The sequence below is a fragment of the Dipodomys spectabilis genome, unplaced genomic scaffold (genome assembly GCF_019054845.1).
Source record: "Dipodomys spectabilis isolate Male_0828 unplaced genomic scaffold, ASM1905484v1 ptg000019l, whole genome shotgun sequence".
Taxonomy (NCBI): Eukaryota; Metazoa; Chordata; class Mammalia; order Rodentia; family Heteromyidae; genus Dipodomys; species Dipodomys spectabilis.
This window is the reverse complement of record NW_024870696.1, coordinates 12552973-12625061: the sequence shown is the minus strand read 5'-3', so window position 1 is coordinate 12625061 and position 72089 is coordinate 12552973. Positions and strand designations below refer to the sequence as shown.

General features: G+C 44.9%; 1 protein-coding gene across 2 annotated transcripts; it reads right to left on the bottom strand.

Annotated features, from left to right (window-relative positions):
- Positions 1 to 28544: 28544 nt before the first annotated feature.
- Rgs8 (regulator of G protein signaling 8) lies at positions 28545 to 52502 on the bottom strand. Of its 2 annotated transcripts, XM_042674484.1 has the most exons (6): positions 52445 to 52502; positions 52195 to 52268; positions 46642 to 46743; positions 45849 to 45913; positions 30461 to 30627; positions 28545 to 29069 (listed from the first exon to the last, which is right to left on the bottom strand). In XM_042674484.1, exons 2-6 carry the CDS (start codon positions 52212 to 52214, stop codon positions 28887 to 28889), a joined length of 537 nt encoding a protein of 178 aa, XP_042530418.1. In that variant the 5' UTR covers positions 52215 to 52268; positions 52445 to 52502; the 3' UTR covers positions 28545 to 28886. The 2 variants fall into 2 exon arrangements, with proteins under 2 accessions (XP_042530418.1, XP_042530417.1); XM_042674483.1 differs by lacking the exons at positions 52195 to 52268; positions 52445 to 52502 and adding an exon at positions 50185 to 50210.
- Positions 52503 to 72089: the final 19587 nt, after the last annotated feature.

Here is a 72089-nt window from a genome sequence, read left to right as displayed (position 1 = left end):
AACCCAATTTTGTTTTCTAAGGAACAAAGGGAGAAAAACAGGAATCAAAACTATGATTCAAAAAAAAAATTCACAGGGGCTGGGAAGGTGACTCAGTGGAAGAGTGCTTGCCTCGCATGCATGAGGCCCTGGGTTCGATTCCTCAGCACCACATAAGCAGAAAAAGCCAGAAGTGGTGTTATGGTTCAGGTGGTAGAGTGCTAGCCTTGAGCTGAAGAGCTGAGGGACAGCATCCAACCCAGAGTTCAAGCCCCATGGCCGACCCCCCCCCCCCAAAAAAAAATCACAGGAGTATTCAAATGTAATGCTGAAATTCTCCAGGAAGTGAAGGGAAATAAAAGATAACTAAATAAATGAAATAAATAAATAAAGAGAATAAAGCCAAGAAGCATCATTTCCAATAGGAATGTCAACAAGAAAAACAGTGGGGAGGAAATTATCAAAGAAAGTTTTCCAGCAGATTATCCCCATAGTGTCAATAACCGTACTGAAAAATCCCTACTAAGTGCCTATCTCATAAATTCAGAATTCTGGGATGCATAAGAGATCCTAAAAGTTCAGCAGGGAGAGTGGGGAAAGGATAAGGAGCAGGAAAGGGTTGTGAAGGGGAGGAGGAGGAAGTAAGGAAAGAGAGAGATAAGGGGGAAGGGGGTTCACCAGGGGGGAAGGGGGTTAAGGAAGGAGAAAGGAGGGATGAAAAACCCACAGTTACTGGACTCAGCCGCACACCAGGGCTCTCAGCGGCAGCACCGGGAACAAGATAATACACAGTGATCTTCCCAAGGTCCTAAGTAAAAACTGTTTTCAACTTGGAATCGTAAGCCACCTTAAACCAAGAGTGAGCACAGAATGAAGACTTTTAATAAGAAAAACCTAGAAAACATGGAACTAGAGGTGTGGTTCAACCATGAGCAAAAATGCCAAGCAAGACTGCAAGGCCCTGAGTTCAAAGCCCATTAGGGGCACACCTATGCAAAATAATCTATAACGTGATGATCACCCTTTGACACACTTCCCTTAAAATCTACAGTGGAAAATATGTTTTTGTGAAATAAGCCTAGGAAATTAGAAAAAGTAAAAGAGAGGAACCAGGAATCAAAAGAAAAATGAAAGGACTTCTCAGCAAGTAAACCAAAGCCATGGCAGGAAATCAGCAAACCGAGAGAACAGCCAATCCTGAATACAAGGTCAAAGGACACAGGGAAGTGTCTCACAGGGGAATACACATATGACAGGCTGACAACATCACTGAGCAAGCTTCACAGAGCCTTAGGAGCATGTGGACAGACAAGGAAGCAAGTATTAACCCCAGGAAAAACAAAACTTAGGTAAGAATTGAGATGTAGTTAAAATGCATTACTTGGCTTCATAAGAAACAATATTTATAAAATCATTGTTTCAGATGCAGTGCAGGAGAACCAGTTGCCAAAAAGTAGAAGCTGTCAAGAAATCTAAGAAAAGCAAGCAAATCCAAGATGGCATAAAGTGCAATTTATGAGCGTCTTGAGACGTGTTTCTTCAACAGCAGCGAAACTGGAGAGTCCCCTCTCCCCAACACTAAGGGAAGAGTTTTACATGCTAAATAGAAAAGTAGACCAAAGGTAAACCAGAACCTACTTGGGCTTCTTAAAAACTATTAACGTGTCAAACACCAGTTAAGAAACAGATGGAGTATAGGTCATCCGTAGTCAGCACAAAAAATGCTTGGCTGACCATCTTCATGACTCTGCCCTATAGAGCTGGGAATGTGGGCCAGGGCCTGCAGTTATGATCAGCAAGGCTGCTACTGTTATGTCAAACAGAGTCCCTACAACCATGAGAGCAGAGGTTCTGTTATCCCCAAAATGAGAGAGGCACTAGAAAAAAAGAAAACTTGAATGTATACGAGGTTAACATATACATTCATAATAACATAACATGATAGGAATTTGGTAACTAATGTCTACATGCTTTTGAGTTAGAAATTTAGTAGGAAGAAAATGAAGAAAGGGGTGACATTGATCAAGATGTAGTGTACTAAAAATATATGTTGAGTTGAAATCCTGTTGTACAACAACTGAAACATAATTTAACAATTAACTTAAACATGAAAATACACACCTATAACCCTAGCTACTCAGACAGCTAAGGTCTGAGGATCACAGTTCAAAGCCAGCCCAAGCAAGAAAATTCATGAGACTCATATTTCCCAATTAAAAACCAAAATGTCAGAAGTGGAACTGTGGCTCAAATGGTAGAGTGCTATTCTTGAGCACAAAAGCTCAGGGGCAGTGACCAGGCTCCAGGACCAACCAATAAGAAGGAAAAAAGGAAGGTAGGAAGGAAGGAAGGAAAGAAGAAGGAAGGAATGGAGGAAGGAAGGAAGGAAGGAAGGAAGGAAGGAAGGAAGGAAGGAAGGAAGGAGGGAGGGAGGGAGGGAGGAGAGAGGGAGGGAGGGAGGGAGGGAGGGAGGGAGGGAGGGAGGGAGGGAGAGAGAATAAAAGAAAATAAAAGAAACACTGTAGAAACACCAGAAATACAAAACTTAAAGTTGAAAGTGGTTTTCTTTGGAAGAAGGGAGATGAGAGAGCAGGGGAATGAAAGCTTACAATGTTTTCTTCTACATATAGAATTTTAAAACAGTTGGCCAGAAATACTCATACACAAAATAGAAGTATATTAAGTAAATTTTTAAAAGAATCCTATTGTGCACGCATGTGAAACAGACAGCTGGAGTTCCTGATGCCAGCTGTGCACAGATAAGATGTAGGTATAATAGAGAGAAAAGCCAGTTGTATCTAAAGAAGAAGGGCCATGGATTCCCTAACTCCTCCTTCCCTCCCCCCCCGCCCCCACCCGGGACACTGCTGTCATTGCGCTTACATTGATGTGGACCTGGGAAGCTGTGGTTTCTGCACAGCAGAAACTCACCAAACACCACTGGTAAAGAGATAGTACCTGGACAGAGTCCAGACAGCCTGCATGTGAATCCTGATTCGATCACTCATTAGCTATGCCACTGTGAACACATTTACTCCCTTTTTTTCCCTCATCTGTTCCTGAGTAATTTTAAGGATTAAATAAGTTAACATGCAAAAGTCTCAGACTAATTCCTGGTTTATTCTCTCAGCAGAGTATTCTCTTTGAGATGAATCTACTGAGCACAAGTACTGAAGAAACAAGCACTAGGGAAAAAAATGAGTCTAAGCCTCTCCTATCTTTGGGTGCTCAAGGGAAGTGTGGGGTAGGATAGAAGATATACCGATTAATAGCATGTGTTCGCTTATTGTTCTACATCAGCAATGGTGTTCAGGTGGCCAGATGCTCGAGGTACACAGGTGGCTAGAAAGGGGCTTATTTCCTAGAGGGGGTGATTGTTGATGCATGCCCCAAGAGAGTCTTGACTATATCTTTTGGGCTATGGTTTGAGTACCTCTCTCTTTGGGAATCTTTCCTCCCCATGTACCCACAGAATGGTAGCAGAAGGCATGGTGCTCTGTCAGTATGACCCCACCTCCTAGACCAGAGCAAGCTCATTGAAATGAAGAAGGGGCCAGTCTTGGAATTTTGAACCTGAGAGTGAGGGACAAAATTGTCTCCTTTTGGATGTCTTTGTCTTAGAACTGATCCAGAAACACAGGAGCTACTTCATTATTTTCTCCATGTTAACTGAGAAACTAGAATACTCCTCATGGAGAGAAAAGTATGGCTTCAGGCACAGAGAGAAGTCAAGAAGTAAGAAAGGCAGGGCTTCTGAGCTCCTTTAGGCTCCGCTCTTTGCCTCTAACTCCTTCTGGGCTGCATTTCCATCCAGTTGCTATATTCCCTCACTCTTCTATTATGCCAGTTGGAGTTGAACATCTGTGTAAACAAAAATTGCTCTAATAATAGAGCAATAATAGTTCTAATAGAACTAATAATAGTTCTTCCTGCATTCAGGTAGCAAAAGAAGAACTCTGGCCACATGTCCTGGCCACATTCAGTAAGCCTAAGCCTGGAAAAACCAGAAGAAGTTCCTAGAGTTACATTAAAATATAATCTGGCTCATGATGATCTAGTGTGCTGGGAATGGACTCTGACTGCAGAATGGTTACAAGAATGGGGCCGGGCACCCGTGGCTCAGGCCATAATCCTAGCTACTCAGGAGGCTGAGATCTGAGGATCACAGTTCAAAGCCAACCCCAGGCAGAAAAGTCTGTGAGACTCTTATCTCCAATTAACCACCAGAAAAGCAGACGTGGCGCTGTGGCTCAAGTGGTAGAGCACTCACTTGGAGCTGAAGAGCTGAGGGACAGTGCCCAGACCCAGAGTTCAAGCCCCACTACCAACAGCAACAAAAAAAAAATGGTTACAAGAATGGACCAGAAGGGCTGGGAAGATGGCTCAGGGGTAGAGTGCTTGCCTTGCATACATAAGGCCCTGGGTTCAATTCCTCAGCACCACATAAGCAGAAAAAAAAGCAAGAAGTGGTGCTGTGGCTCAAGTGGTAGAGCGCTAGCCTTGAGGTGAAGAGCTGAGGGACAGCGCCCAGGCCCAGAGTTCAGGCCCACGACTAGATTTCCCCCCCCCCCAAAAAAAAGAATGGACCAGAAAGGCTGAAGTCTGAGCTACAGCAGGGAGGTGAGGGCATCTATGGCTGGGCCCCATTCAAACTTGAAGTGACATGGTTTTAGTAAAACAGTAAGCCAGGGGAGGATGGAGAGAGCCAGTAGCCATGGCAACAGGAAGGTTTTTTTTTTTCATTTGCCACTGAAGCAAAGGTGAATTGGTATGAAGTAGAGGCAGATCCAGCTACTGGCCAAGCAAATGGCAACTTTATTATCCATTGATTGTACCCCTTGCTGCCCACTGGACAGTAAGTAGGCAGCACAATTTTATGAGAGAGAAAGAAAGATGCCCTTTTCCGGGACAAGAAGATGGAGATGAATCACAGAATTATGGGGTGTTTCCATTGTGCTCTGCTAGGTAGTGTTCCTAAGGAGTCCCTGCTCGGCAGGTGACAGCACCACTCCAAGCTACAGCTCCAGTTCTCCAAAAGGCATATACTAGAGATCACAGCTGGTTGGGAAACTCAAGAAGCCTTCACGGAGGAAGTGAGCATTGAAAGATGGACAGGATTCTGACATTTAAGAGGTTAGCTTTGCCTTGGTTAGATATTGGTTGTTGTCACTGTTGTTCTATGTCTCTGTCCTAACACAGCAGATGCACAAGCATTTTTGCTTATTGTAATTGGATTCCAAGTAAGGAGAATAATGTAAGTAAAGAGGATTAAAAAGGGGACATGTGGGTAACAGTCAAAGATGGCAATGCTCTTTGTAATAGAAGACACAAAGCAATCAATCATGAATGACCTGCTAAAAGTCACTCAGGGGAAGCTGGTGAGTCCTTGAGCTTCTGAAGACAGTGGCCATGACTTTACTCTGGTCTGTTTGTACATGCCTCAGGTTCTTCTACAGAGTAAGTGTGTGAAAGAGTTTAAAGGAGTGAAAGAATTAGAAAGATATCCCTTTAGGGACCAAAGATCTAAATAAGGCCTGAAATGACAACTGGAAAACGTTTATGACAACCTGGAAGATACAGGAATGTAACACCTTTCTGAGTAGGATTCCAGTTACTCAGGAACTAAGAGCAAGAATTGACAAATGGAATTGCATTGAATTAAAATGCTTCATAGCAAAGAAAACAATGACCAGAATCAAAAGACATCCTACAGAAAGAGAGAAAATCATTGCCCACTATTCATGGAATCTAGAATTAACATCCACCAGGGTACTGGTAGCTCATGCCTAAAATCCTAGCAGCTCAGGAAGCTGAGATCTGAGAATCAGGGTTTGAAACCAGCCCAGGCAGTAAAGGATGAGATTCTTATCTCCAATTAACCACCAAAAAGCCAGAAGTGGAGCTGTGGATCAGGTGGTGGAGTGCTAGCCTTGTGCAAAAAAAATCTCAAGGACAACACCTAGGCCTTGAGTTAAAGCTTAGGACTAGCAAAAAAAAGAAGAAACAATATTTATAATATATGAAGAGTTCCAAAAATTAACCCCCAAAAGAATAATCTGATTAATAAATCTGCAAATGAATTAAACACAATTCTCAAAAAAAATAAGACTATATGAAGAAATACTTAGTATTCTTAGCCATAAAAGAAACACACATCAAAACTACACTGCGATGGGCTGTGGGGCATGACTTTAAATGGTAGAGGACTTGCTTGGCAAATATAAGGTCCTGAGTTCAAATCCAAGTATCACCAATATATGCATACATTAAGACTAACCTCACCCCATCCAGATAACAAACAATAACAAGTGTTAGTGAGGATTTGAGGAGAAATGTCTCAGACTATTAGAATGGAATGTAACTTAGTAAAACCACTATGGAAATCAGTATGCAGGTTCCTTAAAAAATGAAAAATAGTACAAGCATATGATCCTGCTACACTACTCCTGGACACATATTTGAATGAATGTAAGTCAGCATACAATAGATAAATCTGCATACCCTATGTTTCTAAAAGCACTATACATTTCCCTGTAGCCCAATTATGGAATCAGCCAATCCATCAATTGATACAGAAAATTAGTCTCTCTGTCTCTGTCTCTGTCTCTGTCTCTGTCTCTCTCTCTCTCTCTCACACACACACACACACAGACACACACAATATAATATTTCAGTCATAAAGAAGAACAAAATATTGTTATTTGATTGCTTGGGAGTCAGAACCGGTATGGAAGGGAAAGTATGTCAAGAGAATGCAGGAGTAGGTATGATCAAAGCACTTCATATATCTGTATGAAAATAGAAGCCCATTAAAATTCTTTTTAAAAGGGAGAGGGGGAAATAGAGTACAGATGTACTCTAAATTACATGTGTGCATGGAAATATCACAATGAATTCCTTTGTACAATTAATATATGTAAATTAAAAAAAAACAAGATGTATGAACACAAAAACAATCATTATCCCATTAACAAAAAATTCACCACTAGGTTCCTTCAGATCAAATGTCCTTAGTCTATTTCATTTAGGACTCCATGCACAGAAATTATCTTTCACAGAATTTTGAGGATGAAGTTCACTGATGGAGCTTTGGCATGAGAACCTGGATCTAAACCCCATTGACTGCTGAGGGCAGCACTTCTGTCTGAGACCTGTATTTCCATTGGAAAGGTCTACACTAAAGATAACCTAGGGTCTGTCTTTCCAACTTTCTTTCCAAATGCAGTCAGCTCTACCTATACTGGTAGCAACTCCCTGGTTGATGAGTTCAGAAAAAGAAACTGGGTGTGTCTTCTTCCAGGAGAGACCAGTCCCCGGAAGTCCATAATCCCTACTCCATGGCAACATTATTGGGACTTGAGGGAAGCCTGCATTTTGAGACTTAAATTCATGTCAGGGGAATCCATTAGCAGACTTCTTTGTCCCCATTTGGCTCTCAGCCAAACCTCCAAACCAGCTTTAATTAGTAACAAACTTGACATTTTCATTATCAGATGTCTGGCTCCTGTGTGGAAGGGTTTAGAACTCAGGAAGTGAGTAAAAACAATTATTTTGGGTTCCTTCAAAGACCAACTATTAATTGGCCTAAAAATTTCCTTACCACAAAGACAAGATGTTAAATTTTCAGTAAATGTTTGTTCTCTTGACTTCCTTTTAGATGTCTTCGTCTTTAAACACACTCCATGAAGACAACGCTCTCAACTCTCTATGTCTAGCACATAGGTGGAGTTCCTTAAGGGTTAAAAAAGTGGAAATGACCATTGTAGAACTCCAAACACTGCATTCATTCCTGCCCATATTTTAAAATAGCTTTTATTAAAGGATAATCAAACAACAATACACATGGATATATATGGATAAATTGAACAGCTTGATAAGTTGCAGCAGAAGTAAACACCAATGAAAGCATTACAATCAAAGCAATGAGCACATCCAATATCTTTCTGTAATCCTTACTTCCTGCCTCCCGCCATTCCATCCCCAGGAAACCACTCGTCTGCCTTTGTCACTATGGATTAGTTTTCATTTTTCAGAGTTGTATATAAACCGAATCATATGGTACTTTGTGTGTGTCTGTGTCTGTGTGCGTCTGTGTATGTCTGTCCATCTCTCTGTCTCTCTCTCTCCTATGTTTTTAAAGAATAGTCAGCAGTCATCATTAAATAGAAGAAGAATATTGATAATAGAATAAAGAGAGCAGGGTTGGTTCTGGGTACACAGTAACATGCAACCTTGTGACCTTGTACAAGTAATGTGATTGTGATCTTTTTCTGCCTCATTTTTCCTTATGAGTAAGAATAGAATAAAAATGTCATAAGCTACCTTATAGTTTCATTTGCAGTAGTAATAGTGCATAGCATATAATACCATCTAACACATGCCCATGTTCATACCTAAGTAGCTAGATAATTTTTGGTAACAATAACCTACATATTTTTTCCTGCCTAAAATGTCCTTTACTGCTTGGCACGGGTGGCTCATGCCTGTAATCCTAGCTACTCAGGAGGCTGAGATCTGAGGATTGCAGTTCAAAGCCAGCCCAGGCAAGAAACTCCATGAGACTCAGAAAACCGGAAGTGGTACTGTGGTTCAAGTGGTAGAGTGCTCACCTTGAGCTGAAGAGCTGAGGGACAGTGCCCAGGCCCAGAGTTCAGGCCCCACGACTGACCAAAAAAAAAAAAAAGTCCTTTCCTCCATTCAAGCCAATCATTAATGATATGCCCAATTTAGTTGCGGAACTGTTACACACAGTGGGAAAATAGAAAGTCACCCGCTGAGCTTAGTTTTGGTCTTCTAGATCCTAAGCCTTCAGACCGGTTCAGGTTTGCAGAGAGGTAAAAGCAGATGGGACTATATGTGCATTCCAATAGTGTCTCACAGGAATAAGGGGAGGGGTAAGTGAGCACTCTTCACTAGGCTTTCAAAAAAAGTCCTGTGTCAGCAGCCCTGGCCATTCCTCCTGCTCTTTCCTCCAGTACAGGAGCCTCTCTGAGATTCTCCAGACAAATGTACTTAACTCCTACCAATCAGCAGACTCTTCCCTCCGCCCTCACCGCCACTCTCAGAGCTCAACATTGTCTTCCCCTTCTCACTGCTGTGTCATTTATCATTCCTCTGTCTGCTTTCTGTCTCCTGCAGAATAGTGGGTGACGGATGCTATCTAGTTTCATGGAGCTCCCATTTAATGATGCTGTTTCTTATTTGTGGCGTGTTTTAAGGGCATAAGAATGGTCTTGTCTGCCTTTTCAAAAGCTGAAAGGGGGGTATTTTGCTTGACATTTTTTAATTTTAGGGTATTTTTAGGGTTCACAGCTAATCTGAACAGATTAGGTTAGAATAGATGTAGAATTTTACATAAGTAAAATCAAGGAAGTGCCTGGCTTCTTTGATTCCACATACTGGATTTTGTTGGTGGTGGTGATGGTGGTGTGTGCGTGCACAAGTACGTGTGTGTGTGTGTGTGCCAGTACTGGAGCTTGAATTCAGGGCCTGGGCATTGTCCCTTAGCTTTTTTACCCAAAGCTGGCACTCTACCACTTGAAACATACCTCCACTTCTATCTTTTTGGTAGTTAATTGGAGATAAGAGTCTCATGATTGGAGATAAGAGTCATGTACTTTTCCTAACCAGGCTGGCTTCAAATTGAGATCCTTAAGTCTCAGCCTCCTAAGTAGCTAGGATTATAGGAATAAGCCAACAGCACCAGGTCGAATGTTTTTTATATTCAATGTTGGTCCACTTATCAGTAGTTCACTCCCTTTAATTACCAGGAAATATTCCATGGTAGGAAGATGGTACAACTGGCTTACCAATGTCCTACTTATTTGGGTGGTTGTAAGATGGATAAACATCTGCATGAATGTCCTTGCATGGAATAGGTTTTCAGATGTGTGAGTAGACTAGCTGGGCTACACATATAGCCCTATTTAAATAATTGCCAAACTGCTTTCTGAAGGGCTCTGTGCTTTAGCGATGGTAACAGTGCCAATGCAATTATCAGTACAGGTAATTGATCATAGACCGCCAACAAGAAGCATATGGGAAGCATGCATGTCTGTCCATTCATATACAAAAGGATTTTGCAGGCCTTTCCATTTTGCAGCCCTGCCACATCCTTCCCAACTCTGTTTGTAATCACAATTTTCATTTCACACATCTCAGTGGGTTTTCAGTGGAATCTCCATTTTTCCAAATGATCTCTAGTCCCTAGGAGAGCTTCTTCCAGCTCTGAGCAGAGGTCTCTAAGTACTCTTTTTGGTTGTCATTTGTACTTCATAAATGCATCTGATTATGGCACCTTTGTGTGCTTACTGAGGTGCTAACTGCAGCCCACTGAGAGATTGCTCCCTGCAAAAAGAAAAACCTGTGTCATTTGTGAACTTAGATGTCTCTGAGGCCATAAGTGAAAAATTGCATAACCACTGACATCTATGAAAATCTCTCTGTATCTTGTGGCTTTAGTGTTATAGATAAAAATAACTTGGAAGCAGAAAAGGGTTGCAGGAAGATTTTTTTTTTAACTAGGGCTTGAACTCAAGGTTTCATGCTTGTTTGACTTGTTGGCTTACCTGGTGCTCTACCACTTAAGCCACGCCTTCAGCCCTGATTTATGCTGCTTATTTTGGAGATGGAGTCTCTAGGACTTTTCTGCCCAGGCTGGCTTTAAACCCCGATCCTTTGGATCCCAGCCTCCTGAATAGCTGGCATTATAGGTGTGAGTCACTGGCATCTGGCTGGGAGAGGTTTCAGAACTAAAGAAGAAAAATAGAGTTAGAAATTTCTATGCTTTGAGTGAATGTCCTCGAAAAGATTATGTGCTAAATAAAGGCCTGGTCCCCAAATGGCACGACTTTGAAAATGAAGGAACCCTTGAGAGGTGGACCTAGTGGGAAGTCTTTAGGTCATTGGAGGCATGAAGTTGAGTGGGACTATGAAACCCTGCCCTTCTGGTCTCTCCTTTGCTGCTCTTCCCAGGACCCAAAAAATGGGGCTGCCCAAACTTGAACCGAAGCCTTTGGAGCCATGAGTCAAAATAAATCTTTTCTCTCTTTCTAAAGACTTAATGTATGTATTCATTTATTTTGGCAGTGCTGGAGAGGGAGCCCAAGGCCTTGTACATATGCTTACTAAGCTAAATCAGCATCCCTCCTGTCTTTTCATAACTTAATTGTCTTGGGTATTCATGCAGGAGTGGGGAACAAAATTGACCTTTGGACCATATAAAGCCTGTGAAATCATTTGGTACAAGACTGGACAGATATGTATGTTTTCCATATGCTTCTTTAGGGCTGCCCAAGATGATCTACCTATATTAATACATTTATGGCCCAAAAATGATATTATAAGTATCCAAATGGCCCTTGGCAGAAAATAAGCTCCCTAACTCCTCAAGGATCCACGGAACTGGCAAGGAAATGCAGCTGCTTCAAATTCCGCCACTATTATTTACAAAACAAACTACTGACTATTTTTGTTTTCTATTTCCCTAGTGGTTGATTATTGGCCAGTTTTTAAATTTGGTTAATTGGCCATTTACATACATTGTATGATGAAGCAACTCTTCAAATCTTTTGGTCAATGTTTTAAATCACTTTTGCAGGGGAGTGTTGGTACTGGGGCTTGAACTTGAGGTCTTTCACTTTTGCTCCTTTTTTTTTCTTTCACTCAGGGATAGCACTCTACCACGTGAGCCACGCCTCCAATTCTTTTTTTTTTTTTTTTTTAAGCTCAAATTTTTTTTATTGTGAAAATACTGTACAGAGGGGTTACAATTACATGGGCAAGATAATGAGTACATTTCTTATCAAGCATTGTAGCCTCCTCCTTTATTTCCCCTTCCCATCCCTGACTTTTTGTTTTCTACTGTGTTGTAGAAGTTCTGGATATACGACTATTGTCAGATGTATGTTTTATGAATATCTTTGCCCAGTCTACTTTCATTATTTAACAATGTCATTTATTGAGCAGAACTTCCAAATATTTTGCATAGTCTAATTTGAGCTATGGATTAAGTGATAGAGCACAAAAAACACTCAGGAATTGTGTCCAAGCCCTGAGTTCAAGCCCCAGTACCGTCTTAAAAACAACAACGTATGTTATTTTCCTTCATAGTTTCAGTACTGCACAGTGACTGTGTACCTAGTAAATAGTTTAAAAAATATTAATTGAAATAAATAAATAGGGACTGGGGAAAGGGGCTTTATTTAACTACTTAGCCTAATCTTACATAAGACCTCTTTCTGGGCATCTGATCTGGGTCAGACTCTGTGAAGGGAAATAGAATCCCAGTGGGAGTGAGATCAGAGACCTTCACCTGCAGCCACTCCATGGGAAGTAGGAATGAAAGCATCACCTTACACTTATGTAACTCTTGCTATTTATAAAACACTTTCAAATATCTTATCTTAAAAAAAATTCTATAGGTAAGAGTTCTTTTTCTACTCACAAGGATAAGCAACTCTTGGAAGTGTGGGGAAAGCGGAGGCAGGACACATTTTCAACTAGGACAGAATTCTCCCCCTTCCAGAGGGATAACCAGGGCATGCAAGACCCTTTACAATGCCCCTTTACCCAGCTTCCAACAGATCCATGAAATCTCACTGAGTTTCATCCTTTCATCCCAGGTAGGAATGCAACCAGCCCATGAGCAGGCAATAAGACTCTTACATTCACCATTCACAGAGGTAGGACTCATAGGGTATTTCCAGGGAGGAAGCTGGGGACCTCCAAGGATCACCTTCACAAGTCTCATAAATGCTGTCTGGTCAAAATCTTTACATACCACCCGCTGCAGTTAGATGCAAAAGTATGCACCCAGACATAAGTCCCCTACGCTTCCTGTCTGTGGCATTGGGCAGCACCCACTCCTGTCAGTCACTTCCCCCTACTCCTAGTTTCTGCGCCCACACATTCACTGTTTATCTCGCAAGTAACCCATATGACCTAAGAAATAGTCATAAGTCTGTTACCTACTTGGAAAATGAATATTTGGAGACATTCAATGATTAGAAACCACAGGGTTGGGTTTTTGTGTGTGTGTGCGGTTTTACTTTTTCCTAAGTACATAGAAATTTAGCACCATGCCTAGCTCCCAATGGGTTCCTTGTGTCTCTGTTTTGAAAATAACTATCGGAAATCACTTCAGGCTTCCTGTCTGGCTCTCAGGCCTACTTTGAATGGTGCTGTTGGGCCAGGCCACTGCTTCTTAAGAGAAAAGGAGGGCTGGGAAGGTGGCTTAGTGGTAGAGTGCTTGCCTAGCATGCATGAAGCCCTGGGTTCGATTCCTCAGTACCACATAAACAAAAAAAGCCACAAGTGGCGCTGTGGCTCAAATGGTAGCATGTTAGCCTTGAGCAAAAGAAGCTCGGGGACAGTGCCCAGGCCCTGAGTTCAAGCCCCAGGACTGGCAAAAAAGAAAAAAGGAGAAAGATTTCTCAAGGCAAGCCTAACCATTTTTAACAGGCCTATGTGATGTAAACCTACCCCCAGGCCTCCAGGTGGTCCCTCAAAAACCACCTGGTCCTTCAATCACCATTCCAGATTTCCAGAACTGTTCTTCCCTGCCTTGTATTCCACTTCTGATCTGTTTTACTTGTCTCCTTCCCACGTGTCCATCTAACACAAAAGCTGGGACTTGCCCAACCTTACCTAATGTGTATGAGGCTCTAGAAGCATGGCTGGGAATCAGGGATCGCCTCCCACCCGACAATAAGAGTCACCTATCTATCCCATCGATGTATCTTGGATGAGATGTATCATTTTGTATGATTTTGAGGGTGTTTGGTTGTAGGTTTGAATGCTTGGAGGTCTTTGGCTAAATTTGGACTAAGCCATTTTTCTCTATCAGCTCTCTGAAAGGAAAACAGAGCTCTGGAGAAGAAGTGGATCCAGCAAGCCTTTTCCCAGTGTCTACTCTATGTCCTGCATTTGTATTGCTTGTAATGGCATGTGTATGTGTGTGCGTGCACACGTGTGTGCGTGTGCACGCATGTGCACAAGCACATGTGCATGTGTGGGTGTGGGATAAACGTTCTATTTCCTAGTTCCATTACACAGATGCCAAAAGCAGATGTCATCAAGGCCAGTTTGCCCAGCTACCGCCAGTTCATGAATTCCCATTAGACCGTGGATGTTATTCCCGAAGTGGCCTCACACCACCTCCCCCAGCTCATAGGTTACTAGGGAGTTACAGATCTCATCGGCCTCTCTCGCCTTCCAAATACCAACAGCACCACTGGCCAGGTGTCACTTCACCTATGAGTTGTGTTGTGTTTTCTTTTGCTCTCCCCCTGCCCAAAAAAAGTATCATTTTGAGTTTCAGCTCTGATACATCGATGAGATAGACAGATAACATTTGTCATGGGGTTGGAATAATTTCAGAACACACAAAAGACAACAGTTAACCCAGAGCACTTAATAGTCTCAAGCTTCTGTATACGGTCACACTGCCTCTATGGCTCTGTAAAACAGGAAAGATGTACTTTACTTGCTCTCAGGAGAAAAAGAAAGGAAAGACGGAGGGCATTGAAGTTGGTGAGGGGTTTAGGATTCAATCCCAACAAATCAAAGACCTAAAAAACCAAATTACATGGGGCCTAAGATGAAGTCCCTGCCTGAATGGGAGAGTGAGATGTGTTTATTTCCTGAATACCTCCTAGGTGACAGTGCCTTAGTAGGTTGTGGTACATGTTATCTCATTTACTGCAATGCTGCAATTCCTATGTGTAAAATAGATCTCAGTGCACAAAATTCATCTTTATGATCCTTGGTTAATTTTATACTGTCCTTATTGTCCCATGTTTGCATCTTTGTTTTTTAATCTATTCTTTCTGCCAGCCATTTGTTTTTAGTAATGTGATAGACAGGCTTGAACCTATACCCAACCCAAGAATTAAACCACTAAAGGCAACTTCCACCTGCTCAGATGCTCCTTCCACTACTTCCTTCTTTTGGTTATTCTTCTTGAACATATGTGGAAACCTTAACATGCATTGCTTATTTTGTTGTATTTAAATTTCAATAAAAGTATTACTTTGTATTATCTTTAAGTAGTTGTATCTAGGGGTTTTAATTCAACATGTAAGCTTATGCGTACAATGAATCTTGATCAACCGCATCCCTTCTATCATTATCTTCCCACTGGAAAGGTATTTCTTTCACACATGATTCTTCCGGGCTTGCCTTGAGGCCATAACAGTCTCACTGTAGTCCATTCCTTTTCATAGCTATGTGATATTCCTACAAATGTATCATAATTTATTATTTTTATCTGAGGGGCTTTTATAAAGTGCCCAGCCTTTAGTTATTACTGTTTTGCAATATACATATAAGCATATTTTTGAGGTTCAGAGATCTAAGAATGGAATTGCTGTTCCATTTCAACAGATGAGGAAACCGAGGCTCAGAGAGATTAACGTAACTCTCTGAGATTAGACAGCAAGGAAATAACTGGAATGGGGATTTGAATCTAAGACTGCTATGAAGAACACAGAGAGGGGGCAAGGGATCTAGGAGGCGATCAGAAGGACCAGCAAAGTCTTCACATTTTACATCCTTATCCAGAGATGAGAACTTCCATTCTCTGGAGGTGCTGAATGCTTTGTGGACCTGTTTCATGGGCCTTACCTTCTGCTCGGGCTAGAAGCTCTGAAGGTGGAACCAACCTCAGGCCTTGGTTCTGAATGGAGAATTGCTTGATCTTTCAGGGCTCAGTGCTTTGCTACAAAATGACAAACCATACTGAGCTGCAGGAGCAGCCTGCTCCCTGCAGCCACTTCTCTACTCCTCCTCCCCCTGCCCCCTCACCTCCCCCTCTACCCCCTACCCCCACTCCACCTTGAAACCAAATGAAGGGCTCTCAGAATGTTCTGGCAATGCCTCTCCCCCACAGTACATTGACCCCCCCCCCAAGCCAGAGTCTCCCTTGTTGCCCCTGCTCTGTCCATTAGCCCCACCTGCCAGTGCCAGGCACGCACCAGGGAGAGGCCACCCACGGAGTCATTTAATCACCCCTGAGCACAAGGCCATGCTGGAGGCACATGCAACAGGAAGGGACAACACGGCCCGCAGCTGCGTGGTGATGTCAGTAACGGGCAGATGGGCATTCAAATAAAAATTAGAATTATCAGACAAATATGCCCTGGGCAGACCAGCTGTCAGCGCCCTCCGGCTGACAGGCTTCTCAGATCTGGAGGTGTCTAAGCTTCTGTGGGGCTCATAAAAACCCTTCCTGAAACGCTTCCCCAGGTTCAGGGGCTGGAGCCTCACTGGCTTCTGCAGGGCTACTGACTCCCAGCGGTTTTTGTCTTCCAATGGAATTTGCTAATGGTTCACAGGGAGATTGGAGGAGGCACCGGTAGACTCCAACTAGGATCACATCTTACCGCTGCGGCGGATAGAGAGTCAAGGATCTCATCTTGAAGCAGGAAGGACTGTCCTGTGTGGATAGAGAGTCAAGGATCTCATCTTGAAGCAGGAAGGACTGTCCTGTGTGGATAGAGAGTCAAGGATCTCATCTTGAAGCAGGAAGGACTGTCCTGTGTCACCTTGATCACTATGAGCATTCAGGCGTGACGTGGGTGTCCTACTATGTCCCAGAGCAGCAGAGCTGCCAGCCGAGTTGTATCAGACTTGAGTCTTTGCCCTCTGAAAACTCATATTTGGAGTAAAGAAAGAATAAACTCACACTGAAAACAGCAATGTGGCTTAGCTCTCTCAGAGAGGAGGTCTAGAGGCCCATGGTCGAAGTTCTTCAGAAAGATGAAATACAGACACACAGAGCTTAGAGTCCTGAGTCCACAATCTCATCTGCACTTCCTTGGGGAAGCAGTAACCCCTTCAGAGCCTTATTGACCATTTTCATTATCCCTGCTCCATGGGGGAGGGGAGGGGAGGTGCAGTGAGGGTTAAATAAGGTATTGATAGGCCACAGGCACACAATTAGTGCTACACAAAGAACGGGGGTTCCTACATCAGGAACTGATGTCCTCCCTCCCCACCCCCTCCCCGATCAAATTCTCCATTCAAGTTCAAGGGTGTATACTGTCCTTGCCTCTGGGCTTTCTTTCCTATCTTCAGGGGTGGTGAATGTGCACACAGGACATTTGCTTCTCCAGCTTTAGACTATCTGCCTCCCCTTTTAGTCACGCCAACTCCCCACATGCACAGACACCCCAAAGTTGGCTTTGCTCAGTGGCCTGTAGGCCAGGCTCCACATGTCCTAATAGAGGGGGAAGCAAGTAAACGGAAGCCCTGGAATCGCTCTCCCACTCCCCAAACTTTGCCCCCTACCCACCCACCCAAAGGCCAGGCAGCTCCGGCCTGATGCCAAAGCCTGATATTGGCTGGCCTGGCCTGACACAGATACCACAGGAATGGAAACAGGGTGAGGTGACAGTTAGACAAAAAGGCCTGCTAGGCAGCTGCCAACATGCTAACGGGGCCTGTGTGAGGGCCTCAGGGGAGATGAGGAGGGGCACATGAAGGATGCCTGGGCTACTGAGTAGAGCTTACCTGGAAAAGCTAACAGCCCAGGCAGGAGGCACTGAACTCCATGGCATCCGTCCACTGTCTACCCCCAGCCCTTTCTTCCGGGAGTCACACTTCTGATTCCTGCTCAAAAAAGGGTTTAGCCCAGTCTGGTGAGCAGGTGGCCAGCAGCTGCTCCCTCAACAGGCCAAGCTTGTTTGTGTGGCTGCAAAGCAGGCAGGTGCAGCCCCTCTGCATGAGAATGTTTCCTCCAGGAGGAGACAAGTCCCTCTGCAGAACTGCCAGTGAGCGGAATGAGCCTCTCAGGGCTTTCCCCACATGTACTCTGTGTCTGTGTCTGTGTGCGCACACACACACACACTAGTATGGGAACTTGAACTCAGGGCCTAGGCACTGTCCCCGAACTTTTTTTGCTCAAGGCTACCCATATTCATCTCCTCAGGACTTAACATAAAAGCCACAGTTTCTCTTCCAGCTTTTTGCTGATTAGTTGGAGATAAGAATCTCACCGGCTTTCCTGTCTGGGCTGGCTTTGAACTGGTATCCTCAGATCTCAGCCTCCTAAGTAGCTAGGATTACAGGCGTGAGCCAGCAGCTCCCAGATCCCCTCTTATTTTATAGCTTGTTTTACCTTAGCAGCCGGCCTCCTGAGTCAGGTATACAAGCCTACGCAGGGTTCAGTCCTCACTGGGCCCGCATCTACTTCACCCCAGCCATGACAAAAGTGAGGGTGAGATGACTCATAAGTAATTATCCATATTCATCTCCCCAGGACTCAACTCGCTCCCCGCGTTGCAAGACGAGTTTTCTCTGGTGTAATACGCCACTGTCCTCTCCACTGCTGTAATTTGAATATTATTATGACACACAAGTTCCCAGAAGCTACGCTTGAGATTCCCACTTTCCACCTCCTCGCCCCTTCCTCACTATTTCCTGGGAGATGCTGCCAATTCATCCTGGAGGAGTGATGGCTTTAAATCATCTTTGTTTGCTTATTGCAAGTGACCCAACAGAGCCCTTACTGGGAAACGCCGGCAATTCATTTGAAGAAGATGTGATTAAAATCATTTCCTTTAACATCCCTGCAAACCACATCCAGCCGTTCCTTCATGGAAGTGGCTCCATTTCACTAGATCCTGGAAGGCCTTACACGCTCTGAACCTTCAGTATGAACCTCCTGTGTTTCTTCTCTAACATCTATAAGTAAAACAAGAAATGTAATTCCGCTCATACTGGGATAAATATGATAAGAACATTCTGCCGGGCAAGGGTGTACATATCTGTGATCTCAACACTTGAGAGGTTAAGGCTGGAGAATTCAGAGTTCAAGGCCAGCCTGGGCTACATAGCCAGACCCTCTCTGTTTGTTTGTTTGCTTGCTTGCTTGCTTGTTTGTGCCAGTACTGGGGCTTGAATTCAGGACCTGGGCACTATCCTTTAGCCATGTCACTCAAGGCTCACGCTCTATCACTTGAGCCACAGCTCCACTTCTGTTGTTTTTTGGTAGTTAATGGGAGATATGAGTCTCACAGACTTTTCCGCCCAGGCTGGCTTCGAACCTAGATCCTCGGTTTTCAGCCTCTTGAGTAGCTAAGATTATAGGCATGAGGCACCAGTGCCTGGCTTCAGATCCTATTTCAAAACAACAACAACAACAAAAAAGAGCAGGCTGAAAATGCCTGATCCGTTGATTTGGCTCAAGGATTTTGTTTTTTTAACTCTGCCAACTCAAACATCCAGTTAATCTGTTGTCTCGGGTGTTGCATCAAAGAGCTGTGTGACAAGCGAGTGATCCTGTTATATTTAGCTCACAGGGCACAAAGGGGTCATGCCAATACCCTGGCCAGGATAGAACACTCCCCATATTACTTCTACTGCCAATAGGCCCAAGACAAAACCAAGGGACCTGCTGCTCACCTAAACCAAGCAGTTCCTACAATACTTACCACTATGATTGTTCAGCATCCCTACAATGCCAGGTCCTGCCCTAGGTGCTCTTCCACTCTGCCCAGAAATGTGGGTATTAATAGCCTCTTTTGCCAATAAGAAAATTGAGGGTAGGCAAGGCTAAACATTTTCCCTGGGGTCACACACACAGAGTCAGCATTCAACCTCTGGTCTGTCTTCATCCAAATCCCTTGTGTCTTCCTAGCAAGTGACTCTGGAGAGAGCCTTGGCCCCCATGGGTACTTGCAGGCTGGGGTCGGTGCCTGGAAGGAGAGCCTCCTTCTCCTTCCTGCAGCCTGAACCCAACAGATTTGCACAGATGCAGGAGGAAGAACCAATACTTGTGTCCAGGCTGTGGGCAAGGCTATGACTCAGCCTCCTTGAGAAGAATGATATGCCTAAGGATGTGCCCGGAAGAAAGACTGATCGTCCTAATGGAGAGAGTACCCAGGGCAGGACAGACACAGGTCAAATCCTGTGCCTGTGACCACACACACTGCCAGGAAACAGCTCAACACTTAATTGGCCAATCCAGATTCAAGTGGGCTTCGCAGCACGTCTTTCAACCACCATCATTTATCCACCCACTTCGCCAGGCGGCCAGACTTTGGAGTGAGCGAAAGACAGAAAATTAGTCCTAATTCTGCTTTCTTCCTCACCCCTAGTTGGTCTACCCTGGTATTTACTCCTCCCTCCCATCCTGTGAGCATAGTTCCAGGATCCCAAACATGTGCCCTGCTCCCCCCACCCCGCACCTCCCTTCCCAGTACCCCCTCTACTCCACTCCACCCTCGGTGTGACCTTCTAGTCCCCAGGACAGCTGACATTAGGCTCTGGGTTACAGCACCAGGGTTCTAAAGCTTGATGCTAGCAGCTACACCAATTAATCCCTCTGTGTTCTGTTTCTTGTTTGGCAACAGAAACCTGTTGCTTTCTCCAAAAATCCATATACTGAAGCCTAGACCCAAGTATACCTCAGAATTGGGGGCTAGAACTTGTGTGTGTGTGTGTGTGTGTGTGTGTGTGTGTGTGTGTTGTCAGGCTTGAACTCTGGCCTGGCCACTGTCCCTGGGCTCCTTTTGCTCAAAGCTAGCACTCTACCACTTGAACCACAGCACCACTTCCAGCTTTTTCTGTGTATGTGGTACTGAAAAATCAAACCTAGGGCTTCATGCATGCAAGGCAAGCACTCTACCACTAAGCTACATTCCCAGCCTGGGGCTAGAACTTTTAAAGAGGTGATTTGGTCGATCAATGAGGGCAAAGATTTAATCCAATATGTCTTGTGTGCTTATACAAGAAAAGAGACATCCATAGCTGAAGGGTAGAGGGGAAAACCCTGTGAAGTAGCCGTGTTCAAACCTCAGAGAAACCAACCCTGCCAGCAACTTGGTCTTGGGCTTCTAGTTCCACCACTGGGAGACAAAACCTCTGTGCTTTAAGCCAGCTAGTCTATGGAGTTTATTTTGCAATCACAACCAACCTCATAAACTTGTTGCAGAGACCCAGCTAGACGCAGCATCTAAATTGGTCAGCAAACTTCCAAGTTCCTAGGTCTTTCCTATTTGTTTTCCTGGTTAAGAATATGTAACAACTCATAAATTTATAAAGCAACTAGTTCATGGAAGAGTTAATTTCTTGGGGGACTCACATTTAGATTCCTTACGGCTACCCTCAGTCTACTCAAGTGCTTTATCTATAATGGGTACCCCCAAACACTCAGATTCAATGTTCTTTCAATCAATATTTAGGAGCGAGAGCAGTGAACAAGAAAGATATTCCTTCAAGGAGTTTGTATCTTGTCAAGGAAAGGGTGGAGTATTGATTCTATACTATTTACTTATTTATTATTCAGTGTTTTTTTAAATTTTATTATTAAGGTGATGTACAGAGGGATTTACAGTTACCTAAATGAAGTAGTGATTACATTTCTTGTCTAACTTGTTACCCCCCTTCATTTTTCTCCCTCTTTCCCTTCCCCTCCAATCCCCCCCCAAGTTGTACAGATCATCTCCAACATAATGTCTTGTGAATATACTTTCAGTGTTTGTGTGTGTGGTTTGTTTGTCTGGAGGGGACATTGGAGGTAGTTGCAATCAACCAAGAGGCAGGTGAGCTCCAAATGCAGGTACTGGCTTAGGAAATCCTTGATGATGCCAGTGTGAAAGAAGAAATAATTCAGACACAGTGTGTGCCCACTCTGCACCGCACTCTTCCCACGCTGACCAGCTTCATGTATATAACATCACAAGTGGCTACCTCCACTTGCTTTTATGCATGTATGTATGTATATATGTCTCACAGATAAGACTGTTGAGGCACAGGGAAAGACCTTCTCTGGGCTCACAGAAGTTGTAAGAACTACAGGCAGAATTCTAACCCAGACAGTTTAGTGTTAGAGCCTACTCTGGTTGAGAGTAGGCCTCACAGGCTTGTGGCTTATCTGTTCCCATAGCTTGGCATCCAGACATCGTTACCTGGGGTAGGGGGGCTCCTCCCTATGCTATAGAGGGAGACATGGACAGGGAAGGTGGCCCCTACATGTCACTCCAGCCTTCAGGACCTTAACTAGATAGAGGAGAAAGACAGACCCTGTAATAGACTGAATGTGCTCCTTACCAAAAAAAAAAAGAAGATCCTATGTTGAAACCCTAATCCTAATATAATGGAATATACAAGTGAGGCCTATGGGGTGATGAGGTCATGAGGGTAGAGCCCTTGTGAATTGGATTTGTTCCTTTTATAGGAAAAAGAACCTCTTGCCTTCCTCCACTAGGAGAGAGTGTGAAGAGAAGTCAGCAGACTACAAACTAGAAGAGGGCCCTCCCTAGAACCTGACTGTGCTGGTGGCCTGTGTTCAGATCCAGCCTCTAGAACTATGAGAAACACATTTTGGTTATTGATATTCACCCGGGCTGTAACATTTTGTTATAGTACCACCCTCATAGACTACGGCCTATGCAAGAAGTAAAAAGCCACCCATGGGAGGGAGTTATCTCCGTCTGACAATGGCTCTCCCTCGGTTGATATAGAGAACAGAGCTTGTTTTCTCCACCTGTTCTCCACCTGTGTTCCGAGAGTGGCCAGATGCAACACTGGGTGTCTTCTGTGGGCAAAAACTTCCTGTCAGAGCCTAGGAGACAGTGTGAAGAGACCAAAGCTGTTTCCAGACCAAGCAAACACTCCAGGGAGGATGTCAGTGAGAGACCCGAAAACTTGTCTCACAGGAAAAGACCAGAGGCTGGAGAATATTTTTTGTTTGGGTGAGAGCTGTCGATGAGCGGTGAGTCCGAACCCAGGAAGAGGGCAGGGTGTCCACCTCTTCCCTCCTCCCAGGGGAGCAGGTTCATGATCCCTTGAAGAGCCTGGCATGTGTCCCTTACTGGCCCTCTGAGGACCAGGAGATAAGTGTTTGATTCCAGCCTGGAAAATCAATAACATGGGCAGTGGGCCAATTGGAAGCCCTGACTGCCACGCAAAGGACAGTTCCTACTGCCTTCAGACTCCAGGAGCAAACAAGGCCAGAATACTACCAATGGGCAAACTAGAGGTCTCCTTAGAGAAGACCCAAATGGACAATCATAGGACCTGTTCAAGAATGGTAACTGCAGGAGCAAAACACTGCGTGGAGAGACATTGTCTAGAATAGAGTGGGAGCCATTCATCAGCACTGGGTTGCTGAGAGGGGACTCCTAGACCCAGTGAGCCAGGAAGGATCTGGGGAGATTTTTTTTGCATAAAAAGCTGTTTTTCCTTGGAAGAAAAGAATATCAGCTTTCCTTTAACAATAGACCTTCTCAGGTGCATTTTAAATTATTTGGGTTATTAATGATAGATAGGTAGATAGATAGATAGACAGATAGATAGATAGACAGATAGATAGATAATCTGTGTCTTCCACTCCTTCTACCCCCTCCACGGGACCTGAACACGAGGGACAGTCCAGTCAAAGCCTTGATGACTAATCCACATGGGTTGCGTAAAGCAGGGTAGAGCCACAAGCAAGATCAACCCACTGCGTTTTCAGATTGCTCCAGCTGAATAAATAGGCAAACAATCCCCAGCCTTTTCTCTCCCCGCGTTTTCAAGCAGTAGGTGGTACAAATAAAAATACCACCTGGCATTTGTATAGCACTTCGCCGTTTCAAAGCTACTCTCATAACCCAGAACCACCCTCCACCCCTCACTCTTCCCAGACCATCCGCATCTCATTTCCACCCACACTCCTGTTTTGCCTGGTGGCCAGCCCCGTGCCAGCCGCTGCAGACTAAGGCTGCATGCTCCCTTCAGGAGTCCACGTGTTCTGTAAAGTTCCCTCATAAAGAGTCAGCCGGCCAGAAATGTGGGCAGAGAGCAAAGGGCAGCTTGTTCAGATTCTGTTTATTATGTTCTCACAGCCTTGTTTATAGTAAAGGTGAATGACATTGTTCCACTTTACATAGTAATGAAACAACTCAATGACGACTCCGTCAGCCAAGCGGTTTATATGGCAGATGAGCTGCTACAGATCTGTTGTGCTTGCTAGAGACGCAGCTAAAACTACTGTGGCCGGTGCACACACGGAGCTCAGCCACCTTTTCACATCTGGCGGAGAGGAGGGAGCAGAAGGACTGGAAGGGGTAAGAATGAAGAAAGGGACAGTTTATTGAGAGGGAACACATCTCACACTCACGGAGGCCAGTGGCCCTAATTCTGAAGTCGCCCATCATGACCCACAGCATCTTGTAGAGTCCTGAGAGGCCACAAGGACAGGAAGACATCTCAGTTCTTGGCTCTTTCTCCCCGGTCTCCTGCCAAGTGGCACAGTGGCACAGGCTCTCTGTGCCAGGAGTCACATTGCCACCTGTCTTGTTTGAATGCAGAGGGGTTCTGATCAAAGGTGGACTGACATGTGGCAGATTGAAGGTCGAGGATGGGAAACCAACAGTTCCTCTGTCTGGCTTGGAAGTGGGGATGGACAGGCTAGGCAGCGATCTGGGTACTCCTCTTGATGGGAGACCATTCTGCTTCTGAATGTGCCCCCGTGTCATCTGTCCTTGTGGGACATGGAAGGATGGGACACCATGCCAGCAGCTTGTCCTTCCTTCCTCGTTCCTTTCTCTTTAGCTTTTCCCATGCCAAGCCTCCTCCTGCTGTCAGCAGCACAAAAGGCTTATGCTTTCCTTTCATTGTCCAGAGCCTGAGGATCCAGGGCGCACCAAGATCCTGCTGTACACACAGGCCCTGCCCCACCCAGAGGCTGGCCCTGCAACCTGGGCAAAACCCCCTTTCACAGCTTTGGTTCGTCAGAGCAGCAAGTTCTGGGGAGAGCACCAGAGAGTAAAGCCAGCTAGCAGCTTCCCTGCTGCCTGTCTGATGGGGACCGAAGAGGGAATAATGTGGTCTTGAATTCACACTCCCCAGCACGTGACACCCTCCACCAAAAAACTTAGAAGTTGTTGTAGACCTACTATTATCACTACCAGAACACTCTGCATTCACTACCTGAACTCCAGCTACCCTGTTGCATGGCCTTGGGTACAGCGGCACAGCCTGACACTACATGACCAAACACACAAGTACATAAAAACGAACCAATGGGAGACACAGCCCATGAGGCCATAAAGCCTCGGGGAAGCGCTGAGAGCAAGACCGGGAAAGCACAGCAAAGCTTCTCTCAGTTAAGTGCCCCTTGCACTCGCCACCTTTAGCCCACCTCTGCCAACCAGGGCGTGTAGCTTGGGTCCAAGCATTGATCTCAAAGGAGCAAGTCAGCCTGAGTGGGCACAGAGGCCTTTTCGCCAGGAGTCCAACTCCAGAGTAGGTGGGAGTCCTGGTTATTGTGCTTTTGAGTATCTGGATGGGCGGTAGTGCCCTCAGACCCACGGCCATGTGCTGCTCTGGACTCTGTTTCTCCTCTCCTTAAGCCAGTGCTTCCTTACCACAATGGAGACTACTGCCACCTGGATCCCTGCTAACACTGTTCTGGGGTGGAACCTGAACAATTGTTTTTGTTGTTGTTGTTGTTGGATGGGAGGGGTGGTTTTCCTTTTTTTTTTATGCCAGTACTTGAATTTGAACTTGAACTCAGGGTCTGGGTACTGTCCTTTAGCTTTTTCACTCAAGTCTGGCCCTGTACATCCTGAGCCACAGCTCCACTTCTGGCTTTTTCTAGTGGTTAATCAGAGATAAGAGTCTCATGGACTTCCGGCTTGGCTGGCTTTGAACCATGATCCTCAGATTTCAGGCTTCTAAGTAGTGAGGATTACAGGCATTAGCCACCAGTACCTTTCTTGACAACTGGGGTTTGAATGCTCCAAGGTGAGTCTAATGAGCAGCCAAGATTGAGAGCCCATTTCTTAGACCATCTTTGTTCAAAGTCCACAGGCCACTACACGTATACTCAGGAGGCTTATGGAAAAATGAAGATTTCTGGGTTCTACCCTTAGTCTACAGGCTCAGCATCTCTGGGCATAGAACCTGGAAATCAGCATTTTGACAGGGTTTGGGGAGGGGTATGGAGGGGGAGCATTTTTTGTTTGGTTGTTTTTTGTTTTTTGTTGTTTGTTTTTTTCAATCCCTGTGCACACTCACATTTTATAAGAAACACTACCTCAAAAGATTATCTTTACTCACCTCAGAGGTATCTGGGCTATAAATGGCTGTTGACAATTATATTCTACTTGTCCACCAAGGGCAACTCAAATCTAACACCAGCCACGCAATGGATCCATGCTCCAGTGAGACTGAGCAATCGAGAGCAGATCTGAAACGCACAGCTCAGCGATCCTGCTGCCCGGGTTTGCTCTGAGTCCGGAAGGTGGTCATCAGCACATGCTCAGCATGAGGAGCAGGAAGACGGCAGATGGAACCAGCATCTGAGATGCCAGCCTAGTAAGTGAGGCAGATGAGGCTGATAGGGAGGAGAGGGGAGAAGGGGCGGGGCTGGGAAACATGGAAGGTCAAGGATGAGGTATGCTTGGCTATTGCTCTAGATGTTGTAAACATTTCTCTTTGTTTAAATCACAGAACAAAATCTGGATATTGGCATGACCAAAGTGCCTAAAAGTAGGCATCAGAGCAGGGAGCTCTTTGCCTTTTGTAGGAAGCAGAGAGTACAAGCTGTAAGGAAAGCCACCCCCTGGGAAGATCACATCTGCAGTTACTAGTCCAGTGCTCACAATTGTCACATGTACACACACACACACACACGCATACACACACAAGATGCTCTACAGGAGTGCCATAAGTAGAACTATTATGTTCCTCTACACACAGACATACACCCACATGACATGCCCTTGTCTAGCTGCAAAATTCAGGATACCCAAGCTTGGTCCTTCCCACCTCCCACTGTGGGAGCGAGTTGCCAGGGCACCATGACATCATCATCTGCAGCCTGCATTCCACCAATCCGTGGCAAGAACTCTAGGCCCTAAATGAAGTCAACAGATAGGTCTTGGTTAGACCCTTCTCTTCAGGATTCTGCAAAGGCCCTTCTCTGGACATTTTCATAACTGTGCAGTTCAACCGATACGCACCTCATATTTGACAGAAGAGAGTTGGCAGAACGTACACAATTCATATGTAAACAGCATTTTAAAAATACCCTGTTGGAGAATTTAATCGTTACATCAATTCTGGCAGCTTTCGTTAAGAATGTTTTGTTTGTTTTGTTTTACCAGGCCTGGAAGATGCTACTGATCTAACTAGGATTCAGAGTCCTTAAATGTGAACTTGTACAAGTATCTTCAGTAGGAGGCATAGGAAACAGGTGTTTGTTTGTTTGTTTTCTCTCCTTGAGGTTCATATAGACACACCAATTCCCACTCACAGATGATCACATGCCATGACATAGGCAGTAGGTGTTAACCTAATGGAACTCAAAGGCCTGCTTGCCTTTGTCTAGCTGGGCTCAAAAAGGAAAGCAGTGCTTTGAGTTACTAGAGAAGAATGCACACCCTGGCATACCAGCATAATCTGAAAAGGCCAACATGCCATGGAAGGAGAGCGGATCAGCCCAATTCTCAACCACTTGCACTCCAGAGAAGCCTAACCATGTGCTGTTCAATCAAGCCACAAGGTTTGTAGCTATGCAATGAATCCAAGTCCACTGGTAGTGAATTATCTGAGGAGTACCTCCAGCACATGCTCCATGGCTCAGTTCACCTAGACACTAGCATTTTCCAGGCTCTTCTTACACCTTCTTGTTTCTGTGCTGAGGATTCATTTCCTTGGTACTACTGTGCAGCAAACTGAGGTTTTCTTCCCCCTCCCACCTTAGGTTGCAAAGAGAAGTTTCTGTGTTGTTTCATGCATTCTCCAAGGAAGAGTCTCCAGACACATTTCCAAGATCGGGGTTTCATGAAAGCATCTTAGGAAGATCTTCACAGCCAGATGTTCGCAGTGATCTCCCTATTTCATGTCCAATCCTGAGGCCCAGAGACCAAGAAGCAAGCTGGGAAAGAGAATTTCAGCCTAAGTTCCCATCCTCCCCTACCCCCATCATAATTATATGGCCTGCGTGGTAGTACAGGAGAGGTGGAGAACAAGGGAAGTTTTAGAGAGCTGTCATACTGTGAGAATTCACCTCCTTTTGTCATGCTGTCTTTCATCCTAAGAGATCCATGATGTGTGGTACCACTGGGAGGCAAGGGCAAAGAACATACTAAGCAACAGACAGACTATACGCAACTCCATTGCACAAATCTATGGTGCTACATTCCCTGGTCATTCAACTTCTGGAAAAGTTCTTGGTAGAATTTAGGAAGATTTGTGAGTCATCTCTTTCCAATGATAGCTCCACTTAGAAGTCACAAAGGAAATCTCTCAAGACCCTTCCTGGAAATAACAAGGGTAAGAAAGTTCTTTGAGTTTCCCAGGCTAAGATGGTAGTGATCCTAGGTTGTCACACTGGTCCAGCGGATATGGAAGACAATCTGACTCCAGGGAGTTTACACTCTCTCCCAGAGATTCTGAACAGACAATTCTTCTAGGCTGATAGGTCCCAGCACACCTGGGGAGGGGGGAGGGCCTTCCATGGTGATAAGGAGTCATGAGTGAAAGCCTGAGTCTTTCTACTTCTCCTCTCAGTGGGAAAGGACACGTGAAGAGTCAGGAATCCTAATGATGAGGATGTGGAGGTGGTGGAAGTTGCATTTGCATTATTTACAGATTAGCCCAGCGCAGCAAATCTGCCTTCTCAGTGGAGATGACCCAAGGCATTAGGAAGGGCAGGCTGCTAACCCACCCAGAGAGGGGTAACTGCAGGCAGTGCTACCACTAACCAAAACACAAATGTGGGTAAATGGATGAGAGTCCAAGCTCTGGCAGCTGGGTCATACTTTGGAATGGCTCCTCATCCCCTCCTCAGCCCTAGTCTCCCTTCCCGAATGTCACCGCCTTTGAACACCTATGACACTTTACATTAGAATATGGTCTTGGCAGCAAGGGGAGGAAAAAGCCAGTGATTTCCAAGAGTCTCCATCTGAGGTCTAACTGAGCCTCCTCTGGCTTTGGGACAGCAAATCTAAGTACATTTTGGACCTCAGGAACCTGGGATAAGAGTCTTTCTCCATCAGGCTGTGTACTTTTCCCTGGGCTTGGTCAAAACAAGTCAGGGATGGCTCCTGCATATTCTTCCTCGTGGCTTCTCGGGTCTGGAAGTCAATGTTTACCTGGAGACACAAACAGAGAGCAAGGTCATAGGCCCTGGAGGACCATAGCATCTGGCAACTCAGCTACGTAATAACCATTCATGATAGCATCTTATGTCTTTAAGATTATTTGTGCTTTCCAAACTGGGCCATGAGACTCGTCTTTTGGGATGACAGCAAGAGTCCTGTGTGGCCTAAAGGCCAGACATTCTGAATTTTTATTTTTAAGTAAGACATTGAAGAAAAGAGATTAAAAAAATCTTGTCTAAGTAACAAGAGCCAAGGCAAAAAACAAAACAAAAACCCTCCACATCAGTCCACTCTTAATCCTAGGGTCTTCACATCAGAATGGGATTAGACTTAAGCCAGATGGTAATGGCCATTCTCATAAACTAGCCCTCTTTCTCTTCTTAACTACTAAGGGAGCAGGTGCCCTAAAGATCCAGACTCTAGTTAAAATGTACATCTCTATTCCCACTAACATCATAGGGGACATCATAGCCAGGAAAGACCTCATGTATAACCAGTCAAAACAGAAGCAAAGAGCTCTAGGTGAGCAGTGTGCCTGAGCTCAGACGCAGCAAATACAGCTCTTCAGTTAAAAGCTCCCAAGTAAAATTTTGTATAACAAATCAATTCACCTTATTGTATATAACTATCACAACTAAATGACTGTTAATAAATAGTGACAAATACTAACTAGGTTCTTCATCTCTAAATAGTCACAGTGGTCTTGAAAGACAATAATCCTGCCTTTTACATGGGGGCAGGGAAGGAGCCCAGAAAGAGTGACTAACTTGACCAAAATCACACAGCTAGCTAGTTAGTGGTAGAGCTGAGCCTGGAACAAAATCCCAAAACAAATATTTATTCCATTAAACTATGCTGTCTTTTAATAGAAAAACAAACAGAGACTCAATGACATCTATACTTGCAAAGTCCCTCTAGCAACATAGTTCCTGCCAGCATCGACAGCCAAATTCTCTTAATGGCCCCCCTCTGATAGAAACCCTGAGCTTCTGCTCCTTAGAAATAATCTCTTTTTCAGCATGGTACCCGTGGCTCAAGCCTAGCTACTCAGGAGGCGGAGATCTGCAGATTGAGGTTCAAAGCCAGACTGGGCAGGAAAGACCATGAGACTCTTATCTCCAAAAAGCTGGAAGTGGAACCATGGCTCAAGTGCTACAGCACTAGCCTTGAGCAAAAATGCTCAGGGATAGTATCTAGGCCCTGAGTTCAAGCCCCAGGACCAGCTCCAAAAAAAAAAAAAATCCCTTTTTCATCAAGAGCCACAGAGCAGTGAGGCTCAGTGTAGTGAAAGAAAACCTATCTCTGAAATCTTCTGAGGAAACAGATGCAAGCTAAGAGTCTTAAACAGAGATCTGGCAAGGTAGTCACCATAGACAACACACCTCTCTCGGAGCCTGCACGTCCACAAACTCCTCAAAGATCCTATGGGCCTTGGAGACCAGCTTTGCAGTTGATCTGGTCTTCTTGAATTCTTCACAGGCTAACCAGAACTCCAGATTCTCCTCGCTGAACTCCGTCTTCAAGAAAGCACGGAAGGCAGCCACTCCATCTGTGGATGTGGGAGGAGGCAGAAGAGAAGAGAAATAGGAAGAAGCTAATATTCAGAGACCTTACAAGGAAAAGGTAGTGATAATGTGAGCGCACACACACACACACACGCACACGCACACACGCACACACACGCACATGCACACACACACACGCACACACGCACACACACACGCACACACACACGTACACACACGCGCACACACACACACGCACACGCACACACGCGCACACACACTCACACACGCACACGCACACACGCACACACACACACGCACACACACGCGCGCACACACACGCGCGCGCGCGCGCGCACACACACGCGCACACACACACGCACACACACACGCACACACACACGCACACACACACACGCACGCACACACACACGCACACACACGCACACACACACACGCACACGCACACGCACACGCACACACACGCACACGCACACACACACACGCACACACGCACACACGCACACGCACACACGCACACACACGCACACACACACACGCACACACGCACACGCACACACGCACACGCACGCACGCACACACACGCACGCACACACACACACAGAGTCCAAGCCCACTGCTCCTCCACGCTTCTCAGTGACACATGGGTACCCTCAAAGCAAGCCATGCTCCTTGACCAAAGACCATAGTGACGTTGGAGAGTAGTGTTTATGAAGTCATAACAATGGCAAATATGTATTTCGTCTCAACTTCTAAGAAGTCTTCAGTGATTATCATCTGTCCGCTAAGGCAGAGTTGTCTTTCCCCAGGGTCCTGGTGAGCCTATGTTGCGCATTTAGACCACGGTTGAAATATGCAATCTATTCCTTAACCTAATCCAAGTACACATCCTGAGAAACACAATCTGTCATAAGACAACTTGGGGAGGAATGTGATTGCCTCCCAGCCAAGCCTCCACTGCGTCAGAAAGCCACCTGGAAGCCCACGCCATAGGGAAATTCAGCCAGCAATGCCGCTGTGCCCCATGGACAGATTCCCTGCCTCTTTTAGAAACCTCTAGAGGCCCTGTATTTTGATGTTTTATTCCATGCATTCTTTAAGATTGGCCTTGCAGATTATAAGTTTTAATTGGGGTTGATTATAATTTTTTTTAATTTTTTTTTTTTTTGGTCGGTCGAGGGGCCTGAACTCTGGGCCTGGGCGCTGTCCCTCAGCTCTTCAGCTGTAGACTAGCGCTCTACCACTTGAACCTCAACCCCACTTCCGGCTTTCTCTGCTTATGTGGTGCTGAGGAATCGAACCCAGGGCCTCATGCATGCAAGGCAAGCACTCTACCACTGAGCCACCTTCCCAGTCCCTGATTATAATTTTTGACCAAATAACTTAATGATAAACACAGCCTTTCATCCTTATGAAATCGGTGTCAGATGTATTGCCAAGCAAAGCTTCTAGCCAGTACAAGATAAGCAGCAAGTCAATAGGGAAATAATTCTTATTAATAGACCATGCTTCTGGTTAATGTTTTTACCTTAAGCTTTTTTAAAAATAAATATTTAACCTTCAAAGCATTTCTTTTCTAATCCAATGACAGCCATAGCTTTCTAGAAAGGAAGCTTGTCTAGAGAGGAAGTCCAGATACCCATAGAACAGAGGAGTTCTGCATGGTTAGGAATGACTCCAGTGGACATTTTCATGACTGTTCCAAATTTCACTAGGAGGGCGCAAGTTTGAAAAATCTTAATTCCAGATGATAGATGACTTGGATATCTGAGGTCCACCAATATGTACCAGGCCAGTGCACCTACCAGGGTCATTCAACAGATTATTGGTGCCATCCTGTATTTAAATGTTTGTTTGTGCTTTTCCTGCATCACTTATTTCTCCTAATTAAAAAAAGTTATTATAGCCAGAAGCCAGTGGTTCATACCTATAATCCTACTACTCAGGAGGCTGAGATCTGAGCATCATGATTCAAAGCCTGCTGGGGCAGGAAAGTCCATGAGACTCTTAGGTCTAATTAAGTGTAGACACAAAAAAGAGCTGGGACTGAAGCTGTGGCTCAAGTGGTAGAGTGCTAACCTGAAGCAAAAAAGTTTAGGCTCAACACCTAGGCCCTGAGTTCAAGCCCCATGATGGGCTTGCATGCACGCGCGCGCGCACACACACACACACACACACACAGGCACGCGCGCGCGCACACACACACACAGTCATTATCATCTTTGTCTTTCAGAATTGTTGAGACAGGGACTCACTACATAGCCCAGGTAGACTTTGAGCTTGTGATCCTCTTGGCTCAACTTCCTGAGATCTGAAATTACAGGTATGATCCCCTATACTTGATTCAAACCAGGTATTTTAATGTTTATACTAGAAGAATAGTTATAAAAGCTACAGAGACATGACAAAAGAGGAGGAGATTTCGGGAGCTCTTGGAGCTAAGCTTTAAATCACAGAGATTTAATTCTCTTTAAAGCTAAAAATCACAGCCGGGCGCCAGTGGCTCCTAACTACTCAGGAAGCTGAGATCTGAGGATCACAGTTCAGAGCCAGCCCGGGCAGGAAAGTCCATGAAGCCCTCATCTCCAGTAAACCACCAGAAAACCGGAAGTGGCGCTGTAGCTCAAGTGGTAGAGCACTGGCCTTGAGCTGAAGAGCTGAGGGACAGCGCCCAGGCCCAGAGTTCAGGCCCCATGACCGACAAAAAAAAAAAAAGCTAAAAATCACAAGTGCAAAGTCTTGAGTTCAAATTCAGTACCCTTTAATCAACCTTTCCTGATTCCTTCCTCCTTTCTCTCCCAGAGACTATCCTAGTCTCAATCTCTATGAGATCAGCAATTTCAGATATCACTCAGCAAGGTCATACAGCACTTGCCCTCTCCTCAGTTTCCCTGCAATTAGGGAGCGGAGAGGAAAGGAAACGAGGAGGGCCTTCCATCATAGCACTTATTTAGATGATGAACTGGAAAATGACTCAGAATAGTCCCTTGTTGTTGTTAAGCCAGAAGAAACTAAATTCTTAGAATAAGAGAGTTCCAAGCTTGTCGATCCTATCAGATCTTATTTGGCTTTTTGTTGGACAAAAATAGATGCTTAGAGCAAGTTAAATGTAGTTACAGATAAGGAAAGAATACTAAATTTCTACCTTCCTTTAAAGTATTTATCAAGACAGCCCTGCTATGAAATGGTCTGGCCCCAAGCTAGATAAGGTACAGTCACCTCTATTAAGCTAGGTCCCAAGTTTGGTGGGTCTTTGTAAGGATTAGCAGATAATACTGCATAAGATTTAGCCGAGAAAGGAGTGGAGTAGAGCTTGGACAACAAAGCTGGGAGGAAACAGAAGGTCAAAGGAGGGTTTTTTTTGTCTATTTCTTTTTCAAGATAGCTTTGAGTATATTTAACCATCAATCTGACCAGAAAAGACTTGCAGAGCAAGAGGAACTGAAGTTAAAGGAAAGAAAGAGGTTAGTTACAGAAAACAATAACAATTGCCCCAAGAAGGCAAGAGAAATAGGCTGAGCATACGTAACCGTAAGCCCTTTGTACATCACCTTTACAATAACAATTTTAAAAAAAACAGGAAGTGAATTGTCTGTGGCCCCTTAGCCAGAAAGAAGAGTGAGTGGATTTGTGTACACATCACCCAGTCTCACCCATTCCACCAGCCTCTCCCCTGCTGATGGTCCCTAATCATTTGCTCCAAAGGAAGGTTGGACAGCAACCCCAGTCAGACAAACGCACTGGACGTATGGATGCCTTGGCCCTACAAATCACCATTTGGCTCACATACCTGGGGTTGTCCTGCCGAAGGACATCTGCTATCAATTTCTCTGTGGTGAGAACAGAGATCATTAGGTGCCACCCAGATCTTGGACTGTGCCTACATTCTTTTCTCTCCCACAGTGCTGACAGTCAGCCTTCTCTCTGACCTTTCAGCAGCCTTCCCAACAGGCTGGTGGGCACTTGCAAGGCAAAGATGCATCTTTCCCAGCCATGGCAAAGATGCTTCCCCAGGCCTGCATTTCTAGAGTAGGCTCACAGATAATGGGAGGAGAGAAACTTGAACAAAAGATGACACTTTGAGGTTGTCAGAAATTTCAAGGAGGGGCCTAGAGAGAGAGGAAAAGAGAAGAGAATTGTACTGCTGGGAAGGGCCCCTCCCGGGGTTGGAACCAGAGAAATAGCCGAGAACAGATTGGGCAGATAGACAAAGATGAAAAAGGCCCATTCAGCCTGCATCTGCTCTGGCCCTCTTTCTCTGTCACCACGTTCTCCACCTGCCTCCTCCCCAATCCCTTTTCTTATTCCCAGGGCAGCGCTGAGCAAGCCAGGTCACAGAGGGTCACTGGGCAGAGAGAAGCTTCGCCCTGTAATAATGGAAGTGAGAAGGAGTAGGAGGAGGCAGCCACCGCTAACGGAGCCCCCCTTCGACCCAGAGCAGATGGCAGCAGCTGGCTTCTGTGTGCACACCACTTGCCCTCAACCTGGCCCACCTCTTCTGCTCCTGGGACCAAGCAAAGGATGCATAGGAGGAATACCAATGGGACTTTTTTCATTCCCACTCACATCTTTTCTCCTTTCCCATCACCTCTACTTCCTCCCAGAATGCCTTGTACCAGTTCCTCAGCATCTTTCCCTGACCTTCTTCCTTTTCTTCCATCCTTTGCCATTTTTCTCTCATACATTCTATCATTTGCTCCCCTCCTCCTTCAACAGGTCCCTCTCCTGGTCTTCCTCTTTTCTAGCAACCTCTGTGGGTCCACATGTGGCACGTTGGCTTGTCACTAAAAGGCTCATCAGTATCTCCTGAAATCCCCAGCGGTGGTCAAGTTAACAGTCACCGTACTTCCTCTATCAGGGCCCAGGCTTCACCTACATGCTAGACACAAAGGACTGGAGGGAGCCCTGCTCCAGAGCTTGCACAGATTGCTCTCTGCACCCTGGCTCTGATGCACACTGGCTAGTATGATCTCACAGGTAAGGAAGCCTAACCTCTTCATTTATCAGTTCCGTCAGCTTTAAATTATAGATATTGCCAGGCTCATGCCTGGAATCCTAGCTAATCAGGAGGCTGAAATTTGAAGATCAAGGTTCAAAGCCAACCAGGGCAGGAAATTTTGTGAGACTCTTATCTCCAATTAGCTACCAGAAAACCAGAAGTGGCGCTGTGAGTCAAGTAGTAGAGTGCTCACCTTGAGCTGAAATGCTCAGGGACAGTGCCCAGACACAGAGTTCAAGCCCCACGAATGACCAAAAAAGAAAAAAAGAAAGAAAGAAAAGAAAAAGAAAAAAGATTCAAAGCCAGCCAGGGCTGACTATTAACCACCAAAAAGCCAGAAATGGAGCTGTGCCTCACGTGGTAAAGTGCAAGCCTTGAGCAAAAATGCTAAGGGACAGTCAGTGCCCAAGTTCTAAGTTCAAGCCCTAGGATCTGCACATACACATAAAAAAAAAAAGAAACTGCAAATATTAGTTTTGTGTCATGGAGAACCTCCTGCCCAGGACTACGGGAACATATGAGTTCATACATGTACACAACATTAAGAGCTTACCACATATCAAGGAGTACTCTAGCAATATTAGTGACTTATTCCTCCAAACACAATATACCCAACACCAAATTCAGTGACTTGAAGACAGTGAATGGTAAGCAGTTCAGGAAAGTAGAGGAGAGACAAAGGGATCTTCCTTCTAGTTGTTTCCTTTCCATTTCATTGCGGTTTTCTCTGTATGACCTTCTAGCAGCAGTGCAGAACATTTCACCCTCAGGCTGTGTATGACCCATGAAATGATTTGGCACATGACAGGACAGACATGTATGCTCCTTCTGGTTGCCCACATCCATCTGCCTGTATTGATCATTTTGTATGACCTATGAATAATATTATAAATATTCCAGTGGATCTTGGCAGGAAAAAAGGTTTCCCACCCCTGCTACAGACTCAAGACTCTGAGATTATTACCACATTTTTAGATGGGTGCCTATCCAGTAGCAGGAAGAGAAAGACTTGTATCCAGGATTCCTGGAGCAGCGAGCAGGATATTGGCTCCCTCCTGAACATCCCCAGATTCTCTGAGAACGACGCCATAGCCACACATGCTTGCTGGCTGCTGGCTATGTCCCTCTGGTTCTTTGATACAGGGTACTTACATAAGGGAAAAAACTGGGTCATTATGAATGAGTGGTGCTGCTGGTACAGTGGAGAGAGTGGCTTAGGTAACAGTTCAAGGTCCAGCAGCCTTCATTTTGCTGCTATCAGGGATAGGCTAGAACCTAGCTTTGTTTCCAGGTTTGGAAAAATACAAGATCACAAGAAAAAAAAATATTTTTTTCAAGCTCAGTATTTACCAAAGTGTCCTCCCAAAGATCAAGAGCTTCTGTATCCCTGATCAATCAGAGCAAATAATCTAGTGAATGAGTTCCTAGTTCAGGAGGATAGGAAAGGAGGGGGTGCATTTTAAAATGCTTTTCAGTGGTGAATCAATTCTTCTTTGATTTGGAAGGAAGCCACTGATTTGAAATTTGTGATGCAAATAGTATCAGGAACAGAGCCTTTCTTTTGTATTATCTATGAAATAAAGGTTTTTAGAGAAATAACTAGGCAAGAGTAGGGATATTACTTAGAGAATACACTATTGCTAGTTCTGATATGCATTGGCAAGCAGTTGCTATGCTAATTATACATCAGTGTGGTGATTAGTGTGATTTCCTCAATGAGCTCTACTTTTCAGTGTATATATAGCAAGATGACGTATGGTGTTTGTAGTAGGACTGGAAGGCTGTGAGCGTCGGTGCTGGAAGAGACTGGAAAGATCCTTCAATCACGCCCCACATTGGACTCAGAGCAGCAGTGACAATTTGAGGTTCCTTGGCTTCTCACCCCTGAGATGCAAAAGCAGAAGGGGACAGAGCTCCTAAGCCTTATGCTCCCATTCCAGTGCATTCTCCTACCCCATCAAGCAGGCACTGAGCCAAACAATCAGAAACAAACAATAAAAAGCAATAACAAATTAGAGCTTATATCTGCAACTACTATAAGAAATTGGCTAGCCAAGTACAAATGACTCACACCTGTAATTCTAGCTACTCAGAAGGCTGAGGTCTGAGAATCAAGACTTGAAGCCAGGCCAAAAGGAAAGTCCTTGAGACTTTTATCTCAAATTAAGCACCCCTCCCCCCTCAAAAAAAAGTGTAGCTGTAGTTCAAGTGGTGAAGCATGCCATCCTTGAATGAAAAGGCTAAGGGATAGCTGAGCACTGGTGGCTCATGTCCGTAATCCTAGCTACTCAAGAGGCTAAGATCTAGGGATCATGGTTCAAAGCCAGCCTGGGCAGGAAAGTCCATAAGAACCTAATCTCCAATTAACCACCAAAAAGTCAGAAGTGGGATGGTGGCTCAACTGGTAGAATACCATCCTTGAGCACTAAAGCTCAGGGAAAGTACCTAGGCCATAAGTTTAAGCCCTAGAACAGGGAAGAATGGTAGAAGGGATGATATTGACCAAGAAGCATTATACATATAACTTGACCTATGGAATTGTAACTTCATTGTACAGCTATCTCATCATCGTAGAGGGAAAAAAAAGAAAGAAAGCAAAAGAAAAATTGGCAAGAAATTTCTCTTAGGAAGAGATAAATGAGATGTGCTCCTAATAGGGTAAAAGCTTAACATTACAAATGACTCCTTCAGGAAAGAAGTATTATACCTTCATGCATATCAGTCCACAGCCTGAAAAACTACAAAAATTAAGTGTTTAGGAATATATATCAAGTTTGTTTGAGAGGATCTCTCAAAGAGGGAAAATATCACTTACTGGACTTTTAGAAAGTGTCCAGGTGTAGTGGTGCATGCCTATAATCTCAACTATCAGGAGATGGAGGCAGGGTATCTTGACTTCAAGGCCAACCCAGGCAAAGATATTAGTGAGAGTCTGTTTCAAAAACAAAATAAAAGCCAGGCACTGGTGGCTCATGTCCATAAGCCTAGCTACTCATGCCTGTAATCTTAGCTATTCAGGAGGCTGAGATCTAAAGACCACAGTTGAATGTCAGCCTAGGCAGGAAAGCCCGCAAGACTCTTCAATTGACCAAAAAGCTGGAAGAAGAGCTATGGTTCCAGTTGTAGAGTGCTAGCCTTGAACCTAAAAGCTCAAGGACAGCACCCAGGCCCTGAGTGCCAGACCTGGCACAAAAATAAGTAAGAACAAGAGCTAAATTGGGAGGGTGGGGAGACATAGTTCAAATAGTAGAGCACTTACCTAGCAAGTAAGAGGCCCTGGGTTCAACTTTAAATCCTTAGTACCAAATAACAAAAACAAACAAACCAGGCACAAGTGGCTCATGCCTATAATCCTAACTACTCAGGAGGCTGAGATCTAAGGCTCAAGGTTCAAAGCCAGACCAAGCAGAAACATCTGTAAGACTTTCTATCTCCAATTAAGCACCAAAACAGCTGGAAATAGAGCCATGACTCAAGTGGTAGAATGCTAGCCTGCACAAGAGCTCAAGGACAGCACCTAGACCCTAGGACTGGCATTAAAGAAGAATAAAAGAAATGAAAGGAGGGAGGGAGGGAGGGAGGGAGAGAGAGAGAGAGAGAGAGAGAGAGAGAGAGAGAGAGAGAGAGAGAGAGAGCATTGGTTCAGTCCTCAATCCTTAGTACCAAAAGACCAAAAAAGAAAAAGAAAAGGCAATACCAAGAAGAAATAAAGAGCCAAGTGCACCTCCCGCAATATTTTCTCTGATGTACATGTGGTGGGGAGTAGGAAGGTATGAGGCAGGGAGCCCACAGTCTCAGGAGGCTAAGGGATGAGTAATATGCAACTTAAGTAAGTCCTATTAGTGTTTCTAATTCTACCCCAATCTGCTACCTCAAGCTGTCTACAGGATAGGGAAGCTGACACTAATCTTAGGCAGATAGGATACTGAAAAGTATGGCTTCTGAATGAACTTAGGGCTGTTAGGGCAAAAGTAATAGAAGTATCTGCCCTCCATTGAACCCCTCCATGTATCAGTGTTCGTGTTTAGCAGTTTACAACAGCAAGAATGTTGAATTCTCACACGGCACAAGGCAAGACTTAGCCCCCTTTGTACAGATGAGGAAAGCGAGGTTTATAATCTGCGTTAAGTAATCTGCATTAATGGACAGACGGGGTTGGAAACCGGCCCAGTTGTCTGCACGCTCACCCCTTTTCAATAAGCTTTTCACTGCTGCCTGATCCAGTGTATCGATAAACTCCCCATTCCCCGATGCAAGTAACACAGTAATGCGGAGATGAGGGCCAATCGCCTCTCTACTTCATACATCTGTTTCTAACCCTCAGCCTCTATGTCTCCAGATAGTGCTTCTGCTGTAGTTGCTGACGTACCATGGAACCCCCCGCCCTACATATGTGGAATCTGTGACGCCCAGTGTCCCATGAAAGGGCCCTGCTGCCTGAGGACGTCAGACAGAGTAACACAAAACACAGTCTTTGTGTGCATCTCAGAAAATCGGGGTCACCTGTCCCTCCAGATTGGTACAGGCCTTCGTTGTATTTGCTTGAGTTTGGAAGCATTGTTTCTCTTGCTTCACCGTGATTACACATCCCCGATGGCTGTGGAAAAATAGACTTGGGGCTCACCACAGGGGTGCTGATTCAACAGGTCTGAGGCTAGACCCAAAACAGTTCGTTTCTTACAAGTTCTTGGCAAGTGCATGCTGGTGCCACCGCTGCCTTCCACATGGCGGGGGGGGGGGGGGGGGGGGGGGGGGGGGGGGGGGGATCCTGGCACGTGCTATACCACTTGAGTCACAGCTATGGGTTGAGAAGTAGTCTTAAAAGCCTTGCTGAAGCCAGGCACCAGTGACTCATGCTTGCAATCCTGGCTCCTCAGAAGGCTGAGATCTGAGGATCACAGTTCAAAGCCAGCCCAGGCAACAAAGTTTATAAGACTCTTATCTCCAATAAACTACTCAGAAAAGCCACACGTGGCACTGTGGCTCAAAGTGGTAGAGTGTTGGCCTTGAGCAAAATTGCTCAGGGACAGCGCCCAGGCCCCAGAGTTCAAGCTCCAGGACTGGCCAAAAAAAAAAAAAAAGCCTTTTTGCCTAGACTGACTTTGAACCCTGAACCTCCTGATCTCAGCCTCCCACAGCTGATTACATATGAGCCACTGACGCTCAGCTAAATTACCATGTTTTATATCTCAAAGGTGCCTAATGTTTATTTTAAATTTACTTCACAGTACAGGGTTTTGAACTCAAGACCTTCCACTTGGCTAGGTTGGTGCCCCTACCACTTGAAATATATACTCTGGCTCTTACTTTAATTATTTTTTAGGTACATTTTTGCCCAGGGCCAACCTTGGACCACAATCCTCCTGCTTGTGCCTCCTGTGTAGCAGGGACAAACCACCACACCTGGCTTGGTTTTTGTGATGGGCGTCTTGCTAATAATTCCCTGCACTGCCCTTGAACCTTAATCCTCCCAATATCTACCTCTCAAGCATCTGGAATTTCAAGTATGCACCACCACACCTGGCCCTCAAAGAGGATGATTTCTTTAAGAAAGAAAACAACTAAAAGCTTCTTTCTTGATAAATACTAACTCTGCAGAGATGCTTTCACATTTCTAGTCCACCAATCTAGCCTTCCCTGGGCCTGGCAGGGACAGAACCTCCATCCCCTGTGCAAACCACAAAACAAGGCCACCTGCCAAACTTCACTGGATGGCATGGGGGGAGGAGTGGTCGGATGGCCCAGAGTGAGGCCTGGCCCACATAAGTATAGAGACAGGTGGAAGGGGTGAAAGCGAGGAGCAGAAACGCAGCTGACAACTTCACCTTCCTGCTGAAATGAGTCCAACCTTGTGTCCAAAATATACTAAGATAGGAGAAATGGGTGAGGGAGGGGAGGAGGGAGGAAGGGAGAAGGAAAACTGAAAGGAAGGAAGGAGGGAAGGAAGAAATAAGGGAAAGGAGACAAGGATAGAGGGAGAGAGGAAGGGTGAAGGGAGGGAATAGGGGAGGGAGAACAGAGGAGAGAAAATTTATTCAGCATTCTGGACTGAATGTCCTGCTAAAGCTGGACAAATGACAAGCATATGCTTGAATCTCATGCAGAACAAAAAGCAGAAGACTCAATTTTGTTCCTGTCCTCTAGCGACCTGTCAGAAAAGATCTCTCACGAACTAGGCAGGAGCCTTCCTTCTCCTGGGTATGAGCTGCAGAGTGAAAGGCATCTGTGTGCCTGTGCATGCATGCATGCGTGCGCACACACACGTGCACTAGTGACTACATACACATGCGTGCATGCACACACACACACACACACACACACACACACACACACACACACACACACACACACACAGGGCAGATTACATGCACAACTCCCAGACATCAAGTCTAATTATTAGTGGATGGACAGGAAAAAGATGTCAAATTAACACATATTAGAAATCCTTCTAGTTAATGAAGCCATCAGCAATTTCAATTTTAGTTTCATTTGTTAGCTTTAGAAAAAAAAAAGTACACTGATAAAAAAAAAGAAATGGAAGATAAAAAAGAGCACTTAGCAGGTTACCTCTCAGACCTCTACGTACATTTTTTTCCTCTTCATCCTACATTTGTAAACAAATCTGATTGGAAATAAAACTACTCCAAATATTTGCCTTCCAGCTTCTTTATTCTAAGGTTTATAAAAAACGTTGAAGTTGCTTTCTTTTTTTTTTTCCTTCCAGGATTGAGCTCATTCAGTGCACTGCCAGGGAGCACCCTGCCGACAAGGGGAGAAAGAAGGCTTGGAACACAGTGCCTTGGTCCCTCTTCTGGTTGCTGGAGCCATTTCAACTTAGAAGCAGTTTTACATAACCCTCCTGGCAACACTGAGCCAAGCCACCTGCTGCAGATGACTGGTTATCGCCCAGCCTCACTATTTGCTACACAGAGCACCAGAGAACAGCGAGGTAGTCTCTGACACATCTTATTCCAGCTCCTTCCTTGCACACCTGAGACCAAACTCCCAAGAGACTTCCATAGAGACCACCCAGCACTAAGTACCAATGGGTCCTGCCTGTAACCCTAATCCCTCAGAAGGTTGAGATCTGAGGTTCAAAACCACCCAGAGCAGGAAAATCTATGAGACACTTAGGTCCAATTAACCAACAAAAAGCCAGAAGTGGAGCAGTGGCTCAAGTGGTAGAGTGCTAACCTTGAGTGGGAAAGCTAAGGACAGCACCAGTACTGATTTCAAGCCCCAGTACTGGCGCGCGCACACACACACACACACACACACACATACACACACACACAGTCCAGCTATCTAGTAGCAGATAGGGGGTCAAAATTGAGAATACAGTTCTACCAGCCCACATTCTTCACTTAATTATCCAATAAGTATGCTCCCCAATGAAGTAGAAATCACTCCTGCTCCTAGAGGGGGTAGGACTTCTAGGACTGATTGACAAGATGGAATTTAAAAGTAAAGCCAACTGTCAAGATTCTGCCTGAAATCTTCAGGCCACCTAGCATGCAAGATTGTGTGGTGTTGTTTGTATGCTTGTCTGTCTTCTCAAAGGGCTGGGTTCTACACCAGAGTTGTGGTATTACTAATCTTCTTGATGTCTCCTCCTAGTAGCACAACATAGTTTTAATCCATAATGGACACTAAGTACAAAATTTTTAAAAAAATGTGTCCAAAACACCAGGCAATGCCAAGATAGCAAAGACGCTCTACATACAGATTGAGAATGAAAATAATTGCCTGGATTTTGTGAAATAAAAAAGTAGGGAGGATAGCTGCCCGGGTATGGAGAATAGCCGGGGAGAAAGTTCCAGACCAATGCACGTTTTTCTGGAACCCAGTCATTCAGGCACTCTGCTCTTCTTAGGACATTTTGTTAACTTTATTAGAAGTTCCTCACACCTCTCATCAATGATACTGGCATAGGTGCAATCCCTTTGGAAAAGCTTAATCAGCCCTAATTGAATCATAATACCAACCCCAATTAACTAGACTTCTAGAAAGTTGTCAACACCTTTTTAAGGCAACTTGGGATTCAATTCCTCTATAGCTTTTGCAGGGTAGTAAGCATGCAAATTCTAAAAGCCTGAAATTCTACCAGCAACACCAGAATAAAGACTGTCTCTTCATTAGAGCTTTCATCCCATTGGCTTTTTATTTCTCTATATACAGAAATAAAAAACAGATAGGGAAAAAACAAATTGTTTAAATAGGGATACAGGTGGACCCATTGCAACAATGAGATGTACAAGTCGTTACATCAAAAAACAAACTTTACAACTTTGGTGGGGAGGTGGAGAGAATGGGGGGGGGGGGAGGGAATGGGAAGGGATAGGAAGGGGAAACAAAGGAGGAGGCAACAATGTTTGATAAGAAATGTACTCATTATCTTGCCCATGTAATTGTAACTCCTCTGTACGGTATTTTCACAATAAAAAAATAATAATAATAAACAGAACTTCAAACACAAGCATAGAACTCCAAGGTTTAAAAATCTTGTTTCTGTGATAGTTTCACAAAGAAGCAAACTGGTTGCCAGCTCATCACCCTTTAGCAGAATTCCCATATCAGAAAAGTGTTACCATGTTCCTGGAATCGAGACTCTTCCCTGACAGTCCAGTGTCAAACCTCTGAATTCTCTTCAGATCTCCTCACTCAAACAACACAATGTCTGATGTGACCTCCAAAATGTCTATAGTGGTCTGCTACCAATTATCATTGGCTATGAAACCTGAGGCCTCGTTTGCAGAGTAGATTTGTTTTGCACTGAATAAGTAAAAATACCACTTTTAAATATACTACCATAGCTTTATAATACACCTGCCAGTAGAGTACCCAGGCTTCCCAACTGGTGTAGGCTTACTCATTTTCCCAGAGACAGATGTCAGGTAGCAAGCAGGCATTTCTAACCCCAACCCCATTCTAGAAGGAGAAAAGAGCCTCAGAGAGTTGAACTAAGTAAATCAGTTGTGAAACGGAAATAGAAATTAAATTCCAAGATGACCTTGACAAAAATCAAGCCAGAAAAGAAAGCATAAATTGCTAGTGACACTTATTTAACCCAGCATAGCTCCAGGAAAAAAATAGTCTGAATGGCTTCACATACACACACACACACACACACACACACACACACACACACACACACACACACACATCCCACTACCGTCAAATCTTGAATATTACTCTACATATGCCATTACCTTGGCAAATTTCTCGTGTAAGCTTGCTGCTTATGGTATAGCCATATGTTATGTAGCTGTATCTAGGCTCTGCTTCGTTTTCCTGCATGAAATACTAATATGGCTATTCGTCTCATGAAATTACACATTCTGATACACACGTGCTCTTAATTTTTTGCATTTGATTGAAAAATATGCTTTAAAATATTTACCTCCATCAAAACCACCCCAGCAATCTGTAGTCAAGTTGGGTCAACATTGAGACCACAAATGTGGCTCACATCCAGTGCCTTTAACTTAATTGTTCCAAACCATCTTCCCCAATCAAGTGGTATCAACACTGAGCTCACAGCAGCTTCTCACTCCCAGGACCATAAGACTTTAATAATAGAGTGACACAGAGGAAAAGAGAATGACCGAAACCTTCTTGTTCTTTGGAACAACTTCTCCCTTCTTCCCTCACTGCCTGGAGTCCCCTGCCACTCCCATTCATTTGATGCCACTGGAATTTCAATGCCCACCAAATCTGGACGTTGTCATGCACAGAAAAAAAATAAAAACTGGAAGAAAACCACTGTAAAGCCTGATGACATATTAACCTCCCCAGCACAGGAAAATCCAAAATGCTATCCACACAAGAAAATAACAAAGTGTGCAGCATATACATTTGACAAAATAGCCAGCCCAAGGCTCTCCCAAACCTGATGGAAGAGGATATTGTTTGATACTGTTTTATAAATAGGCTTTGGTCTGGAAGCGAAACTGTTATTCCTGTCTAGCCCATCACTCCAATTTCCAAACTAAATTCTCTGTAGCTGAAATGACGATGAACCTGAAAGCTTCTTGGGACTATACACTTTGAACATAGACAACAGAAAAGAAGGCTTACTGCATTTAAATAATCCATTTTCTTGTCTATCTGCTCCTCCAGGCAGGATGCTTAGGACTCCCCAGAGGTCTGGGACACCCAACACAGGAACCAGAGCCTCAGAGGCAGATTTATTTTTTACTAAATGAACAATTTGCTACAACAGGATGTGACCTGAATTCTACTTACACTTATGAGAGAGAAGCACATCAAAGGAATCAGCCCACCTCGTAGCTTCTTCTGTGGATAATCTCCTAGGAAAGAGGAAACATCTCTCTTGAGAATTTCTAGAATGATCTTCTCTCAGCTGCTACAGAGATTTGCTCAGGAGAACAATGGCAACTCTGATACTGTCCTTTGGGTGCATTCTTCAGTTATAGTTGGAAAAACTTCCAGGTGGGAATTCAGTGTACTGGCTTTCAGTCTAAACAGCAAAGCTAAGGAATTGCATGGTTTCAAGATGTCAAAATAACAGCAGGAACAAAGTGGTTCAGGAGTCTGAAAAGTTAGGCTCAGCTCATGATCCATCCCACTGATTGTTTTTTCCATCTCTGAAGCAGAGCTAACCATATCCCTCACGGAGCCGTGAGGGGGTGACACCAGGTCATGTCCGTGACATCACTGAATTCAGTGCCTGCACAGTATAGGTGCAGAATCCAGATTCTCTGAGTCTAAGCATATTTTTAGAGAATTTGAATGTTTATTGCCGAATTGAGAGCTCTGATTGACAACTGAGTAGAACCAAGAAGTGTCCTTCCCCACCCACAGCTCCACGAGTGATGGGTGATAGATAGGCTTTCTTGGGGGAAAGAGGGTTCCATTCTGACATCACCACTGAGCTATACATGCCCTACACCCACATTCAGCTGCCCAGAGGTGGGAATTTGTTATCCCAAGGCTTATCTGGTCAGCTACTAGAGAAGCGTTTCCACAGGTACCCCACAGTGGGTACCCGGGAATGCTGTATGGCCGGAAGACTCACTTGAGAGCACGGTTGGGCTTGTCGGGAAGAATCGCTGTGAAATCACTGCATGAATCTGACTTGTGAGACAGGCATCCCAGTCGCGTCCTCATCCCTTTGTTCCTGCAACACGCATGGGGGCAGAAAGACAAGACTGTCATCATCACAGCTGCCAGGCTGATGAAGGGTCCCCCAGAACAGCTGCTGCGAGAGTCAGCACTGCTCCCTCCCCCACGTGGCCCCTCAAAGCTAAAAAATAAATAAATAAAAATAAAACCAAGAAGAGGATGCCTAAAGCCTGGTGCAGTGACTCACACCTGTAATCCTAGCTACTCAGGAAGCCATGATCCAGAGGATTGAGGTTCAAAGCCAGCCCAGACAGAAAAGTCTATAAGGCTCTAACTCCAACATAATCAGCAAAAGGCTAGGCTGCACGCATGGCTCAAGTGGTAGTGCACCAGTCAAGCAAGCAAGCCGAGCAAGCAAGAAGCCTTGAGTTCAGACTGTAGTACCACCAAAACATGAGAACACTTAGGCAAGGAACAGGCTCACTCCTTCTCATGACTACTGAGAGTAGTGGGTACCCTACCCTACTCTTTCAAGAAGTTGACGGTAAGTCAATGAAGATCATTATGTAGGAAGAATTTCTAAATTAGGATTCTTTATGGGGAAACGTAATACAGTGGTGACAAAATAACAATCCACATTTTGCTTCCCCATCAGAAGGCAAAGGTCAAGTAGTAGCAGCAGCAGCAGCAGCAGCAGCAGCAGCAGCAGCAGCAGCTTCTAATTGCAAAGCCCTGGAAGTGAGGAATGCTTGCAGAGTTGAATGCAGGAGAGGCAGAACACAGGCAAGTGCAGGCCCTCAGGGAAGTCAGTTCCCATTGGTTTCTCCCCATTCATCCTTCCATTCAAATGACATCGACCAATGACTACAGACTAGCAAGGGCTAATGACTACAGGTGAAGAGAAGAGCCATGGATAGAACCCGCAATTAAGATCCAATAGTCCACGCCTGAGTGAACCCATGGGCTCACTCCTACCATGCTCTTATACTAGAGGCTGAGATAGGAAGATCATGGTTCAAAACCAGCCTGGGCAGGAAAATCTGTGAGACTCCATCACCAAAATAACTAGCAAAAAGTTAGGCTGGAGGCATGGCTCAGGTGATAGCATGCCAGCCTTGAGAAAAAAAAAAAAGCCAAGGGAAAATGAGAGGCCCTGAATTTAAGCCCCAATACTGGCACAAATACAAACCAATAACCCCTTATCCCTTCTTATGCTCTCTTAACTAAGCTCTTATACTCCTAGTCATATTTGAGGTCACTTCGACATCCATATATTTAAAATTTAAACGTATCAGTTTAAATTGCCCTTGTTTTAATTTCCAAAAGCCCTGCCTAATGACAGGACCCAGCGAAAAATCATACTAATAGCTCTTTCTGACTCCCAACCTCAGCCTCTCAGTTTCTCAGGGGCTGGCAAACCATAGCCCTGCCAGGCACCTCTTTGTGGACAGAAAGTTTTGGTGGAACATCACAGCACCATTTGTTCACATATTGTCTGATGCTGCTTTCCACTACAAAGGCGAAGTTAGACAGTTGCATCAAAAACCGTATGGCCTGCAAAGCTGAACACATTTACTCCCCAGCTCTCAACAGAATACATTTGCTGACCTCTGACCTGTAATCATGGAAACTGCTCATGTCAAGGGCAAAGGTAAGTAGGAAAGGTTTGAGATAATCAGACTGACTTATGAAAAGAGCTGCCACGAGCCTGGTGTTAACAACCTGTCATGGAAATGGTTCTTGCGGATGTCCTTCTCCATGTTGAAAGCAAGTCCTTACCACCTGGCTGTTTATTTCTTCTTCTTTTTCATAAATCCTGGGGCTAAGCAGAGACCTGAGAGGTCATGCAATTCAATCACTCCCTTGTACTTCAAATGACTTCCCATCTGTAACCCTGCAAATTGTCTTTGTTTGCAGAACTATTATTCAACGAACGACTAGTAGAGTGACATTGTATATGGGCAGGAATGGACAAAATTTATATTCCACAGCACATCTCTAAAGAGCCTTTCAAGATTGGACGATCCAAGCGTCCAGAAATATCCTGTCTTCTGCAGAAAATTGGCCCTCGGGTCCTGCTTCCACCTCACCTCTCAGCCAGGCTGTACTGGGAAGCCAGCTATTTCCTTGAGTTTCAAAACATTTGCTACAGCTATGCTCTCTCCCGAGGCAGCAAGCCTCCTCTGTGTCTACTCATTCCTGCAAATCACAGGGTGCCCAACACTGGGCCATGCGAGCAACCGATGAAACTGCACCTGAGTCATCACACCCCTTGGATCCAAGCAGAGGTCCTGCTCAGGCCACCCCACAGGCCAAAAACCCAACTTCCAGAGAGTTGATTCATTCCCCAGGGCCTTAGGATCATCCATCAGAAAAAGGATCAGGCCATTGACCCCAAAGAGCAATTAAGAGGACTCTCAAAAAATAGCAAATCTACACAAACTATGAAACAAGGCTTAGCAGGGGTCAGTGTAGAGGGTTCCACTTGCTACCAAGATAACTGTGATTCTCCCAGAGTTTGCGAAACTGTTTTTGGCTTCAATGAAATCCTTTTGTGGAGCAAAATGCTTTGTATTTTTTTCATCTTTCTAGCTTAGGCTTCAATTATAATTGTCTTAGGTCTGAAATAATAGAAGCAGAAGCAAGAGTCAAAGGTTAAGTTTACAGAAGGAAGAAAAGAAGGGAGGGAAAGAAGGAGGGGGAAGGAAGAGAATAGGAGTAGGAGGGAGGGAAGGAAGAAGGGAAGGAAAGAAGGAAGGAAGGAAGGAAGGAAGGAGGGAGGGAGGGAGGGAGGGAGGGAGGAAGGAAGGAAGAAAGGGAGGGAGGGAGGAAGGAAGGAAGGAAGGAAGGGAGGGAGGGAGGAAGGAAGGGAGGGAGGGAGGAAGAAAGGAAGGAAGGAGGAAGGAAGGAAGGAAGAAAGGAAGGAAGGAGGGAGGGTGGGAGGGAGGGAGGGAGGAAGGAAGGAAGGAAAGAAGGAAGGAAGGAAGGAAGGAGGGAGGGAGAGGGAGGAAGAAAGGAAGGAAGGAAGGAAGGAAGGAAGGAAGGAAGGAAGGAGGGAGGGAGAGGGAGGAAGAAAGGAAGGAAGGAAGGAAGGAAGGGAGGGAGGGAGGAAGGGAGGGAGGGAGGGAAGGCAAGGCAGACAGGCTTTTCCTCCCTGCCCTTTCTCCACAGCACCTGTCCCAGGAACACACAGAGGTCCTAAATGGCTCCATACAAGTTCATGCATGATTCCTCATCCACCCCATAAATCACCGCCCAGAGGTCCTGCCAAGTCTCTGGGAGATGACCGGGCTAAGGCAGGTCCCGCTTGCAAGGCCACAGCTTTGCAAGAAGCGCACAGGCAAGGACAACGCAGCCCATAGATGGCCTAGGCAGGCGAGCAGATGCAACTGGACCACCTCGGGGCTTCTCGGGCCAGACTCAAACAGCAAGGGTGATGGGAAGGGGAGAAAAGGGGAGGGGGCGGGGACAAGAAGACAGGTCATCAGTCCATTACCTGCGTGGCATCAGTAAGGCAGCCATACAGGCATCCGCTTACAGTTACCCCTTGGGCTGGTTTGCAGGGACGTCAGGGCAGGAAATAATACTGCGGGGATCAGGGATTTACCCTTTCACGTCCTCTCACCTAAAATCAAAGAATCTGCTGTAAGAGGGGCCACCCTCTCTCATCTGACTGCCTGATCCAGCTATCCTTCAAATGGCTCTGGACCCAAGGGGCACCTCCCCACACATGGACACCCCAGCCCCCATAAACATTCATTTGTCCTTCACAAGGACAACCAACCAAGAATGGACAAGAAGAAACTGTTGGGTGGCTTCACATCGCTGATGCCCAACCACTGGCCATCCGGAAAAATTAGGACGTGGGTCCTTGGGGAAGCCTGGGCCTGGCAAGCCACAAATTACTGTTCTCTTTCTCTTACTAGAGTGAGACCCAAGTGACCGGTCAAGGAGGGCTGAGGGAGGAGGGCCTGCTCCACAATCACTTGATTGGATGCTGGTTGGGTTGTCACCTCCCTCCAAGGGCATTTGTCCCAAGTGGTAGTGCATGAAGAATTAGAGGGTTGGGAATGGGAGGGAGGTTGGCTGTCAGACACTCTCACCCCACAGACTTTCTCCATTGCAGGCACAGGCTGCAAAATGAATATGCAAGCCACTGTTTCTTGACCATATGGAGCTTGCGTGACCTTCCTGAGCCTGGGGGAAATGGCCTATTCTTGACCCGAAGCCAGGAGGACGTGGGGGTGGGGAGGAGGGGATACTGAGGTTGAAGGCTGATTGACTTAATGGTGTCTCACTCTTGAAGGTCCCATTCTCAGTGCTTAGACCCATTGTTCTCCCAGTAGAGAACTGAGGAGAAGAAACACGTGAAGAGAGCGGCCTACCCATAAAGGGTTTCCCTGGGGAACTCTGACACCAAACATAGAAACCATTTGCAAAGAAACCTAATTTAGACAGCGCGGGCTCCTAGGCAAGGGACGCCATTGGGATTATTTTGGTATTTCCCTGAACATTTCACAAAGGCTTTTTTTTTAATTTTTTTTCCTTAAAAAATATTCTAATGAATCCAATAAAGGACAAAGATTTGCTTTTACTAAAAACTGAAGAGAAAAGAGAGGAAAAAAAAATAATTCTTATGGAAAGGCTCTCTCCCATGAATTACATTTCCTCCATCCTTGTCCTGACTTCAGTTCATACACCTGCTTGCCCAGGAGTTCAGAAATCAAAGCTCTTGACAGTCACAAACACCCCTAGAAATCATGGCTGGGGCACCTAAGCTTTATTTCCCCTTCTCTTTGGGATATGCCCCTGAGAAAGGGGGGGAAATCCCCTGCCAAGAGAGGGAAAAGCCTCTGCCAGGGGTGGCACTTATCCTGGAGAACCGGAAGCAAATATGCCACAGAGAACACAAGCAAGGTCATTCAGGGCTCCATCCCCGCCCTCTCATTCTTTCCAGTTCTACTGCCCTCCTGCTTTGGCTTCCAGTGCCACCAGGTGTCTGCCCGCCTCTCTCCCTCCTCCTCCCCTAGCACTGTTTAGCCTGCCCCTCCGATCCCACCACTGCCACTCCATTTAACGAGTCCAGTCTTGGACTCCACTAAAGGAAAGCCAGTGGGACACTGTGACCTGACCGCCAGTTCATGCCAGCTTTTTTGGTACTCTTATCCCATGTAACCCTAGACTTATGGGGGAATGGAGTAAGGGGTTTCCCCTTACCCCAGGAAGTTCAAAACTGTGGGGCACATACCCTTGTAAGTGAGCATCCACTCACAGATGACACAGGGGCATAATTTTGGGGGGGATGATATTTCAAGAAGAAAAAAAAACACTACGCTTAAAACAGCAAAAGGCAAAGATTTATAAAGAGAAGGAGGAAAGCTAAGAACCTCAGTGGGGAGAAAGCAATCAATATGCATGAAGAGGCAGGTTAATTAAATATGGATAATGCAAATCGGTGCACACAGACACCCCAGCGAGAAAGGAGAAAAGCAAAAACTATACTCACAGTCGTTGACCCGTCCTCATGGCCTGCAGGTCTTTGCCAAGTGGATGATCATAGAAGCTGCGGGTTAAGGAGCTCTGAGGAAAGAGTATATCTTTCTTTTAGCAGTGAAATCCTCAGCGGGTGAAGGGCATGTTTGCATGGGCACACTGGCGCTCTCTCTCTCTCTCTCTCTCTCTCTCTCTCTCTCTCTCTCTCTCACACACACACACACACACACACACACACACACAAACATGCATGCACAACACACCTCCCACCACTTGCACCAGGCAGCGAGCAGCCTGGCTGAAAGCTCTTCTCTCTGCTTGTCACATCCAGTAAATACTGAAGCAGCCTACACCCAGCAGGCGGTAACTCAGCTCCCGGGCACAGTCTGCCCGCCCATCCTCATTGGCAGGACCCAAGAGGTGCCCCTGAGCAGAGCTGACCTGGCATGCTTCCTGCACCTTCCTCCTCAGCCTCGCTAACCTGAAGCTCCTCTGGCTCCAGCTCAGGGAGAGAAGTCCCCACAGCCCACAGCTGCCTCTCCACACCCAGCGCAGAGTAGGTATTAACTCTTTCGGACCACCAATGAGCTGAAAACCAAGTGTCCAGGGCGCCCTCTTCTAATGAGATCTGTGCCGGCTGTGGGCTGATGGCCGCATAGGGAGCAGGGAGCATAAAGATCTTGCCCCAGACAGCTGCTGACAGCAGGATCCAAGCGGAATCAAATCTCCTAATGAGCCAGGAAGGGGGGGAGGGGGCTGTCTTACTGGGTGTGATGTGATGTGATAAATGCAGAGTGCAGGAAAGCTATGGGGCAGGTCACACATCTAAATTCCACCCCCCTTTCTCCCAATTTCTATTGTGCGGCACTACCAAGCCAAACCACACAGCCCTGAAATTAACCTCCCTCTCTCTCTGTGCCCCTTCTTGGCTGGCCCCTACTCTACAAGAGGCAGCCCATTTCCACTCTCCATCCCCCACCAGTGCCAAGCACACCACTCCCCACTTCTTAATGAGAAATTTCCACCTCCTCCGCCTCCCCAAACGTGCAGAATTCCAACCCTGTGCTGCTGCTGCCTCTCACCTGGTTTTTCCTCCAGCAGAAACTCACCTCTCTTTCTCATCCATCACCTAGCAACTTCCCCCTACTTGTATCTGTGATGGAGTGGGACTTTTCCCTTTGTTCTGCCCGATCATCCCTATTTTCTGTCTCTATTCCAGTTAAGCTCCCCAGTCTCTTTACCCACACGGAGCTCCACGCCGTCTTTTTCTCTGGCCCATAAAGAAGATTCTTTTCATGCTTGCCCTAAAACAGTGAGTCTTCCAAAGTGATGCATCCTCAGCATCACCTCGGAATGTATTGGCCATGCCAATCAATTCCAGGCCCCACCCAGGCCTATAGCATCAGAAACTCAGGATGGAGCCCAGTTGCCAGGAGATTTGATGCATACATACTAAAGTTTGCAACCTGCTTTGGGGTAAAGCTTGTCTTCCATTCACTGTCTCTAGACACCGGAGTCTCAAAGGCTGAGTCTCCATTTCTGCTCAGCAACTAGCTCCACAAACACTTGACCTTGGCTACAAGTTGTTTCTAAAACCTGTGTCTGCTACCTAGCAGACATTTCTGCAGAAAAGGGTGGCTTTATGATTAAAGTAATAGATTTCATTTGTTAAGCTTTTAAAATGTATAAAGCAAAGCCAGATGTGATGGCCCATCACCAAAGTCCAGCACTCAGGAGGCTGAGGCAGGAGGATCACAATTTCAAGGCCAACCTGAGCTACCCAGCCAGACTCTGTCTCAAGTGTAAACCATCTTGTATAAAGCCTTTCTACATATTGTCGGTCAACTATCCCCTGCCACAGTCCGAGAGGGTGTTGTTATTCCTAAGTTACAGACAAGAAAAAGGGCAGCTAGACATGATAAAAGATCTTCTTCAAAATAACACAGAACACAAGTGGCAGCACAAGGACCAGAATCGTGTCTAATGACGCTAATAAAAGTGCTTTCTCTACCATATCGTTCGGATCTTTCTGAGCAAAGAGTGGTGCATAACCTATATTTTGACGGTGAAACAGTTTTGCTGCAACTATTCATTGCCTGATTCTTGGGCAAAATAAAAATGCTAGTGCTCCCTCCACCGTGATTCATTGTCTCTCCTGATAATGTCCACAGTGCCCTTATCTCAGGCAATGCACACAAAATGAGATTCAAAAGGAAAGTTTTCCATTCATTGTAACTCATGTCTTAAACCCTGCTGCTAATCCAAATTAATTTAGAGCCTAAGCCAAAAGAGAACCTTTTACTTCTGGACCTTTTCCTGATACACTGTACCATAATGGAGGTAAGAGAGGAAAGTTCATTGGCAAACATTTCACTAATCCATGATGGATTTATAAGATGACCATATATTCATATAGGTGACTATATATATATATATATATGGTTAATGTTTAATGAGCATTTAGTATGTGCTAGACCACATGATCAACATTACACTTGAGTTATCTTATTTAATTCTCACCACAAACTGACAAGATCATCACCTTTATCAACCTCCTTTAGAGGTGAAAAAACAAAAGCAAAGACAAAACAAGTCATTGTCTCAAAGTGACAGAGCTGATGTCTGAACCCTCCCTCTAACACAAAAGTAGTAACATCATGGCACTCTTCAACCAGTGCTAAAATGGGGAGGTATCACTTCCTCCCAAGCCTCATGTTGCCAAATCTGCTGTCCAGGATAGAAAAGCCCGGAGGCTGGGGGAGAGGGCAGGGCTGCAGATGAGCCCCAGTCTCAAGTGGGAGCTGATCGATACTAACCAGGCATCAGAATCCCCAATTAGCTTTCAGAAAAATAATATAGTCACAGGAAGTCAATAAGTCAAATGCTTAAGAAAAGATAGATGAATAAAATCTTAAAGGAAGGAACGAGGGAAGAAAGAGCATGGGGCTGCTAGTGTGTGCCATGTGCATATATCACATGAGGAAAAGGGGAAAATTCAAACGACTTCAAACATGTTTACCCTAACACTCCTCAACAAGAAATAACCCCAAAGCTGCCCCCCCTCCCCCGCCCTTGTGAGAAGCACAGACCCAACACCAGTCCCATCCACTGGAGGATTCTAATGGAATCTTTCACAGGGAGAAAACCTCTAGGAGGGAGATGAAGCTAAACTCAAAGTAACACATTCTAGCTTGGTTTTCTCTGCTAAAGGAAGGAGTCAGAAGAAGGAAGGTAATCAGGTTTGGAGCATTGAGAGGTGGGGAGGGATAGCAGAAACTCATCCAACGTGGACTCGACATCCCTGGGCTGAGCCCTAGCCAGAAAACTCCAGTTCTGGATTCTTTTCTGGCTGGGCTCCTGACTTGCTGGCTGAAAATCTAGGTCTGGGATATCTTCACTGTCTGGCGATGATTCCTGGTTTCTTCCCCAGGAAAACTCTGATGACAAGCCATGCTCAGAAACCTGCCCTCACCACTGCCAACCACTGCCTGCTGAAAATCAGGGCTTTCGGTCCTGCTTCTTTCTTAGGGAGCATCTCAGGCTGCTCGTCCAGAGCTCTGCTGGACAGCTCCAGGAGCCTCAGGCGGGCAGCTCCAAAGTATCCTAAATCAACATCTCTCTCCCATGCCTGCAGAGCCCCTCCTTTCCTTCATGATGTCACTTTAGTCACTCGGGGTAACAAGTGCAGATATTTCTGGCTTATTTTTCTCCATTCTTCTTGACTTATGAATCCCAGCATTCTATTTCTGCAGTACTCTTTAACTTCATCCATGGGCATTGCCTGTCAAAGGTTGTTCATCCTGCAGCACAGCGCCTGTCCTCCCCCTTGAGTGATGGATCCCCTGCTCCATCCCTCCACCCCACCCCCACCTGCCTGCAAGCCTTTTACCACATGATTGCAATGGCAGCCACCCACTGAATAGACACCATAAAATAGATCGTCTGTGTAATCATCTCTGATGGGCTCTGTTGCAGCTCCTTGCATTGTCTGACTATCAGCTGGTCCCATTTATGTATCCAACTTCATAGTCCAATGCTCATTCTCCCCCTCCCATATCCTCTCTTCCTGTCTCTCTCTCTCTTCCTCTCTCTCCCTCTCTCTGCCTGCCTCCCTCTCTCTCTCTTTCTCTCTCATACACACACACACACACACACACACACACACACACACACACCTGATTCCTTCTACTTATAATGTCCTCTATCCTAAGTCTACCAGCTCCTTTTCCAAACCCACTACTTCCCAGCTAAAAATTCTCCTTCCCAGGCTTTATCAGAACACCTTCCATCTTCAATCCAAAGGCTCCTTCCCAGTATCACCACCTTGCTGTATGATTCTGACAGCCTACATCTCAGTCTTAGTTGGTCCTTCTGATTTGGGGTTTCTGATCCTCCAAACTGATTATCCTTCCTAAAAGACAGACCTTGTGACTTATCTGCTTGCTATCAATTCTCCTTGCCTCATATGGAGCAGGTGTTTAATATGTTGAGTGAATTTAATTTTGAGTTCACAAAAACAAAGATACCAAGCATATAGCAGAAACTCCATATAGCAGAAAAACACATTAGACATCCACAGTCTCCTGATCAGGATGGAAGTGGACTGAATGCTAAGGGATTTCCTGGTGAGCCAGACAGGTACAGAGGGCTTCTAGAAACTATCACAACAGCCCAACCAGTACAGAAGGGAATTAATCAGGAGCAAAAGAAGTACCTGGCATCACTACACAGGCCATGAACACGTAATTAAATTGAAGATAAAAGGAATTAAATCCTCAATATAATACTTTAAAAAGCCATGATAGTAGAAGAGGTGGTTTATTGCCAAATACCTCCTGTGTATTTATAACATCAACATACCACCTAGGATAGCACCCCATTAAAAGCTTTTAATAAAACGGTCATTTGTGATATTAGATTGGAATTCTGGTCAGCATGTTCAAGCTCCTCCACAAATCTTTTAAAAGCAATTTCCACTTTGTAGCTTCCTAGTAACAGTAGAAACATGAATCAACATACACTGCATTGATTTGGGGTTTCCATGGAGACTGGAAGGACACAGGGAAGGGCAGGACAGAAAGAGGCCACTTGGCCCAAAATTCTACTTTAAAAAAATGCATCTCACTGTCATTCCTCTGAGCATTAGCAGCCTCATTTCCTGTTCATCAGTTCAAGCATTCAGATATTTAATTTGTAATAACCCTCCTAAGGAACATCAGAGGGGCAGGGAGAAAGGTCAGGAGCTAGCGCAGGAGACCCATGAGGTTTGAAAGAAAACCAGAGACGCTCAGGATTTGGAATCTGAAAAAAAAAAAGGTCTTCCATTCCAACTTTCTCATTCACTAGCTGTGTGACACGACCTATCCTTACCTGTTCTGCGGTCACTAACTCACAAAACCATGAGCAAATAACACCTTTGCCCTGTCTAATTTCCAAGGTAGATACAAGGGAGAAATGTGAAGTTCTGTAAAATGTTTCATAAATTCCAGTATACTGTTCCCTATTGTAATAATATTTGGAGATGATCTTCGCTTCCTAAAATTTCAATGGAATTTTACCAACAAATAAATAAAGGGGGGGGTTGATTTTTGATGCAGAGCAGACAGAATTGGAAGGAAAGCCCAGTGAGTTTGACTACCCTAAATTTTAATCCTAGCTCTGTAATTTTACAAATCTGCAGCTGTGGATAAGTTATTTACTGTGAGTATTGTTTTTATCAGGAATAAAGTAAAGATAAGAATGGTACCAATATCCTAGGCTCATTAAAAGGATTAAGAGAGATGAGGGAATAGGTTGTTCACTACAGTAATTGACAAGTGACAAATGACTCGTGTATGTGAGTGTGTGTGTGTGTGTGTGTGTGTGTGTGGCAAATGACTCGTGTATGTGTGTGTGTGTGTGCATGTACTCTCCTTTAGCTTATTCACTCAAGGCTAGTGCTCTACCACTTGAGGCTCAGCTCCACTTCTAGCTTTTTGGTAGTTAAGTGGAGATAAGAATATCACAGACTTTCCTGCCTGGGATGGCTTTGAATCATGCTCCTCAAATGTCAGCCTCCTGAGTAGGAAGGATTACAGGTATGAGCCACCAGTGCCCAATACAAAGGACTTTTAATAAAGGGAGCCATCTTTATTTTACTATTGACTCTATCAATTTGTTTTGCCATCTGTAAAATGGAAAGATAATTCCTATGGTCTCTCTATTGGCAGAGGGATTTCTTGAATGTCTGTTCTGACACTAAGCTGTTTGGGAATGGGAGCTATAATGGTAGAACATAATAATTGAAAGACTCCCTTTTTTAAGTCACTGCTCCTTGAAATGGCACAGACATTCATAACACATTTGTGCGCATTTTAGAGTGATCGTCTCACTGGAGGGAGGCCCTTACCTTTTAAGTCTGTCACCATTCTGATTTTCTTTCTTCCTCTTGGGCCTTCATTAGCCTCCTTATTACTCAGTAACTGTCCTTTTTCCTATATTCACATATTTTTTTATCCTCCCCCTCTAGCTATCTTTAGAAAGAACTTTAAAGTTAAACTTTGGGGGCTTAGTTACTAGACCTGCAATTGCCATTTAGAGCAATGATATAACTAACTGGTATAGCAACACTGAGGAAACTGACATCAAATCAGGAAACAAGATTACACAATACTGCCTCTCAGACAAAGTTGTTGGTGCTGATAAAAACAAACCTCTCCCAAATAACCATCAAACAAAGAAAATGCATGGAGTTTATGCCAGATCTTGATTCAAATGAAAAGTAACAAATTTTTCTGAGCCTGGTAGTGCATGTCTGTAATCATGTAACACTCAGGAGATGGAGGTAGGGAGGTGGTAAGTTCAAAGCCAGTCTGGGCTATATAGCAAAACTCTGTCTCATAGATGCAGAGAGAGAGAGAGAGAGAGAGACAGACAGACAGACAGAGACAGAGACAGACAGACAGAGACAGAGACAGACAGAGACAAATTTTGAGCATTGATTAGATATTTAATAATCATTGGAAATTTAATAATCATCTGATGGCCCTTCCCCATACCTCTTTTGTTGGCTACATCTCCTCTGCCCACCCTATTCAGAAGATTTTCCCTTCTCTTTTTTTTTTTTTTTTTGTCAGTCATGGGGCCTGAACTCTGGGCCTGGACGCTCTTCCTCAACTCTTCAGCTCAAGGCTAGCGTTCTACCAGTTGAGCCACAGCGCCACTTCCAGCTTTTTCTGCTTATGTGGTGCAAGAGAATCAAACCCAGAGCCTCATGCATGCAAGGCAAGCACTCTACCACTAAGCCACCTTCCCAGCCCCTTCCCTTCTCTTTAACCTTAGCTTCCTGCCTTCCTTCTTTACATGATGCCTGGTATCCTTGCCTGTACTCATACATGCACGGGGTATATGGACCATTTCTCCAAATTCAGCTCCCCTCCCAATTATGTAGACCATTGTGGCCTCTGGATTGCTAGACACACCAGTACAAGCAAGGGAAATCTACATCTCATCAAACGCATTGCATCTCCTGTCTCCCTGAGCCATTTTATTTGACATCCCCACTCTACCCCCCTAGCCTCCTCCCCTCTCCCCTACCACCACTCAACACATACTTTAGACCCTAGTTGCCCCTGGAATTGCTGGTTATCAATCTCTGAGACTGCTCCTCCACTGGCTGGGTCACTCAAGCCAGGACAAATCCTGCTGATTAACTCTCTTCCACAGATCTCAAATGCATCTTTTTCCTTACATGCCTACTACCCTTGTCCCAGTTCCAGTCCTCATGGCCCTGATTCATGCATGGTCTCTGGCTGATATGCTCACAGTAGTTTGTCTCTGATCTAGCATACATCCTTAAGTTCAACTCCATTCTGCAGTCATGGTCACCTGTTTGAATTATAAATGCATCTGTGCTCTCTTCTCTTACCCTATAAACTCCCCTACTTTGGGCTTAATAGAGATCCTGGTAACATTAAACCCCTATAGTCAGAGTCCTGCCCCCCCTTAAGAGTTGTCTACCACTCTCCTTGCATGAGGCTCATGTTCCAACAACTCCATATTGCTAATCTTCTTGAGCCCATACCACAGGGTTCCATAGCTCTCAGCCTTTTTGGTTCTATTCCTTCTTACAAGAGTGGCCTTGACCAAAGTTCTACTCAACCTTCAAGCTGAACTTCAAGACTGCTTCCTCCAAGAAGATTCTTCCACCTACTCAAGTGTGTAAGTATTCTCTGTACCTCTTTAGCTCTGCACATATTTCTCTACCTCAACTCCTAGCATAGGAGATACTCTCATCTCTCTTTGCCCACCAGATTCTACATTTCTCAAGGTCACAGGAAGTATATTCATTCATTCATCTAAGTCTAAAGTATCCTTGTGTGCCAAGCAATGTGCCAGGCATGGATACATGGAATTTCTTATACTTATTATAAAGGATATATTTATCATCTACATCTACACAACTTTTCACAGCTCCCAACACTGACAGGATGCTCAATATGTTTTTGTTGAATTGACCTGACTCAGCCAATAGGATAAATGAGATCGTGTTCAGGTTGGGAGTAGCATGGTGCCCACAGGGGCAACATGGAGTCATAAAGGTGGCACAGATGACAAGGGTTCAAGCTCCAACGCTTGCCCTTCAAGCTAGGTCCACCTTCACTTAGGATGTCACTTTCTTATCTTTGAAGTCAACAGTACTAAAGCAAGCCCAACTACCTATGCTGCAACAGAAGAATTACTGAGGCAGAGACGCAAATGATTTATCCTATGAAAACATAAAGTCATGTTGAGAGCATCCGTCAAAAAAGGCAAGGGCCATATAGCACAGGGGGCTACATAGGAAAGTCAGTAGGGTGAGAGGTAGGGAGAAAAGAGGATGTGTCTCGCAAAGCCTTGGGGCTGTAAGTAGGAGGCACCACAACAATTGAAACGTGGCTGTCTGGTCCTATCTCTCAGTGCCAGGTTATCAATCTCTTTCCCTTCTTAGACAGTAACAAAAGCTTTACCATTTGTTGTCAGGGTCCACAGCTGTTGGCAGAAAGCAGCTTCAACGTTCTCCCCCTCCTCTGAATATAAAATAAGCTCTTTCTAATCCTCCATTTTTAATGACTTCAGGCAATGGCTTTCCTGTCCTCCCTTCTAGCTCTAATCGGACTGGCTACCTAGCTCAGGAAGAAGGGAAAAATCCACAGCCATCAGCAATGGAATTTAGTTGCAGCCACACCACAAGGAAATAGTGCCCTGTAGACAGGGACTCAGGGGACAGCTCTCCCACTGGAATCTGCTCTTCAATTCAGAGTCCTCTGGGAAATGAGAGCTCTTAGTGAGCTGCTTTGCATGTGCCGGGTGCACTGGGGGTGGGAGGAGGGGCAAGGGCTGTGTGGGTGCACTCTGATGCACAGAGATGCTGAGCAAATTCTCCCTGGTATGTTATCTTGACAGACAAGGCCCTGGTAGAAATCTACCTTAACCCACTCAGCTCTTCTGAGACCCTCTTCCTTCTAGGATCTTTTGTTGAAAAATTCAAAAGGCTTTTTGGAAATTGCATACAGAGAGTGCTACAAAGATCCTGATAGAAATCTAGACAGTGAATTTCAAAACAGTGAAAATATCTCAAGCTACAAGTAACAGAAGGAAAGCAGGGGGTATTTCCAGTATGTATAGAGGTGTCAGTATTTGGACAAAGAGGAAGCGAGAGTTTTTAAACAGAGAGCCTAGGATGGGACTGGCAGGAAAGAAGTTCCAAACCATAAGGCCATTTTACAGTCACAACTTAGAACTCCACCTTTGAACTTCCTTGAGTTTATGGTTTGCCTGGGAAGTTGGAGGCTGAAACAGCATAATGTAGGGAACATGCCTACCAAAAATTGCTAAGTACATCTTAACCAGGGAGGCCATCTTACTCCTTTTAATTGAGTCTCAGAAACCTTGAAAAGTAAATGGAGTACTTTGTTATTGCTCCCATTTCCCAGATCGCCAAAGCAAAGCTGCTCACAGGCCTTGGGCAAGAGGGCCTGAAGTAATTAGGCTAATGTCCCAAGGATGTCACAAATCTAGAGCCTCAGGAGTTTTTGCATCCCACCAGCATCTCTGCATGTTCAGAAGCTGCTGCTGCTGCCCTTGCCACTGAGATCCACATGGGGTGAAGAACTGGGGGCAGGGAGTCTTAAGGTAAAGTATAATGGGTTGTGCTCAGCCATCCAAACACACGCTTGCTCAGTCTCCTGAGAGTACCTTGCATTAATAACTTGACTGTTGTGGGAAGAATCCATGTTCTCCAGGTCAGAGTTCACTGACCTCTGGGAGAAAGACCTTGAAATTAAGAAATTAACCCCCACACACACACCAGAAGGGTTAATTCAACTGAACACAGAATATGAGTGTGTTTTCAGGTTCCTTTGTATGTGAGGAACTATGTGAAAGAAACCTTTTTTTTTTTTTTTAACAGAAAGGATCTGATACCCAGCTTAACTTGGGCTGATCCTGCCAGCCTCCCTGCCCAGACGCATGCTTTTTCTGGGAAACCTACACTAAGAATGAGCAAAGAGTGAATGCTTAATAAAAGCTAGGTTACTGGATTGCTTGCTTGTGGGTCCTTCAGTAATACCAATCATTAGCCTAACACTACATTGCTTGTTTAGAACATGTTAACTTTTCCCCAGCACTAATACGATCTCATGACTACAGTACAGCTCCCACTTCGCTGAAACTCCTCCATCCTCCAAGAAAACACTAAAAGTTTTCCAAATACGTAAGAACAAGTGATCTGATGGGTTAAGCTTTTCCTTGTTATTTCAGTAGAATGTAGAATGCAAACATCCCCTAATCAGAATGTATAAGGACCATAAAGCCAGACTTTCAGTATGCAATCCAACAAGGGGTTGAGAGTTAGTAGCTCTAACACAGAAAGAACCATCCTCTTCCCCCGTGCTCCTATAAAAGTCATCCAGACAAGCCAGCGCTTATTACCTCCTGTAGGTGGTATCTGTGCCCTCACCTTGCTGCTTAGACATGGGTAGCCTTTTACCTGTGCATTTTAATCTCCCTCCAATTCTCTGCATTGGAATGTGTCACCAGTGTTAGTCTCCGGCAGCACTGGAGATCTGCACACTGACACATGCTGTGTTCAGCCAGGCAGCCGAGCAGGTGACTCCTTCTAAATAACAGCCAAGCAAGAATGTGAATGGAACTAAAGATAAAGGAGGCCATACCACAGTCCAGATACAATGCAGCCCAGCACCCAGATGGATCCCCTTCTAACCACAAAGCTGCTTTCAAGGGACCTGAGCGGTGGGAGCTGAGAAAGACAACACAAAACAAAAGAGCATTTCACAACCCAGCACCTACTAACTAGGAAGAACAAACTACTCCTGCCCCCTGCTCTGAGGGTAGCAGGCCTGCCCTGCTCTGAGAAGCTCTGTGAGAGGGTAAAATGGGATTCTGCCCCCAAAGTGTCGTACACCTCCCAACAAAACTGGCTCTGCCAGCCATTCCACCAGGCCCTGCTGGAAGCAGCTGCTCTCTCTTACCTGTCTGGGGGTGGGCAGCGCATCTGGGAAGATGTGGCTGGTGTGGGCCCCAGCTGGGCATGGTTCGGTGAGGCCCTGAGTGACAGCTACCTCCTGGTACATTAGAGAGAGTGGTAGAGGGTAGCCACCTTACCACAGCTCTCTAGAATAGCTGCTATGACATGCTGATCAGCCTTGGCCCGGCTCTGCTCTTTGCCAGGCTTTGCATCTCATGAAAAGGGAAAGAGCAAGCAGCGAGCGCAGGGGAGGGGGGAGAGGGGAGGGAGGCAGAGGGAGGGGAGAGGGGCACTCTGACAGATGATGCGCTCTGCCACGCAGTCGGGGGAGGACCGCAGGCTCCAGCAGGATGGCACTGCCTGCCTGGCTCTCCCGCTGACGGCTCTGCGCCTTGTTCACCCGCAAGCTGGCTCCTAGGACCAGTGGCTCTCTGGAATTCAGGAGATGGAGAAACACAAAGAGAATAACAGAAAGAGGAGGTGGCAGAGGGGAGAGGGGGCTACCTGAGCACAAGGAGATCGAGCAGGGTAACTGGCATGGGGGAGAAAAGATGAGCTGTTTTTGCTCCAAATCAGGCCAGGATAGAAGCTTTATAAAACAGAGAAAGAAAGAAAAAATACACAAATGTGTATTCTTGGCCTGGCCTACCAGGTGACCCTCTTACCTCTTGGAACCAACAAAGCCACTTTGGCTTAAGATTTGGCAAGATAATTTATGTCAACCTTTTAAAGGAAGGAAAACATTAGACACAGGTAAGTAGTAGGAGATGTTCAGTGTCCTTTGTCACCCTGTGCTGAGGTAAGTCTAATGCCCCCTCTTCCCCATGCCCAATGTGGCAGGGGGGGCACCATAGCGGTAAGAACAAGAATGAGAGAGTCAGAGAGGCTGGAGGGAGCATGTCTGTAAAGTTCCACTTGGATGATCAGGAGCAAAACCTTCTGGATCACTTGGGCCAGTGCCCAGAGCCACTTTTGAACCAAGAATCATCCTCTATGTACGTTCCAGAGTCTATAGGCAGCAGGTTCAGAGCACAGGCCCTGGGCAGACAGTCACCAGCTCTATTTACAAGCACAGCCAGAGAAAGAGGCTGACAGGGAAACAAATAAACAAACAGTGGAAGCCAGAGAAGAGCAAAGGAAGCTGCAGCTGGCAACTCCCAGAAGCGCAACTAATGAAGGGGAAAAGATTTCAAGAAGGCCCCAGGAAGCAGACAGTCTGATGGCTGCAGATTTCTAGGGAATGGTCCTTCCTTGGCTACAAGCTGGTTCTCTGAGTCAGGCCCATGTCTAGAGGTCCTGCACAGCACTGATCCCAGAGATGACATCTGGGGTCTGCAGATGTTCACATCACCATTCCACAGCTGCCTGAGACACTGCGGCACTCAACAGTCAAGTTGATGCAGAAAACCACGTTGGGGACCCTAGTCAATGCCGTGGAGGTGATGAAGACACTCTTGTGGTATCAGGGGATTCCGACAAGGGGAGAAAGATTCACATGACTAACTCAAATGCACTTATAAATGAGTTAAGAACTCCAAGGTATCATAGAAATGTTGGGGCTCATGAGAACAGGAAGACAGATTGAAACCAGCCTAAAAAAAGAGGCCCTCCAGGAGGAGGTATCACCTGACTTGCACACTGATAGTTCCATGTAATTTTGGTAAGCCCGGCTGAATAAGTGAAAGATTAATTGTTGAGCAAATCAATTTTATCCTCAGATCTATGTCCTGAGAACATTTACCAGGGCGGGGGAAGAGAGGGGGATAGAATTGGAAGAAAGTGAAGCCAATCAAATTCAAATGTGAAAAAGAATGGCAGCCAAACTAGCACAATGGATCTGAGAGACGAGGACAAAGGACAGCAATTTGGCAAGGCTGAATCAGCTGGACTTGATGTGATAGGAGGACTGGGTGAGTTTGGAATGAGAGGAGTTGCAAACTACTCTAACCTGCCATTTGAGACTAATTTTAAAGACTGGGCTGGCTGAAGAAAACTTGCACAGTAGTGTGTGAGGCTTGGGATTTGATTGAGCTCTGTTGCTGCCCCAGGTCAGCGGATGAAGAAGAGACAGGTGGGAATGCAGCGCTGGATGGAAGCTCTACACTTCATAATCAGAGATGATGGGAGATGAACTCACTCAAAGATGGAAAGAAAGGAGGGACTGAGAGCAGGACCCTGAGAAGGGGCAGAGAAAGAGGAGCTAACGCAAAGATGCTGAAAATAAAAATGGTCAGAGAGGGGAAAAGTTAAGAGAACCTGCAGGCGGAAGTGGAACAGAAGTCAGAAGAGCCCAGAGAAGACTCAAATGCTTCAGACAAGTCAATGACAGAGAGAACCGGAGGGAAGATAGTGGACCTTGAATTTCAGGCTTTGGAGACCACTGACAACCTGCCGTAGAGCAGTGGTCTTTAAAGTTAAGAAGCATGGCCATGTATCAGTATGGTTCATGCTTGTAATCCTAGCTACTCAGGATACTGAGATCTAAGGATCATGACTCAAAGCTAGCCCAAGCAAAAAAGTCCGTAAGACTCTTATCTCCAATTATCTACCAAAAACACTGTGGCTAAGGGTAAAGCATTAGTCTTGAGCAAAAAATACCTCAGGGACAGCACTCAGGTCCTGAGTTCAGGCCCTAGGACCAGTACATGCACACAACACACACACACACACACACACACACACACACATACACACACATACACACACACACAGAGTAGCATGTGTATCCTCTATAGCACTTGTGAAACCTCAGATTGAGAGAGGACATTCTCTGTTTCCAATTCAGCAGGTAGAAAGGTAGAGTTTGGGAACTGGTTTTTTTTCTCCCAAATATTATTTTATTGAGATTAGGTGACTACATAAATTTCCCAATACTATGGCATAGTTATACTTAGCTAAAGTCACAAACACCTTTTAATCTTCACAATGATAGTCATTATTATCTTAATCTACATAGCTTATGACTCTCTGACCTTTGGAATTGACTTTTCTAACAGATTCCCAGTGATGCTTATGCTGCTGGTCTCAGGACTGCAGGTATAGCATTCCAATTTCCCAGTAACATATGACAGCACTCAGTCAATCTGGCTAGAAACTTTTATTAGCCACGTGGCAACTGTCTCCCGCTCACAGAGCTTCAGAGAACAGCACCATTTGCTTTTTATGGGGGATTTTTATAGGAAGGACTTTCATGTAGGTGATGTGTAAAGCAAGCAAGCAAGGTTACAGAAGCAAAACATAGCCTTGAGTTTGCAGAAGTAGAAGCAAAACATAATCTGGAGCTGGTCAGCATGACTGATACTATCAATTCTATTGATACTCGATGACAAAAGTCAAAACATACCTGTGGATTACAATAGTCAAAATACAAGCTTGGGTGGGGGCAAGCTTCTGACTAATACAGTAGTTCAGTTTAACCCATGATAACTCTTGAGGCTGTCTGCGATTTTTAGCGAAGTTCATAATAAAATGCGAAGTTGTCAGCCTGGGAGAATGTAAACGATGTGGCAACCTTAGGCTGGAGTTTTTCTTTACCAAGAGGTTTTGCCCTTTATCAATAATTTTGTTCTGTTTTCTGACTTCACATTCTTGTTCTCATGCATATCCTTCTTTTCTAAGGGAAAGGAGTTCAGGGGAGAAAAGAAGTTTCCTTCAGAAGGAGGGACTCAGGCTACACAATAGAAGGAACTTTCTGCCAGTGAACTGGCAGTAACTCAGATACCTTGATTTTTGGTGGGGATCATCACACAGAGAGCACCAGAAGTGTAGAGCACTGTCTTAGATCTTCACATCATGGCACATATACTTTTATATGGTCACTATAGTAGAGTCTCAAGGCTGTCCAAAGTCTGGAGGAAGACACACTCTGCTTATGGAAGGGCTTGCTAAATGAACAGGTTAGGAAGACTTGGCTTAGTGGAATAAACAGAAAAAGGGTCAACAGCAAGAGTAGTGTGTGTTTAGCCTAGCAAGGCAACCAAAATAAATTGTGCCTTAAGGAGCAGGGACTCTGTTTCATCTTCATATCTCCAAAGACAAGTAAATTCCTAGCATGTACAAGTTTCTGTTATTTGATAGAATAAATGAAGTGAGAACTAAACTGAGAAGAAAAAGGGATTTAGCTAGCCGGGCACTGGTTCAAAGCCAGCCCTGGCAAGAAAATCCATGATATATACACAATGGAATTCTATGCCTCCATCAGAAAGAATGACATTGCCCCATTTGTTAGGAAATGGAAAGGCTTGGAAAAAATTATATTAAGTAAAGTAAGCCAGGCCCAAAGAAACATAGGTCCCATGGTTTCCCTTATTTACAATAACTAGTATATGTCTGAGTCAAGCAGAAAAGGTCAGATAAGTTGATGTTAGGGAAATGAACCCTAAGATATGTATTCAAATTTTTTTTCTTTCATGCTATTGTTTCTAACATATTTCTAAGATGATTTTTTTGTTGCTTTGTATGTCCCTCCCCCACAGTATAACCCCTGCTTTCACTGTATTTGATGTTGGTATAATTTGTGGAGGGGAAGGGGAAAAACAAATCGTTTAAATAGGGATACAGGTGGACCCATTGCAACAATGAGATGTACAAGTCGTTATGTCAAAAAATGAACTTTACAACTTTGGGGGGGGCGGGGAAGATTGGATGGGGGGGCCGGAGGGTGGGGAGGATGGGAAGGGATGGGAAGGGGAAATAAAGGAGGAGGCTACAATGCTTGATAAGAAATGTACTCATTATCTTGCCCATGTAATTGTAACTCCTCTGTATAGTATTTTCACAATAAAAAAAAAAAAAGAAAAGAAAATCCATGAGACTCTTATCTCCAAGTAACCACCAGAAAACCAGAAGTGGCGCTGTGGCTCAAGTGGTAGAGCACTAGCCTTGAGCAAAAAGAGCTCAGGGACAGTGCCAAGGTCCTGAGTTCAAGCCATATGACCAACAAAAAAAAAAAAAGGATATGACCAACAACAAAGAAAAGGATTTAGCTTTAGGAGAAAGTGCTATCAAGGAGTTGGTTTAGGAGAGTGAGAAAGGAGAAAATGCAGCCTTCAGAAAGTACAGAACCAAATAATCCAGTGCGGGGAGAAAAGCAGAAACAAGGAAGAAAGGAAACCAGGTTTGATAAGGCAGAAACAAAATCTCTACCTATCCCTGGCCAGGAAATACCAGCACCATCGTGGTGAAGAGGAGTGATAGAATAGTAGGCCACACTATGGTCTGTGGTGTGATTGCACAGACCTAAAATTAAGTAATTTCTAAACTGCACATTAAGCCGGGCGCTGGTGGCTCACGCCTGTAATCCTAGCTACTCAGGAGGCTGAGATCTGAGGATCGCGGTTCAAAGTCAGCCCAGGCAGGAGAGACGGTGAGACTCCTATCTCCAATAAACCACCAGGAAACCGGAAGTGGTGCTGTAGCTCAAGTGGTAGAGCGCTCGCCTTGAGCTGAAGAGCTGAGGGACAGCGCCCAGGCCAGCCCCACGACCAACCAAAAAAAAAATTTTTTTTAAATAAACTGCACATTATTACTGTCTATAGATAGGAGGCTTGGGGAATTTTCTTTTTTTTTTAAAGCAGATTTTTTTTTTTATTGTGAAAATACTGTACAGAGGAGTTACAATTACATGGGCAAGATAATGAGTACATTTCTTATCAAGCATTGTAGCCTACTCCTTTGTTTCCCCTTCCCACCCCTTTCCATCCTCCCCCCCATCCAATCTTCCCCACCCCCCCCCCACCAAAGTTGTAAAGTTAGTTTTCAACATAACGACTTGTACATCTCATTGTTGCAGTGGATCCACGTGTATCCCTATTTAAACGATTTGTTTTTTTCCCTTCCCCTCCACAAATTATACCAACATCAAATACAGTGAAAGCAGGGGTTATACTGTGGGGGAGGGACATACAAAGCAACAAAGAAATAATCTTATAAATGTGTTAGAAACAATCGCATGAAAGAAAAAAACACATTTGAATACATATCTTAGGGTTCATTTCCCTAACATCACCTTATCTGACCTTTTCTGCTTGACTCAGACATATACTAGTTATTGCAAATAAGGGAAACCATGGGACCTATGTTTCTTTGGGCCTGGCTTACTTTACTTAATATAATTTTTTCCAAGCCTTTCCATTTCCTAACAAATGGGGCAATGTCATTCTTTCTGATGGAGGCATAGAATTCCATTGTGTATATAGACCACATTTTCTTGATCCATTCATCTACTGAGGGGCATCTGGGTTGGTTCCATATCTTTGCTATAGTAAATAATGCTTCAATAAACATAGTTGTGCTGGTAGCTTTAGTCTGTTCTTGTTTGTAAACATTTGGGTAAATGCCCAAAAGTGGGATTGCTGGGTTATAGGAGAGCTCTATGTGGAGTCTTTTGAGGAACCTCCATACTACTTTCCAAAGTGGTTGAACAAGTTTACACTCCCACCAACAATGCAGTAAGGTTCCCTTCTGTCCACATCCCCTCCAGCATCTGTTGTTATTAGAGTTCTTGATTTTAGCCATTCTAACTGGGGTGAGGTGGAATCTCAATGTTGTTTTGATTTGCATTTCTTTTATGGCTAGGGAGGTTGAGCATTTCTTCATGTGTCTATTGGCCATCCTTCTTTCCTCTTCAGCAAAGTTTCTCTTTAAGTCTTTAGCCCACTTATTTATTGGGCAGTTGTTTTGTTGTTGGGGGATGGCTTGGGAAATTTTCATTTAGAATATGTATTGTTTTTAGGGGGAAAAGACTCAATTATGAAAAGGGAGAAATTAAAGATGTTGGATGTATGAGAAACTTACACTAATATCTTGTTTTGTTTTGTTTTTCTTTAAAATAAAATGAACTCTCCCATTCACTTATAAGCTACTTGAGGGCATCCGTTTGTTGCCAGGATTTATTACAGTGCCTATGATTTAGCTGATGCCCCTACAAATTAAATATCTTTTTTAATGAAGAAACAAAAAAAAATGGAGGAGAAAGGTCATGGAAGGAAGGAAAGAAGGAAGGAAGGAAGGGAGAAAGGAAGGAAGGAAGAAAGGAAGGAAGGGAGGGAGGAAGGAAGGAAGGAAGGAAGGAAGGGAGAAAGGAAGGAAGGAAGAAAGGAAGGAAGGGAGGGAGGAAGGAAGGAAGGAAGGAAGGAAGAAGTGAGTTAGGGAAGGAAGGAGGAAGGGAGGGAGGAAGGGAAAAAGGGAAGGACAGTCATAAGTCAGGCTCAAGTGATAGAGCACCCGCTAGCAAGAGCATCAGTCCAGCAATCCTAAGGACTTGAATGCAGCTTAAGAATCTAAAAGAGCAGGGAAACACATCTTTCCAAGAGCCTTCAGAAAGGAACACAATCCAGTCAACACTGTAATTTTAGCCCTGTGAGACTTCCAAGCTACAGAACTGTAAGATCATAAATCTGTGTTATTTGAGTCGCTATGTGTGTGGTAATTTGTTATGGCAGCAATAGAAAACTAAGGCACTGGGGCTGTTCTTGGTTGTAGTAAGGGCATTTCTAAATTTACACATTTCTGCATTTACATTTCTATGACAAAAAAGTAATGTATAGTAACAATGTAGACATGCAAAAGACTGTTGAGAACCCAAATCAGAAATCACATGATCTCTTTCAGTGAAATGTAAGGTCTAAATATACCCTAAAAGTAATACACATACACATACACACACGCATATGCATGCACACACAGCTCACCACAAGTGACTGCGTAAGCACTCAATCTTAAGTAATTTGTTAGATTCTCTTCCTAGGCAAGTTTTCCTTCCAGCAAAAAGTACCTATACCTCTCATTGACGATTCTCTTCTGACAATAGTTTTCTTTGCTTTCCCACTTAATATTGTCTGTTACAGAAAACACTATTGATGCTTAAGGTTTAAGGGGAGAAAAGGAAAGAGGAGGCACTTCTCATCACAAGAGAAGAGCACCTTTGGAGGTAAGAAAGCAGAGCCTGCCCACTGGAGGAAAGACAGCAAATAAACAGAAACAACCAAAATAATCTACCCCTAGTCAGGAAGGTGTTAGAAGGTTCTAGAAAGAGAAACTTCTAGGTAGAAAGAAGATAGGATGGATGGATCAATCAATAGATGGGTGGATGTAGTTCAAGGTCAAATCAAGAAAGCTGCTGAACTCTACCACACAGAACAATTTATATAGAGACCCATGAACCTTTAACTCTACCTACACTTGGGCCCCTATGGACATAAATCTCATTGACAGAGTTGAGGTCTTAAAAGAATCTCAAGATTATTTCTAAGGAATAGAACTCAAAGTACCCAGGACATCTATTCTCATCCTTCAACTCCCACTTCTCCCTGATCTATTTGCGCAGATAGAACTCTCTAGAAGTATGGACCTTGACTCTTACCACATTCAGTTACTTACCAGTTATGTGTGACCTCGAGCAT

What these genes read in the sequence shown, in the direction of transcription:
- Rgs8 (XM_042674483.1), bottom strand. Translation starts at nt 50,210, where the DNA reads ATGGCTGCCTTACTGATGCCACGCAG. An exon ending in GCCTTACTGATGCCACGCAG is followed by an intron (nt 46,744 to 50,184) that starts GTAATGGACTGA and finishes TGCGTGTTGCAG; the next exon opens with GAACAAAGGGATGAGGACGC. An exon ending in ACGTGCAGGCTCCGAGAGAG is followed by an intron (nt 29,070 to 30,460) that starts GTGTGTTGTCTA and finishes TTGTGTCTCCAG; the next exon opens with GTAAACATTGACTTCCAGAC.